A 52500-nucleotide genomic window follows, 5' to 3' on the forward strand; every position below is an offset into this window, starting at 1 on the left:
GATAGATAGATAGATAGATAGATAGATAGATAGATAGATAGATAGATAGATAGATAGATAGATAGATAGATAGATAGATAGATAGATAGATAGATAGATAGATAGATAGATAGATAGATAGATAGATAGATAGATAGATAGATAGCTAGATAGATAGATAGATAGATAGATAGATAGATAGATAGATAGATAGATAAGATAGATAGATAGATAGATAGATAGATAGATAGATAGATAGATAGATAGATAGATAGATAGATAGATAGATAGATAGATAGATAGATAGGTAGAGATAGATAGATAGATAGATAGATAGATAGATAGATAGATAGATAGATAGATAGATAGATAGATAGATAATAGATAGATAGATAGATAGATAGATAGATAGATAGATAGATAGATAGATAGATAGATAGATAGATAGATAGATAGCTAGATAGATAGATAGATAGATAGATAGATAGATAGATAGATAGATAGATAGATAGATAGCTAGATAGATAGATAGATAGATAGATAGAATAGATAGATAGCTAGATAGATAGATAGATAGATAGATAGATAGATAGATAGATAGCTAGATAGATAGATAGATAGATAGATAAGATAGATAGATAGATAGATAGATAGATAGATAGATAGATAGATAGATAGATAATAGATAGATAAGATAGATAGATAGATAGATAGATAGATAGATAGCTAGATAGATAGCTAGATAGATAGCTAGTAGATAGATAGATAGATAGATAGATAGATAGATAGATAGAAGATAGATAGATAGATAGATAGATAGATAGATAGATAGATAGATAGATAGATAGATAGATAGATAGATAGATATCTAAGGGTAAGGTCTCTTTCTGGGAATTATATAGACGACTCACCACCGCCACTTCGTTTTTCTTACACGACGGTGGCAATTTCTGTATATTTTTTCAGCCGGTCCATATATGAACAAGTATTTTGATTAAGTACCCGTGCTTTCTAATCTCTGACATTGGTGCCCCGTTGCGTAACTTCCGAAATGCCAATGTATCTACTGCGTTTTTACCACGCAGATAGGGTGGCTTCATAATTCCAAGATGGGGTCTTCCCCCCCGGGGTGATTTAAAAGAAATTCGCTCTATAAATAATAAAAAATAGCCAAAAGTTGTTAATGACTTGTACGTAACTTGCGTAACTTCCGAAATACCAAAGTATCTACTGCGTTTCTACCACGCAGATAGGGTGGCTTCATAATTCCAAGATGGGGTCTTCCCCCCGGGGTGATTTAAAAGAAAATCGCTCTATAAATAACAAAAAATAGCCAAAAGTTGTTAATGACTTGTACTTACACAAGTACTTACTTCTCAATTACTACTACATACTTTTAAGTACTCTAATAATTGCTTACATATAATTAAATGCGTAAGTACTTATTTTGAGTTTTGCCGTTTAATTATATAGAATAAATATAGAATTTCTATGTAATAACCATTATTTGTTGTTCACTGAAATATCTATAAAGTGGTGGACCAATTGACCCGGCATATTCTGTTTCGACCACTTTTTTTTTTGGTACACAAAACAAAACAACTTTTGTAATGACTTAATAATAACATCGCCGTGTCAAAATAATGAGTTAGAAAGTCAATGAATAAGTAGTGAAAAGTAATTTTAATAGCTTTTAAACTTTTTACTTTTCAATGTAAGTTTTTGCTGGGTATATATGTAAACTTTCATTTAAATGATATGTAATATAAATTAATGAACTTTATTAACTTGTTACAAAAGAAGTATTTAAATACTTAATAATTTTTATTGGCGACATAATTTAATTGGTATAAAAATTTTATTAAACGATTATTAAAAGAATCTTGCATATTTTATATTATTAACAACTTAATTGAAATCAGTTTTAGATAACATAGTTTTGACAACAAAAAGACCTAAATGATTTCTTAACAACTTTTCAAAACTAGTTTATTTTTAAAAATGAAAGTCCTAGATATTTCTGAAGGATCTTTTTTGATAACTATGTGATCAATGGTGATATTGATGTATATCTATGCTATAAAATCCGTTGTGATTTACACATAGGCTTTTTGTAAGTTAAACTATAACGATATCACTCTTTAAGGGAAGTATTGCTGACAAATTGATAGTATGCATCTCGACTTAGAAGCGAGCTGATTTTAAATATTTCGAAGACTGAAATCCATTATTGAAATTTTATGGAAATGAAGTTTCGCATAAAATATATTTAGTATTCCGAAACATATTTTATTTAGGAAACATTCCTAAATCTAAATACTATCCATTCTATATAAAAGAAACACTGGATATCTAAATACACTCAGTTAGCAGTTACATTCTACTTCGTTTAAAATGGGTTTAATTATATACGCAGTTGTTGTAATACTTTTCGTTTGGATTATACATCGTTGGAATTCCCGAGCCTTTGTGAGACTAGCTTATAAAGTACCCTCTAATAAATGGAATACATTTTTGGCTTGGGGTAAAATCATAAAGAGAAAAGGTAAGGATTAAAGGAAAGTAAAAAAAAAATTACCTGATCCTGCTAGTTATTGAGATCGCTTAATGGTCTTTATAGTAGTTATTCGTCACTCGAACGTTTAAGGACTCTTTCTGAATGAATTTTTTTTTTTTTTTTTTGTAATTTTCAGATATTCTATCATACATCTATGAAACTGCCAACAAATTAGGTTCAAATTGTGTAATTTGGGTAGGACCTTGGTCGATCTTTGTATCAGCTGAACCTCAACTAATAAAGGATATTCTCATGTCCAAAAACTGTATAAATAAACCAGACGCTGGTTATAAAGGCTTTTCTTCTGTATTCGGTGAAAGTTTAATATCCGAAAGTGGTATGTATAAAAAAGAAATCTATAAAATTTTATAAATCGATTAAAAATTATCGTAAATTTGCAGAACCTAATTGGAGTCGTCATCGTAAAGTATTGAATAAAGCATTTTCAGCGAAAACTTTGAATTCATTCTTTCCAATCTTTCATAAAGAGATTAACAAAGTTATAGCACAAATTCAGAGAAGTATAGAAAAGTCAGAGGACATTGATATGTTGAACATATTTCGGGAATTTACCTTGAAAAATTCAACAAGTAAGTCCTTATCTGGTAAAATGAATTCTCGAAGTTTGGTAAAAAACTAATTTAATTTTTTCTATAGAAACAACACTTAAAAGAAATTTAGAGCAAACTGAATTTAACTCGATTGTTATGTCAAAACATGTTCAAGGGTGAGAGAACTCTTCGAAGAAACATATTAAGATAAACGAAATTCTTAATCCAACTCATGATTTTCTTCTGATTTTAGAATTCTAGACTTTGCAGCTGAAGCTTGTGCTAGTCCAATTTTGTGCATTAAATGGATATGCAAACTGGCGGAAATCTCTATATATAAAAAAGCCGGTCAAGGTTTTAAACGAGTTTCGAAAACTTATTGATCAATCTGTGGATATATTGAAAAATAATAGAATATCTGATCCTAGCTATTTACACGAAGTAAATAGTGTTTTAGATTATGCTTTAATCGGCGTACAGCAGAATACTCTAAGAGTAAAAGAAATAGAAAGTCTAATGCTGCACTTGTTTTTTGGGGTAAGTTAAAATGGTTTTTTGAATAGAAAAAATCGTTGAAAACATCTTTCCAAAGGCTTTTGAAACCACATCTACTGCATTATATTTGGTAATTACGTTACTGGCCATGCATCCGCAGTATCAGGAACGTGTTTTTGAAGAAGTTATAAGTATATTACCATCTGATGACCACGAAATTACATTGGACATAATGGATCAATTGACCTATTTAGACATGGTTATAAATGAAACATTGCGAGTTTTACCCGTAGTACCGACGGCGTTTCGAAAAGTTTCAAATGAAGATCTCACTCTAAGCAATGGTTTGACATTACCGGTTGGCCAATTTATTTGTATTGACATCTTTCGTCTGCATCGTAGTAAAGATCTTTATGGTCCCCATGCACATATGTTCAATCCCGATAATTTTCTACCTTCAAATGTTGCCGCAAGACATCCATTCTCGTTTATACCTTTCACAAAAGGTCAAAGGTTTTGTATTGGTAAGTAATGGGGAAGTGTCTGCAACACAAATCCTTTTTATAAAGTTTATTTCTATTAAAGGTTGGAGATATGCTGAAATATTTCTAAAAATTTCTCTGCAAAACTTATAAAAACGTTCAAATTTACAACAGATTTTAAGTATGAAGATTTAATTCCCGAAAATCACATTTCACTAAAATTGGTGGAAGAACCACGTCTTCATATAGAAAAACGAGAAGTTCGAGAATTGTAAAACAATGAGGAAAAGGGAAAATAAAGATAGGGGGGTTAGAGAAAAAAACAATTGTTTTAAAGAAGAACTAGAGGAACGGACTAAGAACGAACGAACTAACGAAACGAACGAACGAACGAACGAACGAACGAACGAAGAACGAACGAAACGAACGAACGGAACGAACGAACGAACGAACGAACGAACGAACGAACGAACGAACGAAAACGAACGAACGAACGAAGAACGAACGAACGAACGAACGAACTAACGAACGAAACGAACGAACGAACGAACGAACGAAACGAACGAACGAAACGAAACGAACGAACGAACGAACGAACGAACGAACGAACGAACGAACGAAAACGAACGAACAACGAACGAACGAACGAACGAACGAACGAACGAAGAACGAAAACGAACGAACGAACGAACGAACGAACGAACGAACGAACGAACGAACGAACGAACGAACGAACGAACGAACGAACGAACGAACAAAACGAAACGAACGAACGAACGAACGAACGAAACGAACGAACGAACGAACGAACGAACGAACGAACGAACGAACGAACGAACGAACGAACGAACGAACGAACGAACGAACGAACGAAACGAACGAACGAACGAACGAACGAACTAACGAACGAACGAACAAACGAACGAACGAACGAACGAACGAACGAACGAACGAACGAACGAACGAACGAACGAAAAACGAACAACGAACGAAAAAAAAAAAAAAAAACGAACGAACGAACGAACTAACGAACGAACGAACGAACACGAACGAACGAACGAACGAACGAACGAACGAACGAAACGAACGAACGAACGAACGAACGAACGAAAGAACGAACGAACGAACGAACGACCGAACGAACGAACGAACGAACGAACGAACGAACGAACGAACGAACGAAGAACGAACTAACGAACGAACGAACGAACGAACGAACGAACGAAGAACGAACGAACGAACGAACGAACGAACGAACGAACGAACGAACGAACGAACGAACGAACGAACGAACGAACGAACGAACGAACGAACGAAACGAACGAACGAACGAACGAACGAACGAACGAACGAACGAACGAACGAACGAACGAACGAACGAACGAACGAACGAACGAACGAACGAACGAACGAACGAACGAACGAAGAACGAACGAACGAACGAACGAACGAACGAACGAACGAACGAACGAACGAACGAAACGAACGAACGAACGAACAACGAACGAACGAACGAACGAACGAACGAACGAACGAACGAACGAACGAACGAACGAACGAACGACGAACGAACGAACTAACGAACGAACGAACGAACGAACGAACGAACGAACGAACGAACGAACGAACGAACGAACGAACGAACGAACGAACGAACGAACGAACGAACGAACGAACGAACGAACGAACGAACGAACGAACGAAAACGAACGAAAACGAACGAACGAACGAAACGAACGAAACGAACGAACGAACGAACAACGAACGAACGAACGAACAACGAACGAACGAACGAACGAAACGAACGAACGAACGAACGAACGAACGAACGAACGAACGAACGAACGAACGAACGACAACGAACAACGAACGAACTAACGAACGAACGAACGACATAACGAAAAAACGAAACGAACGAACGAACGAACGAAAACGAACGAACGAACGAACGAACGAACGAACGAACGAACACTAACGAACGAACGAACGAACGAAACGAACTAACGAACGAACTAACGAAAACTAACGAACGAAACAACGAACGAACGAACTAACGAACGAACTAACTAAAAAACACTAACGAACTAACGAACAACTAAACTAACTAAAACGAACGAAACGAACGAACTAACGAACTAACGAACGAACAATAACGAACTAACGAACGAACGAAACTAACGAACGAAAACGAACTAACAACTAACTAACTAACTAACTAACTAACTAACTAACTAACTAACTAACTAACTAACTAACTAACTAACTAACTAACTAACTAACTAACTAACTAATACTAATACTCTAAGAGTAAAAGAAATAGAAAGTCTAATGCTGCACTTGTTTTTTGGGGTAAGTTAAAAATGGTTTTTTGAATAGAAAAAATCGTTGAAAACATCTTTCCAAAGGCTTTTGAAACCACATCTACTGCATTATATTTGGTAATTACGTTACTGGCCATGCATCCGCAGTATCAGGAACGTGTTTTTGAAGAAGTTATAAGTATATTACCATCTGATGACCACGAAATTACATTGGACATAATGGATCAATTGACCTATTTAGACATGGTTATAAATGAAACATTGCGAGTTTTACCCGTAGTACCGACGGCGTTTCGAAAAGTTTCAAATGAAGATCTCACTCTAAGCAATGGTTTGACATTACCGGTTGGCCAATTATTTGTATTGACATCTTTCGTCTGCATCGTAGTAAAGATCTTTATGGTCCCCATGCACATATGTTCAATCCCGATAATTTTCTACCTTCAAATGTTGCCGCAAGACATCCATTCTCGTTTATACCTTTCACAAAAGGTCAAAGGTTTGTATTGGTAAGTAATGGGGAAGTGTCTGCAACACAAATCCTTTTTATAAAGTTTATTTCTATTAAAGGTTGGAGATATGCTGAAATATTTCTAAAAATTTCTCTGGCAAAACTTATAAAAACGTTTCAAATTTACAACAGATTTTAAGTATGAAGATTTAATTCCCGAAATCACATTTCACTAAAATTGGTGGGAAGAACCACGTCGTTCAGAGTAGAAAAACGAGAAGGGCGAGAAGGGGAAACAAGGGGAGGAAAAGGGAAAAGATAAGAGAGGGGGGGAGAGAAAAAAGCATCAGAAGGGGAGGGGGGAAAGAAGAAGACGGAACGGACGAACGAACGAACGAACGAACGACCGAACGAACGAACGAAACAACGAAACGAACGAACGAACGAACGAACGAACGAACGAACGAACGAACGAACGAACGAACGAAACGAACGAACGAACGAACGAACGAAAACGAACGAACGAACGAACGAACGAACGAACGACGAACGAACGAACGAACGAACGAACGAACGAACGAACGAACGAACGAAGAACGAACGAACGAACGAAAACGAACGAACGAACGAACGAACGAACGAACGAACGAACGAACGAACGAACGAACGAACGAACGAACGAAAGAACGAACGAAAACGAACGAACGAACGAACGAACGAACGAACGAACGAACGAACGAACGAACGAACGAACGAACGAACGAACGAACGAACGAACGAACGAACGAACGAAAGAACGAACGAACGAAACGAACGAACGAACGAACGAACGAACGAACGAAGAACGAACGAAACGAACGAACGAACGAACGAACGAACGAACGAACGAACGAACGAACGAACGAAGAACAACGAACGAACGAACGAACGAACGAACGAACGAACGAACGAACGAACGAAACGAACGAACGAAACGAACGAAACGAAACGAACGAACGAACGAACGAACGAAACGAAGAACGAACTAACGAACGAACGACGAACGAACGAACGAACGAACGAACGAACGAACGAACGAACGAAGAACGAACTAACGAACGAACGAACGAACGAACGAACGAACGAACGAACGAAGAACGAACGAACGAACGAACGAACGAACGAACGAACGAACGAAGAACGAAACGAACGAACGAAACGAAGAACGAACGAACGAACGAACGAACGAACGAACAAACGACGAACGAAAGAAACGAACGAACGAACGAACGAACGAACGAACGAACGAACCGAACGAACGAACGAACGAACGACGAACGAACGAACGAACAACGGAACGAACGAACGAACTAACGAACGAACGAACGAACGAACGAACGAACGACGAACGAACGAACGCACGAACGAACGAACGAACGAACTAACGAACGAACGAACGAACGAACGAACTAAGAACGAACGAACGAACGAAACGAACTGAAACGAACGAAACGAACGAAACCGAACGAAAGAACGAACGAACGAACGAACTAACGTAACGAACTAACGAACTAACGAACTAACTAACTAACTAACGAACCTAACGAACTAACAACTAACGAACTAAACTAACTAACTAACTAACTAACTAACTAACTAACGAACTAACTAACTAACTAACTAACTAACCTAACAACTAACTAACTAACTAACTAACTAACTAACTAACTAGCTAACTAACTAACGTTCCAGTTTATTTTTGAACATAAATTCTATTAATAAATTAAATATCGATTTAATAAATTAATTAAAGCAACTTATTTGAATGCCGTAAATATTAATTTAACAATTAGCACGAGTGAAGGCTTTCGATAGCTGAAGTAAGGCTAGACTAATATTAATTGTTATTCTTTAATCAAATCGATTTAAATTGTGCTGGAAAATTTTTAATGTTCTAATAAACATAATATTAACGTGATAATTAATATAATAACAAGTAAGCGTATAGCAGACGTTTATCCCGAATCTTATATATATACCAACAGAAGATGTTTTGCAAAATCAAAGCTCTGGAAACATTGCTGCATACTCTGCGAATTGATAAGATATGAAGCAGTATTGACAACAGTGTGGTACAGAGGCAGAAATTGTCGGAGAACGTAAGACATTGATCGCAACATAAAGATCATGGTCATGCGGATCACTAGAGCAAACACTCGAAACTGGAAGCCTTACCGGGTTTGGGTATCTACTTACATAGAAATCGAAATGTACCAAGCGAAAGGATTTATGAAGGAACTCTGTTTAATTTTTTGACATTGCCAAGCTTTGTTGAAATTAGAACTAAAAATTTTGGGTGCGATGTTATATCGTATGTTCTAAGGATTACATACAGGAGACTGAGTTTCTGAATCATTAGACGTTAACACCTTTTAAAAATGATTCACAATAGGCTATATTCACAATATGATGTTCACAACATACTTCATTTTAACTTAAACTTCAAATTGATATTAAAATTATATGTATATTTTATTTCCTATTCTGATCTAGTATTTAAATAATAGTATTAAGCAAGATATATAATAATGATTTACTAATAACAGTTTTTTAATGATTTGGTGCTAATAGTTTTCATTTCATCCAGAGTTGCCTAATATTCATTTTTAGAATATGTTGGAATGTCTTTCTGTCTTATCAACTCACGATATAGGCCAGAGCACATAGGAAGCAGTACTTTATCCCCCTACATTATATTTAAATAAGTTTTATAGGAACCATAATCTATATACCGAAATTCCTGACAATCGGTTCATATTTGACTCTAGCTCCTTTTATAACTAGCTTAGAAATACAAGTACAATGATGAAACTAGCTCAAGGCAATTTTATAGAAACTAAAATCGGTCCATAGTTAACCCCATAACAGTTCCCCTATAATCAAATTATAGAAACTAATATCGGTGTCCATAGTTAACCCCATAACAGTTCCCCTATAATCAAATTATAGAAACTAATAACGGTCCATAGTTAACCTTATAGCAGTTCCCATATAAGGTCCCCTTCAGAAAATTACTTTAACTTTCAAATTGGGTTCGAAAAAAAAGAATCGGCTTCTAATTGACCCTAACCTCATTTTACGAAAAATCAGTCAATATTTAAATGAAAGTTTCAAAATCTGTTGGCAACATTGATTTCATTACATTTTAATAATTATATATTAATTGTTCGGACATTATAATTGAGGAAAGAACTATGTAACTGTTTCATTATAATCGAGTTTCTGTAGTTCAAGTTAAAAAGTTAATATGTATTTAATATCTGCTATAATATGGTTAATAAGTTAAATTAAAGAAAATTAACAAAAAAAAAATATAAGAAATTATAACTGATTAGGGAAGGTATGTTTAAGATCGTAAATGAAACAATTGTGTTTTTAATGTTCGAAAGAGTTTTTTTTAATCTTCGATTATACGCTCGTATCGTTATCAATTGTATTCGTCCAAAATTGAATAATTCTAGCTCTTATGATTTCCCAGATATACGAATTTTTGTACGTAATTCATATGTCAAATGCCACGCCCACTATTGCTAATAAGCTATCTTATGTTCCAAATGTTCATCTAGGGTGTCAAAGTTGTTTATGCGGTTTCTAGCTCTAATAGTTTCCCAGATTATACGCCTTTTTGTATTTAATTGAGAGCTGCCACGCCCCCTACTCATAATCTGCCCATTTTTTCTTACATCTTTATATTTGTACTAAATTTCAAGACTCTAGGCCAGAAAATCCCATTTTATAGATTCTTATTGAATCTATGTTTCTATGTTCTATATGATTTCTTAGAGAACATTCCCTAAGTTAAGTTTTCTATATAAATAAAACATTAAAGCGTTAAATAGGATCAGTTAGTAACCTTTCGCGTTTTACACTGTTTTGAAATGGCATTATTTCTATATGCAGTTGCCGTTATTGTTTTAACTTGGATCATATATCGTTGGTATAGCCGACCGTATGTGAGACTAGCCCAACAAGTACCATCGAATAAATTGCATACATTACTTTGTTGGGGTAAAATACCGAGCAGAGAAGGTAAAATAATTTAAATTAAAATAAAAACTTTAAGTTTTATATCGGTCCAAATTTTGACAAGTGACAAATAAAATTCCATTATCATTTTAGAGGGTCTTCTATACATATATGAAAGTGGCAAAAAATTCGGTTCCAATTGTGTTGTATGGATAGGACCATGGCCGTTATATCTCACAAGTGATCCACATATACTAAAAGAAATTTTAACATAAAAAAATTGTATAGACAAACCAGCCGCAGCCTATAATGGATTTACTTCGGTATTCGGTCCAGGTTTAATAACGGCAAATGGTAATCTAAATCTATATATAAAATAATTGTAAGATTTTTAATTTTTCATACTCTTTAGAACCAACCTGGAGTCAACATCGTAAAATACTAAATAGAGCTTTTACACCCAAAAATTTGAATTCATTTTTTCATATTTTTCATAAAGAGATTGATAAAGTAATCGAACAGATTCAATTAAGCATAGATAAGGGAGAGGACATTGATATGTTGCTGATATTTCGTGAATTGACTCTCAAAAATGGTTCAAGTAGGTTATGGCGTAAATAAAGAGTTTCGGAAAAATTAAGAAATATATTCATTATATTTACAGAAACAACCATAAAAAGAAATCTGGAGAATACGGAATTTAATTCATATGTTATGTCAAAACATGCCAGCGGGTTAGTAGTAGTGTTACTAATATATCTCCCTTTGAAAATTTAACAATCTTTATATTTCTAACTCTACAGATTTCTAGAATTTACGGCTAATGCTTGTCTTAATCAAATTCTTGGTTTGAAATGGATTTGTAAACTCGCCGAGATCTCTATATATAGAAGTGCAAGATCCGGTTTGAACATGTTTCGTAGAGTGATCAATGAAACTGCAGATATATTGCAGAAAAATACCATAACCGATCCCAGCATATTACCCGAAATAAATAGTGCTTTGGATCAAGCTTTACAGGGAGTTCAACAAAATATTTTCACTCGCAAAGACATCGAAGGACAAATGTTTCATTTCTTTATTGGAGTAAGTAGTAATGATATTTAATGGAAATAAAATTTGAACCTAAACCAAAATGAATAAATTTCTTAAGGCCTTTGAAACGACATCCACTACCATGTACATGACAATTTCAATGCTGGCCATGCATCCGCAGTATCAGGAACGTATATATGAAGAAGTAATAAATACACTACCACCGGATGATAATGACATTACATTAAATATGGTCGATCAATTGACCTTTTTAGATATGGTTATAAATGAGACCATGCGCTTGTTTCCCGCCATACCGATGGTATTGCGTAAAGTTACAAATGAAGATCTCTCTCTGAGCAATGGTTTGACATTGTCAGTGGGTCAAATAATTTGTATTGATCTATTTGGCTTGCATCGTAGTGAAAAGATTTATGGTCCTCATGCAGATAAATTTAATCCCGATAACTTTTTACCTTCAAATGTTGCTGATCGTCATCCGTACTCATATCTGCCATTTACCAAGGGACAAAGATTTTGTATTGGTAATTATAATAACAAAAATATATAATAATTTAGTACCAATATTATTTATTATTACCCTTTTTGATTTCAGGTTGGCGATATGCTGGCATATTTCTTAAAATTTCTTTGGTAAAACTAATTAAAACTTATAAATTTTCTACAGATTTTAAATATGAAGATTTAGTTCAGCGTTTAGAGAATCATATATCATTAAAAGTTGTTGATGGACCACGTATTCACTTGGAAAAAACGGGAATAATTTTAAAATGTTATTGAAATTAAAAAAAATAATAAAACATTTGTATGAACATATTTATTAGATAAATTTTATTCAGGCTGATGTTGTTTTAGGTTAAAGTGTTATACCCTCTCTACCAAATGTAAATATTTGTGAAGCACATACAAATGTAGTTTACACTTTTAATTAAAATTGTTGGTAATCCAGTTCCACTACAGTATTTTGGTTAGAACCAAATTAAGCGAAACTTGCAAAATACTAAAACATTTTTAAAAACAAGTTTACAAGTTCATAGAACTATCAAAGCATTAAAAAAACTTTTAGAAACAGGAAATACCGTGACTTTTTATTTGCCAAATCGATTAAATCCAATTTCAAACATTCAGAGGCAATATAGACTAGACTATAGACTTGACTATAGATTGGACTAATGATTGGACCATAGACTAGACTATAGACTTGACCATAGACTAGACTATAGACTAGACTATAGACTAGACTATAGACCAGACTATAGGCCAGACTATAGACTAGACTATAGACTCGATTATAGACTAGACTATAGACTAGACTATAGACTAGACCATAGACTAGACTATAGACTAGGTTATAGACTAGACTATAGACTAGGCTATAGACTAGACTATAGACTAGGCTATAGACTAGACTATAGACTAGACTATAGACTAGACTATAGACTAGACTATAGAGTAGACTATAGACTAGACTATAGACTAGACTATAGACTAGACTATAGACTGGACTATAGACTAGACTATAGACTGGACTATAGACTAGACTATAGACCACAATATAGATTAGACTATAGACTAGACTATAGACTAGACTATAGACTAGACTATAGAATAGACTATAGACTAGACTATAGACTAGACTATAGACTAGACTAAGACTAGACTATGACTAGACTATAGACTAGACTATAGACTAGACTATAGACTAGACTATAGACTAGACTATAGACTAGACTATAGACTAGACTATAGACTAGACTATAGACTAGACTATAGACTAGACTATAGACTAGACTATAGACTAGACTATAGACTAGACTATAGACTAGACTATAGACTAGACAATAGACTAGACTATAGACTAGACTATAGACTAGACTATAGACCACAATATATACTATGACTAGACTATAGACTAGACTATAGACTAGACTATAGACTAGACTATAAGACTAGACTATAGACTAGACTATAGACTAGACTATAGGACTAGACTATAGACTAGACTATAGCCTAGACTATAGACTAGACTATAGACTAGACTATAGACTAGACTATAGACTAGACTATAGACTAGACTATAGACTAGACTATAGACTAGACTATAGACTAGACTATAGACTAGACTATAGACTAGACTATAGACTAGACTATAGACTAGACTATAGACTAGACTAATAGACTATAGATAGACTATAGACTAGACTATAGACTAGACTATAGACTAGACTATAGACTAGACTATAGACTAGACTATAGACTCGACTAGACTAGACTATAGACTAGACTATAGACTAGACTATAGACTAGACTATAGACTAGACTATAGACTAGACTATAGACTAGACTATAGACTAGACTATAGACTAGACTATAGACTATAGACTAGACTATAGACTACTATAGACTAGACTATAGACTAGACTATAGACTAGACTATAGACTAGACTATAGACTAGACTATAGACTAGACTATAGACTAGACTATAGACTATATAGACTAGACTATAGACTAGACTATAGACTAGACTATAGACTAGACTATAGACTAGACTATAGACTAGACTATAGACTAGACTATAGACTAGACTATAGACTAGACTATAGACTAGACTATAGACTAGACTATAGACTAGACTATAGACTAGACTATAGACTAGACTATAGACTAGACTATAGACTAGACTATAGACTAGACTATAGACTAGACTATAGACTAGACTATAGACTAGACTATAGACTAGACTATAGACTAGACTATAGACTAGACTATAGACTAGACTATAGACTAGACTATAGACTAGACTATAGACTAGACTATAGACTAGACTATAGACTAGACTATAGACTAGACTATAGACTAGACTATAGACTAGACTATAGACTAGACTATAGACTAGACTAAAGACTGGACTATAAACATTACTTTCATTTAAATGTCTTAAAAACTAACCGAAAATCTGTTTAGTCGGTCTAGGCCTCCTTTATCTGTTTATTGTTAACAAATATATTAGATTCAAGATAATATTACAAATAAGTGATTTTTTAATTCATTAAAAACTCTAACATCTTCTGCATAGTTCAGTCTATAAAATCTTCTAAATCTCATATTAACACTCTTACTATTTATATTTTCAAACTTACGTTAATAATTATTAAAGATTTACTTTGAGAGCATAGAGTAATAACGAAATCAAGATAAATTATATGTAAAACTTTGAGTATTTGCAATTGTCTATCTATACTGCCAAATATTTTCTACCTGTTTGCATAAAATTATTCTAACTGGTTTTCAATATTCCCAATTAGTTAAAATAAAAACTAAAACATTAGAAAACTTTTTTTTCCACCGGTCGACCTTGACCGACTAAGACAGATTTTATTTCAACAAATTGCTGTTATATGTAATCGTTTTAAAATAAATACATACATTTTAAAGTTGTTTTCCATGTACCATACATAACGATTTCATTTCCAGCACTATTTTTAGACTAAAAGCCCAAATGCAAAATATTATTAATTTTATATAAATTAAGCGTTAATGCGTTAAATTAGTTTAGTTAGTTAAATTATTGTGTTGTAATCTGTTCAAAATGGGATTAATACTTTTCGCAATTGTATCGTTAGTATTTCTGTGGATAATAAATCGTTGGAATTCGAGAAGTTTTGTGAGTTTGGCCTATAAACTGCCATCGAATAAACTGCATACATTATTGGGTTGGGGCAAAATATTAAGAGGAAAAGGTAATTATGGACTGGAAAGGATAAATTCGTTTTGGATTCAAAAAAAAAAAACTTAAAGTGGAATTCATAGAAAATTTAATATGTGAACAGTGTCTAAATAATATGAGAATAAAAAATATTCAAATTGTATCTTAAAAATTAAGAAGTAAATCGGCTTTGTATAAAATTCTCATAATCGGGCGAATTTTTAATATCTCCCCATTAAGTTTTTACTTCCAAATCTTTCGATAAATCCAATTCTCTTCATATATGTACATTACCTTAACCGATTTGAACGTACTTTTTAAAATTCATTATTATGTTTTTCTTTAGATATCCTCTCATGCATGTATGAGCATGGCAAAAAATATGGTCCCAACAGTATATTTTGGATGGGACCATGGACGTTTTTCCTCTCAAGTGATCCACAAGTAATAAAGGAAATTTTAACATCAAAAAACTGTTTAGATAAACCATCACTAATATACAATGGAGTTTCTGCCGTAGGCGGTGAAGGTTAATAACCGAAAGTGGTATGTTTAACTCAATAAGTCTGGGAATGATAATTAACCATTAACTGAATTATACCGCTTGTAATTTTTAGAACCAATGTGGGGTCGTCATCGTAAATTATTAAATCGTGCTTTTTCCAATAAAAATCTATATTCATTTTTTCCCATATTTCATCGTGAAATCAATAGTTTAATTAAAAGAATCGATATAAGTATTGTAAAGCGTAAGGATATTGATATGCTGGTGATATTACGTGAATTAACTTTAAAGAATGCAACACGTAAGTGTAGATTGTTAAAAAATCTATCAAATATTTTGCTTTATTTAATTTGTTTAATTATATCATTAATTTAAAATTTTCTTTTAATTTTATAGAAACAACTTTAAAACGAAATTTAGATTTAACCAAATACAACACCAGTTCCCTGTCAAAGCAATTTGAAGGGTAAGTTTTTCAAGTTAACATCGAGTCACTCGCCAATTTTTATAGATTTTACTAGATTAGTTCAGTTTCGACTATAGATAGGTCTATATGCTAGTCCATAGTCGTGTCCCTATTATCATCTATAGTTTGGTTTATAGTTTTGTCGATAGACTCGTCTATAGTCAATACTATAGCCTACAGTTTCGTATAAAGTCTGGTCTATAGTCCCATCTTGGTCTTGGCTATAGAGGAGATTCCTGTAGTGTGGCTTTTAGACTTTTCTATAGTGTCGTCTATAGTCCAATCTATTTTTTGTTAGCTCTATATACTGGTCTTATCTTTTCTATAGTCTAGTCGTCGAGTCGTCTATAGTCTAGTCGTCGAGTCATCTATAGTCTAGTCGTCTATATAGTCTATAGTCTAGTCGTCTATAGTTTATATAGTCTAGTCGTCTACAGTCTATATAGTCTATAGTCTAGTCGTTTATAGTCTAGTCGTCTATAGTCTATATAGTCTATAGTCTAGTCGTCTATAGTCTAGTCGTCTATAGTCTAGTCGTCTATAGTCTAGTCATCTATAGTCTAGTCGTCTATAGTCTAGTCGTCTATAGTCTATGTGACGGTAACGTCTGTTTATTTGAAGGATAAAACACTAAAAAATATTCTTTTATTAGATTTTTGTTTGTAAAACATAAACAAATAACAATCAGCTGCGCTCGTAACTCTACACTACGGTTTCTTTTTCATTGTTGTTTGACATTCGTGATGGATATCCATAAAAGGGTATTGACGTATAGAGGGCAGTAGCGTTTCCTTAGGGGATAAAGGGTCATTCACAATAACAGACCTGACGAAAAATCAGGGAACGACCTTAAAATGTTATTGAAAAAGGTAGAAAACAGGAAAATTAGGGAATAGAGGGGAGTTAAGGGAATGGTATGTGTACATAAGCTTAATCACGCATTTTTACAAGATCACATTAATCATTACACAATTGGATATAGAAGTGTGTGCTTGCTCAAATAACCCAATGAAAGTTATTGTAAAAATATTTGAAAATTGTGATATTGATTAAATTCAAAGTTATAAAAAAAATATAACACCATCTTTAATAAATACTGTTAAACTAGTGCTTCAATAAAATAAATATTTAAAAAAGGTATGAAACAAATTCGGAAAATGAATCAAATAATTTTAACATATTCCACTGATTATGTAATATTTATACAAATACACATAATTATTGAATTAATTATGCGTTGAATATTATATTGTGACGTTTGTATAAAATTAAATGATCAAATTGAAACAAGGAAAATACTGGATGTTGATTAATTTTGGTTTTTCTTACGAAGGTGATTTTGTCAATGTTGCAGTGCCATCTAGTGTTAAGATACCGAAGATTGTATAGTAAAGATAAAAACCATACAGAAGCGTTATAATTCACCACACAGCACGGACAACGCCAGACAAATCCAAGGCTGAAAATACAGGTTTTTTTAACATTGGTGACAAACTAAAAAGAACTGGGTAAGCACAAAAGAAAATTGACCTGGTGACATTATAACGACCTAATTGACCTATAAAGGTCATATCCGATGACCGTGATTACAACATATACTATATAAGAAAGGAAAACGTGATCCATAACCGTTATGTATTGACTGAACGACGTGTTACTGTATTATATATATAGATATATAAATGTAGTGTATATGTAGAGTATATAAGTGTACAAAGAATGTGTGTTCGAGTATATATATATATAAAAAGAAAATATATAAAAAACTAAAAATTTAACCTTAATTTTTTTTTAAGCAATTATATAATAAGTCTGATATTTATTAACTTCTATTGTAATCATTACGATCTAATTAATTTCCTATTAATCATAAAAGAAAAAAAGAAATCAAAATATAAAGGAAAATATAAAAGTATATACATGTATATACATATGTATATGTGTACATATATATATATGTAGGTATGTACACAAGTCTATGTGTGTGCAAATATATCCACCCATATAAAAATACATTTACCTTAGATTCACGATATACAACAAACTATTTTCCTTTGTATAAATTTATTAATAACTCTAACTAAACTAATTCATAAATCATAATACGAATCTTACCAATAGTTCAGGGATAAAGAGGAAATCCCAAAAAAATATATATGAAAATAAAAGAAAACAAAGTATTTTTTTACAAGAATTAGTTTAGTTAAGTCAAACAAAAAAAAAATAGTGATACCTAATAATCTAGTCAATAAGCAAATCAAAATATAATACTTTACTAACATTATAATAATTTTCTAATATAAAAAAATTACGATATGTTTAGTTATGCTATTAGAATATTTGAAGCCACGTTTCACCACACTATACATCAAAATATTTAAATTCATAAACAAATATTTAAACTAACAAATAAATAAATAAATAAATAAATAAATAAATAAACGAATAAATTAATGAATATATTAATAATAAATAAATTTATGAACAAATAAATAAATAAATAAATAAATAAATATATAAATAAACGAATAAATGAATAAATTAATGAATATATTAATAAATAAATAAATTTATAAATATATCAACAAATAAATAAATAAATAAATAAATAAATAAATAAGTAAATAAATAAATATATGAATAAATGTATACACGAATAAATAAATAAATTTATAGCTAAATAAATATATAAACAAATTAATATATAAATAAACAAAGGTATATCGTTGATATAAAAACATTTTTTTTTAATTTATCTTAATTATACATAAATAAGGAAATTGTAAAAGAATCTCAACATTTATAAATATATGCATGTATATAAATATAAACTTTTGTGATCATAAAATCATCCACTTTTACTAAACTTGTTAAGTTACTCATTTGTTTTAAATATTATAATTCTGTTGTTAATTATTATTGTTAGAAGTTTATTTTTTTGTTATTTGAATAAATCAATGTCTATTTGTAAGATTGAAATCTGAAAACATATTCATAGTGTTTGACAATGCAAGGATAAAAAGGAAAGAGGTAATGATGTGAATCATAGTGAACTGGTAAGTTTGATCTAGGGGTTCTTAGAATTTCAAGTACGGGTGAACAGGAACCAAGGATGACTGGGATAATGTCATGTCAGGGGAGGGCAACCCGCGAAGGTTGTAACATCTATTCCTTCAAGGACTCCGTGTAACCGTCTATTGCATAGATTGCTGTTAAGACTATTGTCATCTGTCCGTCCGTTTAATAGAAACTTCAACTCCATGGTGAATTCGTGATTACTATATGTTACTGATCGGTTTTACATTGGCACGATAGATTTAAATGTGACCAACTGTAGTGGAAAGAACCTACCAATTCCGACGAGCTAGCGTCGTGCAACCACCTGCGTGCCATTTCCACTTAGAAGTAAAGTTTTGTCACATCTAGTCGTCTATAGTTTAGTCGTCTATAGTCTAGTCGTCTATAGTCTAGTCGTCTACAGTCTATTCGTCTATAGTCTAGTCATCTACAGTCTATATAGTCTATAGTCTAGTCGTTTATAGTCTAGTCGACTATAGTCTATATAGTCTAGTCGCCTATAGTCAAGTCGCCTATAGTCAAGTCGCCTATAGTCAAGTCGCCTATAGTCAAGTCGTCTATAGTCTAGTCGCCTATAGTCAAGTCGTCTATAGTCTAGTCGTCTATAGTCTAGTCGTCTATAGTCTAGTCGTCTATAGTCTAGTCGTCTATAGTCTAGTCGTCTATAGTCTAGTCGTCTATAGTCAAGTCATCTATAGTCTAGTCGTCTATAGTCTAGTCGTCTATAGTCTAGTCGTCTATAGTTTAGTCGTCTATAGTCTAGTCGTCTATAGTCTAGTCGTCTACAGTCTATTCGTCTATAGTCTAGTCATCTACAGTCTAGTCGTCTACAGTCTAGTCGTCTACAGTCTAGTCGTCTATAGTCCAGTCGTCTATAGTCTAGTCATCTATAGTCTAGTCGTTTATAGTCTAGTCGACTATAGTCTATATAGTCTAGTCGCCTATAGTCAAGTCGTCTATAGTCTAGTCGCCTATAGTCAAGTCGTCTATAGTCTAGTCCGTCTATAGTCTAGTCGTCTATAGTCTAGTCGTCTATAGTCTAGTCGTCTATAGTCTAGTCGTCTAGTCTAGTCGTCTAGTCGTCGTCTATAGTCTAGTCGTCTATAGTCTAGTCGTCTATAGTCTAGTCGTCTATAGTCTAGTCGTCTATAGTCTAGTCGTCTATAGTCTAGTCGTCTATAGTCTAGTCGTCTATAGTCTAGTCGTCTATAGTCTAGTCGTCTATAGTCTAGTCGTCTATAGTTTAGTCGTCTATAGTCTAAGTCGTCTATAGTCTAGTCGTCTACAGTCTAGTCGTCTACAGTCTAGTCGTCTACAGTCTAGTCGTCTACAGTCTAGTCGTCTACAGTCTAGTCGTCTACAGTCTAGTCGTCTACAGTCTAGTCGTCTACAGTCTAGTCGTCTACAGTCTAGTCGTCTACAGTCTAGTCGTCTACAGTCTAGTCGTCTACAATCTAGTCGTCTACATTCTAGTCGTCTACATCTAGTCGTCTAGTCTAGTCTATAGTCTAGTCTATAGTCTAGTCTAAGGTCTGATCTATAGTCTAACTTATAGTATGTTTTATAGTTTTATCTATAGTCTGGGACTGTAATTTCACCTGTAGTCTCGTCTGTTGTACCGTTTAATCTCTTCTGTCTATAGACTAGTATGGTATTTGGTCTATAATATAATCTATAATCTGGTTCATAGTTTCATCCACAGTCTCCTGGTCTTGTATTAAGTTGCGTGTATGAAGCTTCATCTATACATTCCCAACTATAGACTGATTTTTGGCCTCATCTTGGCCTCGTCTTGTTTGTAATCTGGTCAATGATCTCGTCTTTAGCCCTGGTTCTAGTCCACAGTCTCCAGTATTTCTAATTTATACTAAAAATTTTCATTTTAAAATTTCTCATATTTTCACAGAATTCTAGAATTTGTCCGCGATATTTGTCTGTATAAAATTTTGGTCATTGATTGGATACGTAATCTAGCTGAGATCTACATATATAAAACTGCCAGAGAGGGAGTGAGCGTATTTCGTAAACTTATCAATGAATCTTTGGATATAGTTAAAAATCATGATATAACAGATCCAAGTTATTTACCAGAAGTCCAAAGTGTTTTAGATTATGCTCTGGATGGGGTACAACAACATAATCTCGAATTAAATGAAATCGAGGGACAAATTAATCAACTCTTTACGGCGGCCTTTGAAACAACATCAACAACATTGTTTTTGGTACTCACAATGTTGGCCATGTATCCCGAATATCAGGACAGAGTCTATGAGGAGGTAATAGGTGTTTTAAACGATGATGAAAATGAAATGACATCGGAACAAATAGATCAATTGATCTATTTAGAAATGGTTTTTAATGAAACAATGCGTATACTACCCATAGTACCGATGGTGTTTCGTACAGTTTCCAAAGAGGATATCACTCTTAGCAATGGCTTGACATTACCGGTAGGACAAATTATTAGTATTGACATATTTCGCTTGCACCGCAGTAAAGAAGTTTGGGGTCCCCAGGCTGATGTTTTCAATCCCGATAATTTTTTACCTTCTAATATGGAAGCACGTCATCCATTCTCATTTATACCGTTTACCAAAGGTCAGAGAATTTGTATTGGTAAGTGATTCAAATTAATAAATGAAAATATAAATTTCTAATAATTTTTATTCTTTATTTACAGGTTGGAAATATGCCATTTTATTTTCCAAAATTACTTTGGCTAAATTGATAAAAACTTATAAATTTTCTACAGATTTTAAATTTGAAGATCTATCATTTACTAACCACATAACTTTAAAATTTGTAGAAGAACCACAACTTCATTTAGAAAAACGTTAAGCTTTGAAATAATTTATTAGAATTAAATTATTTCTGGACAATGTTTAAACTGTACAAAATATTTATTAATCCTAAGTTTTTATCTAGATTTCCAATTAATTATTAAGTGTAATTTTTAAGCTGCTTGATTAATATTTAAAAAAGTTTAATTAATTACTTTGTAGAATAAAACCCATCGTTATTTTTACTAGAAACGATTTTTACCCCGAAATAAAAGTGATAAATGTGATCCATCGTTTTGATTCTAGCTATAAAAGGTTTCCTAGGATATTCTACTTTCGTTTTCCTGTCCAAATATTTATTTAGTGTTGTTACACTGGCAACACAAGTGTGCTTTTAACATACAATCCAAAAATATTAACTTTCTACATAATACACAAGTTACACTTTGTATTTATCAGATTCACAAACCAGTTTAAGCTCAACTTTTAGTACAGACACATGGAGTAGGTAAAGTATAAATTAAGATTCTTTAACTGTATTAAGTATTCAAAAGTTATAGTATACATAGAAAATAATAATAGTATACATAGAAAATGTAATAGTAAACACTTAAACAACACTAAATTAATGTTCTACTTTTTTTAAGATTGAAGGGGCTAATAAATAGTTTATTAATTGATTTATGGACTAGCCAATTGACTAGTTTGTTAACCAGTCTATGGACTATCAACTGCTCTATTGAACAGTCCACAACGGGTTGTTGCTTATTGTTAATGACTAGTCTATAGATTTGACAATAGACTAGCCGTAGATTAGTCAATAGACTATTTGATGGCCTAGTCCATAGACTAATCTAATACTAATCAATACACTATACACAATATACTAACCAAAAGACAGGATAACAGTCTAGTCTATAGTCTAGTCTATAGTCTAGTCTATAGTCTAGTCTATAGTCTAGTCTATAGTCTAGTCTATAGTCTAGTCTATAGTCTAGTCTATAGTCTAGTCTATAGTCTAGTCTATAGTCTAGTCTATAGTCTAGTCTATAGTCTAGTCTATAGTCTAGTCTATAGTCTAGTCTATAGTCTAGTCTATAGTCTAGTCTATAGTCTAGTCTATAGTCTAGTCTATAGTCTAGTCTATAGTCTAGTCTATAGTCTAGTCTATAGTCTAGTCTATAGTCTAGTCTATAGTCTAGTCTATAGTCTAGTCTATAGTCTAGTCTATAGTCTAGTCTATAGTCTAGTCTATAGTCTAGTCTATAGTCTAGTTATAGTCTAGTCTATAGTCTAGTCTATAGTCTAGTCTATAGTCTAGTCTATAGTCTAGTCTATAGTCTAGTCTATAGTCTAGTCTATAGTCTAGTCTATAGTCTAGTTATAGTCTAGTCTATAGTCTAGTCTATAGTCTAGTCTATAGTCTAGTCTATAGTCTAGTCTATAGTCTAGTCTATAGTCTAGTCTATAGTCTAGTCTATAGTCTAGTCTATAGTCTAGTCTATAGTCTAGTCTATAGTCTAGTCTATAGTCTAGTCTATAGTCTAGTCTATAGTCTAGTCTATAGTCTAGTCTATAGTCTAGTCTATAGTCTAGTCTATAGTCTAGTCTATAGTCTAGTCTATAGTCTAGTCTATAGTCTAGTCTATAGTCTAGTCTATAGTCTAGTCTATAGTCTAGTCTATAGTCTAGTCTATAGTCTAGTCTATAGTCTAGTCTATAGTCTAGTCTATAGTCTAGTCTAGTCTAGTCTATAGTCTAGTCTATAGTCTAGTCTATAGTCTAGTCTATAGTCTAGTCTATAGTCTAGTCTATAGTCTAGTCTATAGTCTAGTCTATAGTCTAGTCTATAGTCTAGTCTATAGTCTAGTCTATAGTCTAGTCTATAGTCTAGTCTATAGTCTAGTCTATAGTCTAGTCTATAGTCTAGTCTATAGTCTAGTCTATAGTCTAGTCTATAGTCTAGTCTATAGTCTAGTCTATAGTCTAGTCTATAGTCTAGTCTATAGTCTAGTCTATAGTCTAGTCTATAGTCTAGTCTATAGTCTAGTCTATAGTCTAGTCTATAGTCTAGTCTAGTCTATAGTCTAGTCTATAGTCTAGTCTAGTCTATAGTCTAGTCTATAGTCTAGTCTAGTCTATAGTCTAGAGTCTAGTCTATAGTCTACTCTATAGTCTAGTCTATAGTCTAGTCTAGTCTATAGTCTAGTCTATAGTCTAGTCTATAGTCTAGCCTATAGTCTAGTCTATAGTCTAGCCTATAGTCTAGTCTATAGTCTAGCCTATAGTCTAGTCTATAGTCTGGTCTATAGTCTAGTCTCCATTCTGGCTTAAAATCGTTACACTGTGTTAATACTAAGTCATAGGAATGCAAACATTTCACATTTTGCAACCCTAAAAGAAGTAATAAATTAAAATTTTTCGGCAACAGAAATTGTCCCAGGGCTTTATAAATATTTATCGCCATCACAAAACAAATGTTGGGAGTTTCCTTTTAGTGGAAATAATTAAAATATATTTTAATAGTCTAGTCTAGTCTATAGTCTAGTCTATAGTCTAGTCTATAGTCTAGTCTATAGTCTAGTCTATAGTCTAGTCTATAGTCTAGTCTATAGTCTAGTCTATAGTCTAGTCTATAGTCTAGTCTATAGTCTAGTCTATAGTCTAGTCTATAGTCTAGTCTATAGTCTAGTCTATAGTCTAGTCTATAGTCTAGTCTATAGTCTAGTCTATAGTCTAGTCTATAGTCTAGTCTATAGTCTAGTCTATAGTCTAGTCTATAGTCTAGTCATAGTAGTCTATAGTCTAGTCTATAGTCTAGTCTATAGTCTAGTCTATAGTCTAGTCTATAGTCTAGTCTATAGTCTAGTCTATAGTCTAGTCTATAGTCTAGTCTATAGTCTAGTCTATAGTCTAGTCTATAGTCTAGTCTATAGTCGTCATAGTCTCTATAGTCTAGTCTATAGTCTAGTCTATAGTCTAGTCTATAGTCTAGTCTATAGTCTAGTCTATAGTCTAGTCTATAGTCTAGTCTATAGTCTAGTCTATAGTCTAGTCTATAGTCTAGTCTATAGTCTAGTCTATAGTCTAGTCTATAGTCTAGTCTATAGTCTAGTCTATAGTCTAGTCTATAGTCTAGTCTATAGTCTAGTCTATAGTCTAGTCTATAGTCTAGTCTATAGTCTAGTCTATAGTCTAGTCTATAGTCTAGTCTATAGTCTAGTCTATAGTCTAGTCTATAGTCTAGTCTTATCTAGTCTATAGTCTAGTCTATAGTCTAGTCTATAGTCTATTCTAGTCTATAGTCTAGTCTATAGTCTAGTCTATAGTCTAGTCTATAGTCTAGTCTATAGTCTAGTCTATAGTCTAGTCTATAGTCTAGTCTATAGTCTAGTCTATAGTCTAGTCTATAGTCTAGTCTATAGTCTAGTCTATAGTCTAGTCTATAGGTCTAGTCTATAGTCTAGTCTAGTCTAGTCTAGTCTATAGTCTAGTCTATAGTCTAGTCTAGTCTATAGTCTAGTCTAGTCTAGTCTATAGTCTAGTCTATAGTCTAGTCTAGTCTATAGTCTATAGTCTAGTCTAGTCTATAGTCTACTCTATAGTCTAGTCTATAGTCTAGTCTAGTCTATAGTCTAGTCTATAGTCTAGTCTATAGTCTAGCCTATAGTCTAGTCTATAGTCTAGCCTATAGTCTAGTCTATAGTCTAGCCTATAGTCTAGTCTATAGTCTAGTCTATAGTCTAGTCTCCATTCTGGCTTAAAATCGTTACACTGTGTTAATACTAAGTCATAGGAATGCAAACATTTCACATTTTGCAACCCTAAAAGAAGTAATAAATTAAAATTTTTCGGCAACAGAAATTTGTCCCAGGGCTTTATAAATATTTATCGCCATCACAAAACAAATGTTGGGAGTTTCCTTTTTAGTGGAAATAATTAAAATATATTTTAATAGTCTAGTCTAGTCTATAGTCTAGCTATAGTCTAGTCTATAGTCTAGTCTATAGTCTAGTCTATAGTCTAGTCTATAGTCTAGTCTATAGTCTAGTCTATAGTCTAGTCTATAGTCTAGTCTATAGTCTAGTCTATAGTCTAGTCTATAGTCTAGTCTATAGTCTAGTCTATAGTCTAGTCTATAGTCTAGTCTATAGTCTAGTCTATAGTCTAGTCTATAGTCTAGTCTATAGTCTAGTCTATAGTCTAGTCTATAGTCTAGTCTATAGTCTAGTCTATAGTCTAGTCTATAGTCTAGTCTATAGTCTAGTCCTATAGTCTAGTCTATAGTCTAGTCTATAGTCTAGTCTATAGTCTAGTCTATAGTCTAGTCTATAGTCTAGTCTATAGTCTAGTCTATAGTCATAGGTCTAGTCTAGTCTAGTCTATAGTCTAGTCTATAGTCTCAGTCTTATAGTCTAGTCTATAGTCTAGTCTATAGTCTAGTCTATAGTCTAGTCTATAGTCTAGTCTATAGTCTAGTCTATAGTCTAGTCTATAGTCTAGTCTATAGTCTAGTCTATAGTACTAGTCTATAGTCTAGTCTATAGTCTAGTCTATAGTCTAGTCTATAGTCTAGTCTATAGTCTAGTCTATAGTCTAGTCTATAGGTCTAGTCTATAGTCTGGTCTATAGTCTAGTCTATAGTCTAGTCTATAGTCTAGTCTATAGTCTAGTCTATAGTTTAGTCTAGTCTATAGTCTAGTCTATAGTCTAGTCTAGTCTATAGTCTAGTCTATAGTCTAGTCTAGTCTATAGTCTATAGTCTAGTCTAGTCTATAGTCTACTCTATGTCTAGTCCTATAGTCTATAGTCTAGTCTATAGTCTATCTATGTCTAGTCTATAGTCTAGCCTATAGTCTAGTCTATAGTCTAGCCTATAGTCTAGTCTATAGTCTAGTCTATAGTCTAGTCTCCATTCTGGCTTAAAATCGTTACAATGTGTTAATACTAAGTCATAGGAATGCAAACATTTCACATTTTGCAACCCTAAAAGAAGTAATAAATTAAAATTTTTCGGCAACAGAAATTGTCCCAGGGCTTTATAAATATTTATCGCCATCACAAAACAAATGTTGGGAGTTTCCTTTTTAGTGGAAATAATTAAAATATATTTTAATAAAATTGTATACTTTTAAAAAAAAAAAATAAATAAATAATATTTTTAATAAAAATAATATTAAGTAACTTCTATTTTAAATGTCTGAATAATTCACTGCCCTACTGTAGTTCCAAAAAATAAAAATAAACAAATTAAAAAACTAAGAAATAACACAAAACGCATTATTTTAAAAGTCTTGTTATTTTGAAATTGATCATAATTATCCTGATTTTTTTTCTGAAATAGTGTGCTATGCTTGCATCCTTTTATTTTTATTCAGTTTTTTATATTTTTTTTGGCATCTCTTTAGTTTTCTTCCCATTTCACATTAATGTCAGTCCCAAATTGTGGCCAACCAGACTATATAATTACACCAGACAACATACAGTGTTCAACTTTTTTGTCTACCTTCTTTTTGCTGATGTTTAAATAAATGTTACTCTTACGTACTTTTGTTCCTTGTATACGAATTAAAGAAATTAAAGTGAACTTGACCCAGAGCTAGTGGGAATTCATTAGTTGGTTTAGTTATATGAGAAAAGAAATAAAATAATAATATTAGATAAATGCGTTTACACTGGGCAAATTTTTATATTCACACCAACTATGCCTTTAAAATACATATTTGGTTACATTTTTGGAGTATACCAAAATATGGTGTAAATCCCATGAGTATATTTTGGCCTCTTCCAGATTATGGTCTATAGTCTGGTTTCTAATCTTGTATATTGTTTGGTTTATAGTCTATTCCATAATCTTCTCCACAGTCTTATCCAAATTCTCGTCTATAAATGTCATCTATAGTCAAGTCTGGAAGTCTGACTTATAGTTTGTTCTATTGTCTCATACAGATTCTCTATAAAAAATCTGTTTATTATTCTCATTTAATTATCGGCTGTACTTTGGACTATAAGAAGATCAATATATAGATTCCTACAGATTTTTTGTCACAAATTTCGTCTAAAGTCGGGTCATTTATATTGTGGAAAAATCTGCATATCAGTCTTACCTCGCCTCGTCTATAGTCCAAATTATAGTCTCATTATTAGTCTGGTATACAGTTTGACCTTGATTCTAGACTACAGTCAAGTCTATTTTCTAGCCTATAGTATAGTATATAGTCTAGTCCTATAGTCTAGTCTATAGTCTAGAACTATAGACTAGACTATAGTATAGTCTAGTCTAGTCTAGTCTAGTCTAGTCTAGTCTAAGTCTAGTCTAAAGTCTAGTCTATAGTCTAGTCTAAAGTCTAGTCTATAGTCTAGTCTAAAGTCTAGTCTATAGTCTAGTCTATAGTCTAGTCTATAGTCTAGTCTATAGTCTAGTCTATAGTCTATTCTACAGTCTAGTCTATAGTCTAGTCTATAGTCTAGTCTATAGTCTAGTCTATAGTTTAGTCTATAGTCTAGTCTATAGTCTAGTCTATAGTCTAGTCTTTAGTCTAGTCTATAGTCTAGTCTATAGTCTAGTCTATAGTCTAGTCTATAGTCTAGTCTATAGTCTAGTCTATAGTCTAGTCTATAGTCTAGTCTATAGTCTAGTCTATAGTCTAGTCTATAGTCTAGTCTATAGTCTAGTCTATAGTCTAGTCTATAGTCTAGTCTATAGTCTAGTCTATAGTCTAGTCTATAGTCTAGTCTATAGTCTAGTCTTAGTCTAGTCTATAGTCTAGTCTATAGTCTAGTCTATAGTCTAGTCTATAGTCTAGTCTATAGTCTAGTCTATAGTCTAGTCTATAGTCTAGTCTATAGTCTAGTCTATAGTCTAGTCTATAGTCTAGTCTATAGTCTAGTCTATAGTCTAGTCTATAGTCTAGTCTATAGTCTAGTCTATAGTCTAGTCTATAGTCTAGTCTATAGTCTAGTCTATAGTCTAGTCTATAGTCTAGTCTATAGTCTAGTCTATAGTCTAGTCTATAGTCTAGTCTATAGTATCTAGTCTATAGTCTAGTCTATAGTCTAGTCTATAGTCTAGTCTATAGTCTAGTCTATAGTCTAGTCTATAGTCTAGTCTATAGTCTAGTCTATAGTCTAGTCTATAGTCTAGTCTATAGTCTAGTCTATAGTCTAGTCTATAGTCTAGTCTATAGTCTAGTCTATAGTCTAGTCTATAGTCTAGTCTATAGTCTAGTCTATAGTCTAGTCTATAGTCTAGTCTATAGTCTAGTCTATAGTCTAGTCTATAGTCTAGTCTATAGTCTAGTCTATAGTCTAGTCTATAGTCTAGTCTATAGTCTAGTCTATAGTCTAGTCTATAGTCTAGTCTATAGTCTATAGTCTATAGTCTAGTCTATAGTCTAGTCTATAGTCTAGTCTATAGTCTAGTCTATAGTCTAGTCTATAGTCTAGTCTATAGTCTAGTCTATAGTCTAGTCTATAGTCTAGTCTATAGTCTAGTCTATAGTCTAGTCTATAGTCGTCTATAGTCTAGTCTATAGTAGTCTATAGTCTAGTCTATAGTCTAGTCTATAGTCTAGTCTATAGTCTAGTCTATAGTCTAGTCTATAGTCTAGTCTATAGTCTAGTCTATAGTCTAGTCTATAGTCTAGTCTATAGTCTAGTCTATAGTCTAGTCTATAGTCTAGTCTATAGTCTAGTCTATAGTCTAGTCATAGTCTAGTCTATAGTCTAGTCTATAGTCTAGTCTATAGTCTAGTCTATAGTCTAGTCTATAGTCTAGTCTATAGTCTAGTCTATAGTCTAGTCTATAGTCTAGTCTATAGTCTAGTCTATAGTCTAGTCTATAGTCTAGTCTATAGTCTAGTCTATAGTCTAGTCTATAGTCTAGTCTATAATCTAGTCTATAATCTAGTCTATAGTCTAGTCTATAGTCTAGTCTATAATCTAGTCTATAATCTAGTCTATAGTCTAGTCTATAGTCTAGTCTATAATCTAGTCTATAATCTAGTCTATAGTCTAGTCTATAGTCTAGTCTATAGTCTAGTCTATAGTCTAGTCCATAGTCTAGTCTATAGTCTAGTCTATAGTCTAGTCTATAGTCTAGTCTATAGTCTAGTCTATAGTCTAGTCTATAGTCTAGTCTATAGTCTAGTCTATAGTCTAGTCTATAGTCTAGTCTATAGTCTAGTCTATAGTCTAGTCTATAGTCTAGTCTATAGTCTAGTCTATAGTCTAGTCTATAGTCTAGTCTATAGTCTAGTCTATAGTCTAGTCTATAGTCTAGTCTATAGTCTAGTCTATAGTCTAGTCTATAGTCTAGTCTATAGTCTAGTCTATAGTATAGTCTATAGTCTAGTCTATAGTCTAGTCTATAGTCTAGTCTATAGTCTAGTCTATAGTCTAGTCTATAGTCTAGTCTAGAGTCTAGTCTAGAGTCTAGTCTATAGTCTAGTCTATAGTCTAGTCTATAGTCTAGTCTATAGTCTAGTCTATAGTCTAGTCTATAGTCTAGTCTATAGTCTAGTCTATAGTCTAGTCTATAGTCTAGTCTATAGTCTAGTCTATAGTCTAGTCTATAGTCTAGTCTATAGTCTAGTCTATAGTCTAGTCTATAGTCTAGTCTATAGTCTAGTCTCTAGTCGTCTAGTCTATAGTCTAGTCTATAGTCTAGTCTATAGTCTAGTCTATAGTCTAGTCTATAGTCTAGTCTATAGTCTAGTCTATAGTCTAGTCTATAGTCTAGTCTATAGTCTAGTCTATAGTCTAGTCTATAGTCTAGTCTATAGTCTAGTCTATAGTCTAGTCTATAGTCTAGTCTATAGTCTAGTCTATAGTCTAGTCTATAGTCTAGTCTATAGTCTAGTCTATAGTCTAGTCTATAGTCTAGTCTATAGTCTAGTCTATAGTCTAGTCTATAATCTAGTCTATAATCTAGTCTATAGTCTAGTCTATAGTCTAGTCTATAATCTAGTCTATAATCTAGTCTATAATCTAGTCTATAGTCTAGTCTATAATCTAGTCTATAGTCTAGTCTATAGTCTAGTCTATAGTCTAGTCTATAGTCTAGTCTATAGTCTAGTCTATAGTCTAGTCTATAGTCTAGTCTATAGTCTAGTCTATAGTCTAGTCTATAGTCTAGTCTATAGTCTAGTCTATAGTCTAGTCTATAGTCTAGTCTATAGTCTAGTCTATAGTCTAGTCTATAGTCTAGTCTATAGTCTAGTCTATAGTCTAGTCTATAGTCTAGTCTATAGTCTAGTCTATAGTCTAGTCTATAGTCTAGTCTATAGTCTAGTCTATAGTATAGTCTATAGTCTAGTCTATAGTCTAGTCTATAGTCTAGTCTATAGTCTAGTCTATAGTCTAGTCTATAGTCTAGTCTATAGTCTAGTCTTTAGACTAGACCTTGGGCTGAACTTCAGACTAAACAATAGAATAGATTATAGAATACTCTTTATACTAAATTAAAGACTAGACTATAGACTTCTCAATAGACTAGACAATAGACTAGACAATAGACTATACTATAGACTAGACTATAGACTAGACTATAGACTAGGCAATAGACTAGACTATACTATATTCGACTATAGACTAGACTATACTATAGACTACACTATAGACTAGACTATAGACTAGACTATAGACTAGACTATAGACTAGACTATAGACTAGACTAGACTATAGACTAGACTATAGACTAGACTATAGACTAGACAATAGACTAGACTATAGACTAGACTAGACTGTAGACTAGACTATAGACTAGACTATAGACTAGACTATAGACTAGACTGTAGACTAGACTATAGACTAGACTATAGACTAGAATATAGACTAGAATATAGACTAGACTATAAACTAGACTCTAGACTAGACTAGACTAGACTATAGACATGACTATAGACTAGACTCTAGACTAGACTATAGACTAGACTGTAGACTAGACTAGACTCTAGACTAGACTCTAGACTAGACTCTAGACTAGACTCTAGACTAGACTCTAGACTAGACTATAGACTAGACTATAGACTAGACTATAGACTAGACTATAGACTAGACTATAGACTAGACTATAGACTAGACTATAGACTAGACTATAGACTAGACTATAGACTAGACTATAGACTAGACTATAGACTAGACTATAGACTAGACTATAGACTAGACTATAGACTAGACTATAGACTAGACTATAGACTAGACTATAGACTAGACTATAGACTAGACTATAGACTAGACTATAGACTAGACTATAGACTAGACTATAGACTAGACTATAGACTAGACTATAGACTAGACTATAGACTAGACTATGGACTAGACTATAGACTAGACTATAGACTAGACTATAGACTAGACTATAGACTAGATTATAGACTAGATTATAGACTAGACTATAGACTAGACTATAGACTAGACTATAGACTAGACTATAGACTAGACTATAGACTAGACTATAGACTAGACTATAGACTAGACTATAGACTAGACTATAGACTAGACTATGGACTAGACTATAGACTAGACTATAGACTAGACTATAGACTAGACTATAGACTAGATTATAGACTAGATTATAGACTAGACTATAGACTAGACTATAGACTAGATTATAGACTAGATTATAGACTAGACTATAGACTAGACTATAGACTAGACTATAGACTAGACTATAGACTAGACTATAGTCTAGTCTATAGTCTAGTCTATAGTCTAGTCTATAGTCTAGGCTATAGTCTAGTCTATAGTCTAGTCTATAGTCTAGTCTATAGTCTAGTCTATAGTCTAGTCTATAGTCTAGTCTATAGTCTAGTCTATAGTCTAGTCTATAGTCTAGTCTATAGTCTAGTCTATAGTCTAGTCTATAGTCTAGTCTATAGTCTAGTCTATAGTCTAGTCTATAGTCTAGTCTATAGTCTAGTCTATAGTCTAGTCTATAGTCTAGTCTATAGTCTAGTCTATAGTCTAGTCTATAGTCTAGTCTATAGTCTAGTCTATAGTCTAGTCTATAGTCTAGTCTATAGTCTAGTCTATAGTCTAGTCTATAGTCTAGTCTATAATCTAGTCTATAATCTAGTCTATAGTCTAGTCTATAGTCTAGTCTATAATCTAGTCTATAATCTAGTCTATAGTCTAGTCTATAGTCTAGTCTATAGTCTAGTCTATAGTCTAGTCCATAGTCTAGTCTATAGTCTAGTCTATAGTCTAGTCTATAGTCTAGTCTATAGTCTAGTCTATAGTCTAGTCTATAGTCTAGTCTATAGTCTAGTCTATAGTCTAGTCTATAGTCTAGTCTATAGTCTAGTCTATAGTCTAGTCTATAGTCTAGTCTATAGTCTAGTCTATAGTCTAGTCTATAGTCTAGTCTATAGTCTAGTCTATAGTCTAGTCTATAGTCTAGTCTATAGTCTAGTCTATAGTCTAGTCTATAGTGTAGTCTATAGTCTAGTCTATAGTCTAGTCTATAGTCTAGTCTATAGTCTAGTCTATAGTCTAGTCTAGAGTCTAGTCTAGAGTCTAGTCTAGAGTCTAGTCTAGAGTCTAGTCTAGAGTCTAGTCTCTAGAGTCTAGTCTAGTCTACAGTCTAGTCTATAGTCTAGTCTAGAGTCTAGTCTATAGTCATGTCTATAGTCTAGTCTAGTCTAGTCTAGAGTCTAGTTTATAGTCTAGTCTATATTCTAGTCTATATTCTAGTCTATAGTCTAGTCTATAGTCTAGTCTACAGTCTAGTCTATAGTCTAGTCTATAGTCTAGTCTATAGTCTAGTCTACAGTCTAGTCTAGTCTATAGTCTAGTCTATTGTCTAGTCTATAGTCTAGTCTATAGTCTAGTCTATAGTCTAGTCTAGTCTATAGTCTAGTCTATAGTCTAGTCTATAGTCTAGTCTATAGTCTAGTCTATAGTGTAGTCTATAGTATAGTCTAGTCTATAGTCGAATATATAGTATGTTCCTAGTCTATTGCTAGTCTATAGTCTAGTCTATAGTCTAGTCTATAGTATAGTCTATTGTCTAGTCTATTGTCTAGTCTATTGAGAAGTCTATAGTCTAGTCTTAATTTAGTATAAAGAGTATTCTATAATCTATTCTATTGTTTAGTCTGAAGTTCAGCCAAGGTCTAGTCTAAAAGTCTAGTCTGCAGTCTAGTATATAGTGTAGTCTGTTTGTCAAGTCTATGGTCTTGTCTATAGTCTATTCCACAGTATTGCTATAGCCTAGTCATATAGTCTAGCTGATAGTCTACTTTATAGTGTTGTATATAGTCTAGTCTGTAGGGTAGTTTGTAGTATTACTTAATCTAGCCTGCAGTATAGGCTAGTCAATAGTCTAGTATATAATCTAGTCTAAGTCTAGTCTATAGTAAAGTGTAAAGTCTATAGTTGTAGATTTCATCTTTTGTCTGGATAATGTTTTGCTTTATGATCTGGTTTGAAGTCCGGATTCTGTGATTTAGAGTTTTCTTATGATCTGGCGCTTTAAATGTATTCAATTGTCTGAGTTGGAATAGAATTCAGGATTAAAGTGAACACTTCTGAATATACTTAAAATTTTACAATATTTTGTAACGAAATTTTTAATAACCGTCGGCATTTTAAAACGTTGACAATAGTTTTTTTTTTTGCTAAGGATAATTTGCTTTTCATCTGCTTTTCTGATGTTTTAATATTTTGTTAATAAAAACCACAAAGTGATACAAAAAAAGAAGATTTTTTAAGCTCGTGTTTGGCACGTACCATGCCAAAATATCTAACTGCATTATGGCAGTTTAAAGGTTTGCTAAAAGGAGCGAATTTGTATTTAATATTCGAAACAAATAATCGGTAAAATTCATTAATGTTGTCGGCTTTATAACGCCATGATTTTCACAATGATGGATTACTGCCACAAAGAAAAGATCAGTTTAAATCATTAAACAGAAATAAAAATCGGTTTCATTAAGAGTTTAGCAGTTGTGTACATTTTTGCAGTTAAGTCATTTAGAAAGCACTACAGGTGATATGTTACGTTTAACAAAGCTTTGGTCATGATTTTCGCTACTGATCTACTATACAAATCAATTTGGTAGGCATTGAATTGGAACTAGAATTGATCAGAAGATCAACTGCGGAATTTTTCTATATAAAATGGATTTTGATTTTGTGTGATGATCTTTTGATCAATAAGGACGTTTCTGGCAATACTTGAGTTTTGTATAGTATTCAAATTCTGTGCTCCCTTCATGAATTGATAATTTTCTCAAGTGATTACTACAGTGTGTTCAGAAAAAGTGTTTATTGTAGAAAGTTTTGTTGTTGGTTGATATTCATTCATATCTTAAGGGTTTTTTGGTCTGAGTTTGTGCTTAATTACTACCATACACTATTATGGTTGATCTTTTTTTCTTTGACTTTTTCGCAAAAAAAAAACTCTTTTTTGGTCTAAATGGTTGATCATTTCCGTTAATGCTTTAAGCGTTATTTGACGAGGCAGACAAACCGAAAACAACAGCAACAAAAAGACAACTGTATAAAACTATGGAAAAAACAACGTCTTGATTTAATTATAAATGTCTGTTAATACGCTTGAAATATGACCCTTTAAGTAAAAAAAATTTCTTTAGAAAAGTTTCTTCTTTTTTGGTTTGTTGAAAAAATAAGAACTAATTTTATATTATTTGGCAGACTGCCCAACACAAGTATTGCGTGAGCCAACTTGCTTAGAATTAAATTTGAAAAGGATCATTTCTAACGGTTTTATTAAAAACTATAAATTAAGAACATATTTTAATAAAATTATATGGTTGCAGAATATTTAACTTAATTTCAAAATTATGAAAACAAATGTTTTAGCTTAAATATTTTCTTACAATAAAATACCTCTAAAGAAAGGAAAAACAGGACACGGAACTAGTCCAGTAATTGGTCTTTTGTCGTTAGTTAGAACATTTTATATAAAAACTTATTGTTGCTCCCCTCTAAACTCTGAATACTCTAACCGTGGGTAAATATTTTCTAAATGTTAATGCAAAATTTACTAACGCTTGTTTTAGGCACAACACAAAATATATACTTATTTTAAACTTAATTATAACTCTTTTCTGTTTATGTTAAAAAAAGTAACAAAATTTTTAATGAATGAATTTATATGCTTGTAAATATTTTGCTAATGAATGAAATTTTTATTTTGTGGTTTTGGGTTTTTTTTTCTTAAGTTTTAGTTGAAATGACAAATGATATGTATCGGGAACTAAACATTAATTAAAAGTGCCAATACATAATTATAATGATATGTTTTACAAGTCATTTGGGAAAAATAACAAAAAATATTCACCGTTTGTATTTTGTTAGAAATAAAAAAATTCTTGAAGAGGCAAAAAAGAAATTAATAGAATATTGTTACATAAAGGTCGATTAAGAAAATACCTATGGGAACCAACTAAATAGAACAGAAATAGAACTGAAAGAGAACTGAACTAGAACTAAACAAGAACAGAACTAGAACAGAACTAGAAGAGAATTAGAACAGAACTAGAACAGAACTAGAACAGAACTAGAACAGAACTAAACAGAACTAGAACAGAACTAGAACAGAACTAGAACAGAACTACAACAGAACTAGAACAGAACTAGAACAGAACTAGAACAGAACTAGAACAGAACTAGAACAGAACTACAACAGAACTAGAACAGAACTAGAACAGAACTAGAACAGAACTAGAACAGAACTAGAACAGAACTACAACAGAACTAGAACAGAACTAGAACAAAACTAGAACAGAACTAGAACAGAACTAGAACAGAACTAGAACAGAACTAGAACAGAACTAGAACAGAACTAGAACAGAACTAGAACAGAACTAGAACAGAACTAGAACAGAACTAGAACAGAACTAGAACAGAACTAGAACAGAACTAGAACAGAACTAGAACAGAACTAGAACAGAACTAGAACAGAACTAGAACAGAACTAGAACAGAACTAGAACAGAACTAGAACAGACCTATAACAGACCTAGAACAGAACTAGAACAGAACTAGAACAGAACTAGAACAGAACTAGAACAGAACTAGAACAGACCTAGAACAGAACTAGAACAGAACTAGAACAGAACTAGAACAGAACTAGAACAGAACTAGAACAGAACTAGAACAGAACTAGAACAGAACTAGAACAGAACTAGAACAGAACTAGAACAGAACTAGAACAGAACTAGAACAGAACTAGAACAGAACTAGAACAGAACTAGAACAGAACTAGAACAGAACTAGAACAGAACTAGAACAGAACTAGAACAGAACTAGAACAGAACTAGAACAGAACTAGAACTGAATTAGAACTGAACTAGAACTGAACTAGAACTGAACTAGAACTGAACAGAAAGAACTGAACTAGAACTGAACTAGAACTGAACTAGAACTGAACTAGAACAGAACTAGAACTGAACTAGAACTGAACTATAACTGAACTAGAACTGAACTAGAACTGAACTAGAACTGAACTAGAACTTAACTAGACTGAACTAGAACTGAAGTAGACTAAACTATAACTGAACTAGAACTGAACAAGAACTGAACTAGAACTGAACTAGAACTGAACTAGAACTGAACTAGAACTGAACTAGAACTGAACTAGAACTGAACTAGAACTGAACTAGAACTGACAAAAACTGAACTAGAACTGAACTAGAACTAGAACTGAACTAGAACTGAACTAGAATGAACAGAACTGAACTAGAACTGAACTAGAACTGAACTAGAACTGAACTAGAACTGAACTAGAACTGAACTAGAACTGAACTAGAGCTGAACTAGAACTGAACTAGAACTGAACTAGAACTGAACTAGAACTGAACTAGAACTGAACTAGAACTGAACTAGAGCTGAACTAGAACTGAACTAGAACTGAACTAGAACTGAACCAGAACTGAACCAGAACTGAACTAGAACTGAACTAGAACTGAACTAGAACTGAACTAGAACTGAACTAGAACTGAACTAGAACTGAACTAGAACTGAACTAGAACTGAACTAGAACTGAACTAGAACTGAACTAGAATGAACTAGAACTGAACTAGAACTGAACTAGAACTGAAATAGAACTGAACTAGAACTGAACTAGAACTGAACTAGAACTGAACTAGAACTGAACTAGAACTGAACTAGAACTGAACTAGAACTGAACTAGAACTGAACTAGAACTGAACTAGAACTGAACTAGAACTAACTAGAACTGAACTAGAACTGAACTAGAACTGAACTAGAACTGAACTAGAACTGAACTAGAACTGAACTAGAACTGAACTAGAACTGAACTAGAACTGAACTAGAACTGAACTAGAACTGAACTAGAACTGAACTAGAACTGAACTAGAACTGAACTAGAACTCTGAACTAGAACTGAACTAGAACTGAACTAGAACTGAACTAGAACTGAACTAGAACTGAACTAGAACTGAACTAGAACTGAACTAGAACTGAACTAGAACTGAACTAGAACTGAACTAGAACTGAACTAGAACTGAACTAGAACTGAACTAGAACTGAACTAGAACTGAACTAGAACTGAACTAGAACTGAACTAGAACTGAACTAGAACTGAACTAGAACTGAACTAGAACTGAACTAGAACTGAACTAGAACTGAACTAGAACTGAACTAGAACTGAACTAGAACTGAACTAGAACTGAACTAGAACTTAACTAGATCTGAACTAGAACTGAAGTAGACTAAACTATAACGGAACTAGAATTGAAATAGAACCTAATTAGAATTTAACTAGTCTAGTCTTTAGTTTAGTTTGTAGTCTAGCCTATACATATGTCAGTCTATAGTCCAGTCTATAGTGTAATCTATAGTCTATTCGATAGTATAGTCTAGTCTTATCTGGTCTATAGTCTATTCTAATCTATGGTATCGTCTATAGTCTGCTTTATAGATTGTTTTTCAACCGTTTTAATAGTTCGATTTATTCCGATTCTGAACTAAAAATATTATGCATTCTTTTAGAATCCAATAAGGTGTTTTACCCCTTGATTTTAAGACTAAGTTTTTTGTTATAGCCTCTAACAAAATTAATATTCATATACAGCTGAATTTATTATATTCAAACATTTCAGTGGACAAACATAAAACAGATAAAATATGAGCGAAGTTTTTTAATGATTAATTATAAAAGGGTTGTAACTTGTTTTAAATTTTTCTCTTTTAACTTTTCTTTTTCTGCAAAATTTATTTCGTCAAATATCAATATATTCAAGCAGTCAATGATCGCACATTTGACAGTTCATTAGGCAATATTTTCAAATTATTTTCAAATTTTTTTTTTCTTTTTAATTACACTTGACTACAAAATTTATTAACTATATGGGGTGTATACATTCATACGATTGCTAGTATCCGATTATACGATCGGCTTAAATTTTACATTTCGAAGAAAGACGCTGTTCAGCCCAAATCATAACTTGGAGTGATCATTTTTCGGGTTTGGTCAAAAATTATTCTAGACATCGGTAAAAAGTTCCCGGGGGTTTTCGACAGCAAATGAAGTACATATTTAGATATGTATGTACGAAACAATTACAATGTCAGTTGTAAGTTTTTCTATGTTCTCAATGGTTTTTCATATACACATGTATTTAAAATCAAAACTTTTTAAGAAAAATTTTACTTTTTAATGTTATAGGCGGAATTTTGTGATAACTAATCGCATATATAATTTAAAGTTTATTCAAACTTCATATCTGCAGTAAATTATTTTGTTTTCTATTTGTGAAAATATTTGCATGTTAAAGAGTTATTTTAAGAGACTTTACCAAAAGAAAATAAAAAACTATCTACAGGCAATTTTTTCGTAACAACTAAACAGTGTTTGTGTTCAGATTACAACACCCACACCTATGAGCGTACCTTAGAAGTGGTCGTAGAACTGAACGAGAACTAGAACTGCACTAAAACTGAACTAGTACTGAAATGAACTAGAACTGAACTAGAACTGAACTAGAACTGAACTAGAACTGAACTAGAACTGAACTAGAACGAACTAGAACTGAACTAGAACTGAACTAGAACTGAACTAGAACTGAACTAGAACTGAACTAGAATTGAACTAGAACTGAACTAGAACTGAACTAGAACTGAACTAGAACTGAACTAGAACTGAACTAGAACTGAACTAGAACTGAACTAGAACTGAACTAGAACTGAACTAGAACTGAACTAAACTGAACTAGAATGAACTAGAACTGAACTAGAACTGAACTAGAACTGAACTAGAACTGAACTAGAACTGAACTAGAACTGAACTAGAACTGAACTAGAACTGAACTAGAACTGAACTAGAACTGAACTAGAACTGAAACTAGAACTGAACTAGAATGAACTAGAACTGAACTAGAACTGAACTAGAACTGAACTAGAACTGAACTAGAACTGAACTAGAACTGAACTAGAACTGAACTAGAACTGAACTAGAACTGAACTAGAACTGAACTAGAACTGAACTAGAACTGAACTAGAACTGAACTAGAACTGAACTAGAACTGAACTAGAACTGAACTAGAACTGAACTAGAACTGAACTAGAACTGAACTAGAACTAGAACTGAACTAGAACTAGAACTGAACTAGAACTAGAACTGAACTAGAACTGAACTAGAACTGAACTAGAACTGAACTAGAACTGAACTAGAACTGAACTAGAACTGAACTAGAACTGAACTAGAATGAACTAGAACTGAACTAGAACTGAACTAGAACTGAACTAGAACTGAACTAGAACTGAACTAGAACTGAACTAGAACTGAACTAGAACTGAACTAGAACTGAACTAGAACTGAACTAGAACTGAACTAGAACTGAACTAGAACTGACTGAACTAGAACTGAACTAGAACTGAACTAGAACTGAACTAGTACTGAACTAGAACTGAACTAGAATTGAACTAGAACTGAACTAGAACTGAACTAGAACTGAACTAGAACTGAACTAGAACTGAACTAGAACTGAACTAGAACTGAACTAGAACTGAACTAGAACTGAACTAGAACTGAACTAGAACTGAACTAGAACTGAACTAGAACTGAACTAGAACTGAACTAGAACTGAACTAGAACTGAACTAGAACTGAACTAGAACTGAACTAGAACTGAACTAGAACTGAACTAGAACTGAACTAGAACTGAACTAGAACTAACTGAACTAGAACTGAACTAGAACTGAACTAGAACTGAACTAGAACTGAACTAGAACTGAACTAGAACTGAACTAGAACTGAACTAGAACTGAACTAGAACTGAACTAGAACTGAACTAGAACTGAACTAAACTGAACTAGAACTGAACTAGAACTGAACTAGAACTGAACTAGAACTGAACTAGAACTAGAACTGAACTAGAACTGAACTAGAACTGATCTAGAACTGAACTAGAACTGAACTAGAACTGAACTAGAACTGAACTAGAACTGAACTAGAACTGAACTAGAACTGAACTAGAACTGAACTAGAACTGAACTAGAACTGAACTACAACTGAACTAACAACAACTGAACTACTGAACTACAACTGAACTACAACTGAACTACAACTGAACTACAACTGAACTAGAACTGAACTAGAACTGAACTGGAACTAGAACTGAAAGAACTAGAACTGAACTAGAACGAACTAGAACTGAACTAGAACTGAACTAGAACTGAACTAGAACTGAACTAGAACTGAACGAACTGAACTAGAACTGAACTAGAACTGAACTAGAACTGAACTAGAACTGAACTAGAACTGAACTAGAACTGAACTAGAACTGAACTAGAACTGAACTAGAACTGAACTAGAACTGAACTAGAACTGAACTAGAACTGAACTAGAACTGAACTAGAACTGAACTAGAACTGAACTAGAACTGAACTAGAACTGAACTAGAACTGAACTAGAACTGAACTAGAACTGAACTAGAACTGAACTAGAACTGAACTAGAACTGAACTAGAACTGAACTAGAACTGAACTAGAACTGAACTAGAACTGAAATAGAACTGAACTAGAACTAACTAGAACTAAAATAGAACTGAACTAGAACTGAACTAGAACTAAAGTAGAACTGACGGGAAAAAGGTTTTATAAGTGAATAACCTAAATCGAATATAGTTGTAATTAAAGTTCCGTCATGATCGTGATATTAATTTTTAAAGATTAAGAACCATATATTTCTAGTGATCATCTGTCTGTTCAGGTCCTTTAATTAATAATCTAAAATGCCTCTAGTTTCATAGGTTTTGATCTAATAGGAAAAATTAATTGTAATCTGTTCTCACACAAATCTTACCTCCACCTACGAACCTGAACCGCTGGAAAAAAATCCTTGTAATTTACAAACGGAAAATAGTTGCAAAAAAATGTGTAATAGCTCATTGTAGGCTGATACGTAAAAAACTAAACTAAAACATATCTAGACTTTTGTAAAAGATAATAGTGTTTTCGTTTGCCATTATTCCCATTTTTTGGTTTTATTGCCATATTGCAATTGGTTGCAATTTTCAGACCATAAATGTGTGAGAAACCAAATTTTTATTAGAAGGAAATTGCAGATGGTCGATTAACATGCAAACTAAACAAAAATAATCTTGGAGTTTGTTTTGTATTTGGTTTGTAGACAAAAAGGAAAAAAATTGGTGGTAAAAAAATAAAACCAATAGACATGGTAGGATGTTTTTGGATTTTTGTAAAAGGAAGTAACAAATTTTATGTTTGGCGGTAAAAAACAAACAATACCACAAACAAAAAGAAACATTTTTTTAAAACCTTTTAAAAAAACAAAGAGAAAATAAAACTTTGTAATTAAACTATCAAAACAAGATTTGTTTCAAACACAAATTTTTCAAAACTTTTTTCTCCAAACTTTTGCTTGCTATACATACAAAATGGAATATAGTATATACATATGTATGTATGTATATTATAGGTACGAGTACGATGTCCAATACTAAATCCAAGAATTCTAGTTGCAGTTGTAGTTTGATCACCCCTATCATTATAAATGTTGGTTGCTTGGCCCTATGACAGTAGACGATTGATGGCCAGCTATATACGTGATGCCTAAATGTTACTCAGAGTTTTCCTTTTTTTTAGTTTTTTATTTCGGATTTTATTTATTCCGTATTTTTTCTTTTTTTTTATTATTGTACAGCGTTTAAATACATTTCTGTTGTAGGCTGGGTGATGTTTATACCCAATGAATTGTGCCACAATTTAAAAAGGAATTTAAAGGAATTGAATCGAACATAAAATCGGTTCTAATCGATTAAGAACAAGTAAAATCGTTAATATTAAACCATAGACCGGTCTAAAGACAAGACTACACAATGGTATAGAGTCTACACTACAGAATGGTCTAGAATCATGACTAAAGACTGGTCTATAGCCAAACATAAAATCGGTTCTAATCGATTTAGAACAAGTAAAATCGTTAAAATTAAACCATAGACCGGTCTAAAGACAAGACTACACAATGGTATAGAGTCTAGACTACAGAATGGTCTAGAATCAAGACTAAAGACTGGTCTATAGCCAAGACTATAGACTGCTCTATAGTCAAGACTATAGACTGTTTTATAGTCAATACATAGAATGATATATAGTCAATACTATAGAATGTCCTAGGATCAAGACTAAAGAATGGTTTAGAGTTTTGACTAAAGACTAGTCTATAGACCGATCTACAGTCAAGACTATAGACTACAGTCAAGAACGATCTATAGTCAAGACTATAGACTGCTCTGTAGTTGAGACTATAGACTGATCTGTAGTTAAGACTATAGACGGATTTATAGTCAAGACTATAGACTGACCTATAGTAAAGACTGTAGACTAATCTATAGTCAAGCCTGTAGGCTGATATATAGTCAAGACTGTAGGCTGATCTATAGTTAGATATTCAAGTATATATACTGCTCTTTAGTCAATACTATAGACTGATCTATAGTCAAGACTATAGACTGATCTATAGTCAAGACTATAGACTGATCTATAGTTAAGACTACAGACTGACCTATAGCCAAGACCAATAGACTGCTCTATAGTCAATACTATAACTGTTCTCTAGTCAAGACTATATAATGTTCTATAGTCTAGATTATAAACTGCTTTAGCAGTCAAGACTATAAACTACTCTATAGTCAAGACTATAAACTACTCTATAGTCAAGACTATAAACTGTTCTAATAGTCAAGACTATAAACTGTTTTATAGTCAAGACTATAAACTGTTTTATAGTTAAGACTATAACTGTTCTATAGTCAAGACTATAAACTGTTCTATAGTCAAGACTATAGACTGTCTTGACTATAGACTGTAGACTGTTCTATAGTCAAGACTATAGACTGTTCTTAGTCAAGACTATAGACTGTTCTATAGTCAAGACTATAGACTGTTCTATAGTCAAGACTATAGACTGTTCTATAGTCAAGACTATAGACTGTTCTATAGTCAAGACTATAGACTGTTCTACAGTCAAGACTATAGACTGTTCTACAGTCAAGACTATAGACTGTTCTACAGTCAAGACTATAGACTGTTCGATAGTCAAGGCTATAGACTGTTCTATAGTCAAGACTATAGACTGTTCTATAGTCAAGAACTATAGTCTGTTCTATGATGAAAACTATAGAATGTTCTATAGTCAAGTCTATAGACTGTTTATAGTCAGACTATAAACTGTTCAATAGTTAAGACTATAGACTGTTCTATAGTCAATGCTATAGACTCTTCTATAGTCAAGACTATAGAATGTTCTATAGTCAAGACTATAGACTGTTCCATAATCAAGACTATAGACTGTTCCATAATCAAGAACTATAGACTGTTCCATAATCAAGACTATAGACTGTTCTATAGTCAAGACTATAGACTGTTCTATAGTCAAGACTATAGACTGTTCTACAGTCAGATTATAGACTGTTCTACAGTCAAGACTATAGATTGTTCTACAGTCAAGACTATAGGCTGTTCGATAGTCAAGGCTATAGACTGTTCTATAGTCAAGACTATAGACTGTTCTATAGTCAAGACTATAGTCTGTTCTATGATCAAAACTATAGAATGTTCTATAGTCAAGACTATAGACTGTTTTATAGTCAAGACTATAACTGTTCAATAGTTAAGACTATAGACTGTTCTATAGGCAATGCTATAGACTCTTCTATAGTCAAGACTATAGACTGTTCCATAATCAAGACTATAGACTGTTCCATAATCAAGACTATAGACTGTTCTATAGTCAAAACTATAGACTGTTCTATACTCAAGACTATAGGCTGTTCTATAGTCAAAACTATAGGCTGTTCCATTGTCAAGTCTATAGTCAAAACTATGGGTTGTTCTATAGTCAAGACTATACTCCATTCTGTGTACAATACAGAGGTGTACTTTTCAGTCCTTTAGTCTCTGTTTTGAGTATGGATATAGAAACCGGACATAAAGTTCTTTTATCACAATATTACTTTTTTATACCCTCCACCACCATCAGTGGTGATAGAGGGTATATATAACTTTGTCATTCCGTGCGTAACACCAAGAAATATTCATCTGAGACCCAACAAAGTATATATATTCTGGGTCCTTATCAAATTCTGAGTCGATTTAGCTATGTCCGTCTGTCCGTCTGTCCGTCTGTCTGTGTAAAACACGCTCACGATAAAACGAAGCAATAGAGCTTAACCAAATTCTCCCAAAATGTTCTTCATTTTCCTAAGTTGTTTGGTATTGCAAATGGGTAAAATCGGTTCACACCGGGAAAAGTTATGAATCAAAATTTAAAACAACCTCGGAAAAAATAAGCATTTTTTACACATTCTGATGTAATTTTCTCGAAAACTATGCAAGATAATTCCATGGAAATCACCATACATTCGTTTCTGCACAAGATCTTGATCCCTGCTGAAAATTGCCAGAATCGGTCCACAATTTCATATACCTCCCATACAAAAGTACATATTCCCGGAAAATGGGTTTTTTGTTAATAACTTCTGCCACAATGTCGATATCTTCACAAAATTTTACAAATTAAAATCTTATGTCAATAGAATTCTTTCAGAGGAAAAATTTTATGGATCGGTCCATAATTGGACATAGCTCCCATACAAGGTCCCCTCCCGAAAATCACTTAAACGCGCATAACTCATTACTAAATTAAGATATCCATATAAAATTTTATATAAGTATTGCCCATATGCCTAGAAATATTACTGTGAAATTTTTTTCCGATCGGTCCATAATTGGTCATAGCTCCCATACAAGGTCCCCTCCCGAAAATCACTTGAACGCGCATAACTCATTACTAAATTAAGATATCCATATAAAATTTGGTATAAGTATTGCCCATGTGCATAGAAATATTACTGTGAAATTTTTTTCCGATCGGTCCATAATTGGTCATAGCTCCCATACAAGGTCCCCTCCCGAAAATCACTTAAACGCGCATAACTCATTACTAAATTAAGATATCCATATAAAATTTGGTATAAGTATTGCCCATGTGCATAGAAATGTTACTGTGAAATTTTTTTCCGATCGGTCCATAATTGGTCATAGCTCCCATAAAAGGTCCCCTCCCGAAAATCACTTAAACTCGCATAACTCATTACTAAATTAAGATATCCATATAAAATTTGGTATAAGTATTGCCCATATGTATAGAAATATTACTGAAATTTTTTTTCCGATCGGTCCATAATTGGTCATAGCTCCCATACAAGGTCCCCTCCCGAAAATCACTTAAACGCGCATAACTCATTACTAAATTAAGATATCAATATAAAATTTGGTATAAATATTGCCCATATGTATAGAAATATTACTGAAAATTTTTTCGATCGGTCCATAATTGGTCATAGCTCCCATACAAGGTCCCCTCCCGAAAATCACTTAAACGCGCATAACTTATTACTTAATTAAGATACCCATATGGTACAAATATTACTCATATGCACAGACATATTACAGATCATTTTTTTCCGATCGGTCCATAACTGGTCATAGCTCCCATACAAGGTCCCCTCCCGAAAATCACTTAAACGCACATAACTCATTACTAAATTAAGATATCCATATAAAGTTTGGCAGAAATATTGCTCATATACAGAGAAATATTACTGTGAAATTGTTTTCCTATCGATCCATAATTGATCATAGCTCCCATACAAGGTCGCTTTCAGAAAAACACTTAAAGGCACATAACTCATTACCAAATAATGATATAAATAAATACTATTTTTGTTCATAAATACTATTTTGTAATGCAAAAAGCACTTAATGTTATTTCAAAAATTTTTCACGATCGGTCTATATTTAGTCATATCTCTCATACTAGGTCCTGCCCCTAAAAGCGCCTTAACCGTATTTAACTATTTGCATTATCAATTTGTGTAGAACAAAATTATATATATATGTATGTATTTTTAAAATCCTTAAATCTTTCACACACATGCATACATGCAAATACGAGATATCGCTAAAGCATATCTTAGGGCGCTATAAAAATTTAAATGAAAGTGGCGTTTCTAATGTTCAATAAATCTTGGAATTGTAGTAGATTTAAGCTGTTTAAATCTTGGGATTTTTCTATTTAAGACATGAGAAAACTTATTTCTACAAATATTTTATTAATTAGAAATGTATTAATACAAAAGTTGCTGGTGGAGGGTATTTAAGATTCGGCTCAGCCGAATATAGCACTCTAACTTGTTTATTAAAGAATTGTTGTTGGTCGAAAATATATACATTCCTTTCATGTTGTTTTTGTATCGAGTACAATCAAAGTTTAAACAACAACTTGTAAAACTATATTTCTTCTTGTAGATATTTGTTTGTACGAGTACTTTTTTTATTTTGGTGAAACCGATTATTAACTTTGGATTTTTTTTATATTCTGTGCTTCAGTTGTAGGTTTAAAGCCTTATCCTTTTTTCACTTTTGTTGTTGTCTTTGCCAGTTTAAGTTCTTTCGTTGGATTTTACTTTTGCCTCTAAAGCACTATAGTCAGTTGTATGACTAGATGGCTGACTCCAATATAATAATGTGAATATCAATATCCATATATCATTGGTGTAAAATTCCGTCACGTATCAATCTGCAAATTGCTATGAACCGTCCGTCTGAATATCAGTGCGTAGGTAGGTTTTCATTTTTGGTTTCTTTAAGGTTTTTTTTTTTCTTTTTTGCCTTAATATTTTCATAAAATTTATTGATCTGATTTCATTGTTGATTTTTTTCCACTTTTGAATATTTATGATATATTGTGGTTTTTATTCGTTTTGTATTTATGACCAGACTGATTTCTGTACATAAATCAAAATTTTTGCCAAATAATATTGAAGAGAAAAAAAAATCGGACAACTGCCTTAAGGGTTTGAAAATGTGTATATGACTAAATATATTTTTTGTTTTGGCAAAAATATTTAGATTTAACTAATATTAATACTTTAATGGTATAAGAAAAAATATAAAGTTTAGTGTCAATTTTTAAAGATTGTGATTAAATGTTTTCATAAAATATATATTTATTCATTTTGCAAGTTTAATTTATAACTATAGATTTAAATAATTTAACATATTGACTTATAGTAAAGGGTGGTTCAAAATTAATACATATTTTTTGGGATTTCGGAGAAAAAGGTAGATTTTATAAGGGTTAATAACTATAAATTATCACTGGATATAGTCAAAACTCTAGATAGGCATATGATCAAGACTATAGACTAGTCTATTGACAAAAATATAGACTATTCTATAGTGAACACTATAGACTATTCTATAGTGAAGACTGTTCTATAGTCAAAACTATAGACTGTTCTATATTCAAGACTATATAGTCAAAACTATAAACTGGTCTATAGTCAAGACTATAGACTGGTCTATAGTCAAGACTATAGACTGGTCTATAGTCAAGACTATAGACTGGTCTATAGTCAAGACTATAGACTGGTCTATAGTCAAGACTATAGACTGGGTCTATAGTCAAGACTATAGACTGGTCTATAGTCAAGACTATAGACTGGTCTATAGTCAAGACTATAGACTGGTCTATAGTCAAGACTATAGACTTGTCTATAGTCAAGACTATAGACTGGTCTATAGTCAAGACTATAGACTGGTCTATAGTCAAGACTATAGACTGGTCTATAGTAAATACTACAGACTGCTCTATAGTCAAGACTATAGACTCTTTATAGTCTTTATAGACTTCTTTATAGTCAAGACTATAGACTGCTCTGTAGTCTATACTATAGACTGCTTTATAGTAAAGACTATAGACAACTTTATAGGCAAGACTGTAGACTTTTTTATAGTCAAGACTAAAGACTGCTCTATAGTCAAGACTATAGACTGCCTTATAGTCAAGACTATAGACAAGACTTTAGACTGGTCTATATTCAGGATTATAGACTGCTCTATAGTCAAGACTATAGACTGCTCTATAGTCAAGACTATAGACTGCTCTATAGTCAAGACTATAGACTCTTTATAGTCAAGACTATAGATTCTTTATAGTCAACACTATATACTTCTTTATAGTCAAGACTATAGACTGCTCTGTAGTCTATACTATAGACTGCTTTATAGTCTACACTATAGACTGGTTTATAGTCAAGACTATCGACAGCTTTATAGGCAAGACTATAGACTTCTCTATAGTCTAGACTATAGACTGCCTTATAGTCAAGACTATAGACAAGACTTTAGACTGGTCTATATTCAGGATTATAGACTGCTCTATAGTCAAGACTATAGACTGCTCTATAGTCAAGACTATAGACTGCTCTATAGTCAAGACTATAGACTCTTTATAGTCAAGACTATAGATTCTTTATAGTCAACACTATATACTTCTTTATAGTCAAGACTATAGACTGCTCTGTAGTCTATACTATAGACTGCTTTATAGTCTACACTATAGACTGGTTTATAGTCAAGACTATCGACAGCTTTATAGGCAAGACTATAGACTTCTCTATAGTCTAGACTATAGACTGCCTTATAGTCAAGACTATAGACAAAACTATAAAGTGGTCTATATTCAGAATTATAGACTGCTCTATAGTCAAGGCTATAGACTGCTCTATAGTCAAGGCTATAGACTGCTCTATAGTCAAGGCTATAGACTGCTCTATAGTCAAGACTATAGACTGCTCTATAGTCAAGACTATAGACTGTTCTATAGTCAAGACTATAGACTCTTTATAGTCAAGACTATAGACTTCCTTATAGTCAAGACTATAGACTGTTCTGTAGTCTATTCTATAGACTGCTTTATAGTCTACACTATAGACTGCTTTATAGTCAAGACTATAGACTGCTTTATAGTCAAGACTATAGACAGCTTTATAGGCAAGACTATAGACTGCCATATAGTCAAGACTATAGACTGCTTTATAGTCAAGTTTATAGACTGCTTTATAGTCAATACTATGGACTGCTTTGTAGTCAAGACTATAGATTGCTCTATAGTCAGGACTATAGACTGCTGTGTAGTCTGAACAATAGATTGCTCTATAGTCAATACCATGTGTAGATAGTTCTATAATCTATAGTATAGACTATTCTGTAGTGAAAACTATAGACTATAGAAACTATAGACTGTCTTATAGTCAAGACTATAGACTGTCTTATAGTCAAGACTATAGGCTGTCTTATAGTCAAGACTGTAGACTGTTCTATAGTCAAGACTATGTAGTGTTATATAGTCAAAACTGTAGAGTGTTCTATAGTCAAGACTCTAGACCGTTCTATAATCAAAATTATAGACTGTTCAATACTATAGACTGTTCTGTAGTCAAGACTATAGACTGTTGTATAGTCAAGACTATAGACTGTTCTATAGTTAAAACTATGGAGTGTTCTATAGTCAAGACTCTAGACTGTTCTATAGTCAAAATTATAGACTGTTCTATAGTCAAGGCTACAGACTGTTCTATAGTCAAGACTATAGACTGTTCTATAGTCAAGACTATAGACTGTTCTATAGTCAAGACTATAGACTGTTCTATAGTCAAGACTATAGACTGTTCTATAGTCAAAACTATGGAGTGTTCTATAGTCAAGACTCTAGACTGTTCTATAGTCAAGGCTACAGACTGTTCGATAGTCAAGACTATAGACTGTTCTATAGTCAACACTATAGACTGTTCTATAGTCAAGACTATAGAATGTTCTATAGTCAAGACTCTAGACTACAGACTGTTCGATAGTCAAGACTATAGACTATTTGATAATCAAGAGTTTGGTTAATTAAAATATGAGATGTCACGTTTCTTCAGATGATTGTAATGTATAAACATATTGATATTACTTGAGGTACAACAGTCAACTCAGAATCACTTCGTGAGTCGACTTAACAATATCTGTCCACCCGAATGTCAATCCTAGGCACCATACAACCGGATCCGTTGTTGTGGTCTTCTTGGCTTCTCCTTAAATTCATTATGCAAAATATAAAGAGGGAGGGGTTCAGATGTAGACTGATTTTACTTTCCATTTATTTGTATTACATTTTGCCATAAATCTTTGAAATTAAACATATTATGACTTTTCGCTTTTTATTGTGAAAAATATCAGATATACATATATAAATAATACTTTATAATGTTACATTGAAGCTGAAGTTACAATGATTTTAACTGAAAAAGCGTGAATTTAAAATGCAACAAATAATATGTAAAGAGAAAAAAACTTATAAGAGAGGTATAATAGGGCAAGAGCGACCATAAAGGTAACCTACAATAGCTTTAAATATTTTTTAAGGTATTTCTGAAAAGCGATCATTAATGGGACTCGTCCTCTAGCTAGATACCTTGGCTGTAGATATCGGCATTGGAAATTGGAGGAGTCCTCGGTTTATTTGACTCAAGGTTTGACCAGAATACCTTTCGTATCTGGTACTAGGGCAATCAATTTTCCGTAAAGAGAATTCTGAGAATTATATAAATATAACACTGTTACAAATTAAGTGATAAATACAACATACATGTTGACACTATAGAGTTCACTGAATTCAGTATGGGGGAGATTAAATTTTTTTCAAAATTCAAAACAGTCAAACATTCA

General features: G+C 32.6%; 3 protein-coding genes and 1 pseudogene across 4 annotated transcripts; all 4 read left to right on the forward strand.

Annotated features, from left to right (window-relative positions):
* The first annotated feature begins 2357 nt into the window (after window positions 1-2357).
* On the forward strand, window positions 2358-4355 carry LOC119611844 (probable cytochrome P450 313a4). Its single transcript, XM_037967553.1, is given in 8 exon segments — window positions 2358-2524; window positions 2673-2873; window positions 2938-3126; window positions 3194-3263; window positions 3341-3441; window positions 3651-4106; window positions 4168-4200; window positions 4203-4355. Coding segments are annotated over 8 exon segments (1338 nt in total). The 5' UTR covers window positions 2358-2373; the 3' UTR covers window positions 4340-4355.
* A 2014-nt stretch (window positions 4356-6369) lies between these two features.
* On the forward strand, window positions 6370-7020 carry LOC119611846 (annotated as a pseudogene).
* A 3693-nt stretch (window positions 7021-10713) lies between these two features.
* Window positions 10714-12713, forward strand: LOC119611845 (probable cytochrome P450 313a4). Of its 2 annotated transcripts, none has more exons than XM_037967554.1 (7): window positions 10714-10904; window positions 10995-11195; window positions 11254-11442; window positions 11506-11575; window positions 11645-11927; window positions 11995-12421; window positions 12493-12713. In XM_037967554.1, the coding sequence occupies exons 3-7, from the start codon at window positions 11400-11402 to the stop codon at window positions 12675-12677; spliced, it is 1008 nt and encodes a 335-aa protein (XP_037823482.1). In that variant the 5' UTR covers window positions 10714-10904; window positions 10995-11195; window positions 11254-11399; the 3' UTR covers window positions 12678-12713. The 2 variants fall into 2 exon arrangements, with proteins under 2 accessions (XP_037823482.1, XP_037823484.1); XM_037967556.1 differs by having other exon boundaries at window positions 10720-10904; window positions 12565-12713.
* A 2774-nt stretch (window positions 12714-15487) lies between these two features.
* On the forward strand, window positions 15488-22491 carry LOC119611847 (probable cytochrome P450 313a4). The gene is made up of 6 exons (XM_037967557.1): window positions 15488-15638; window positions 15951-16133; window positions 16222-16410; window positions 16506-16575; window positions 21560-22269; window positions 22334-22491. Exons 1-6 carry the CDS (start codon window positions 15488-15490, stop codon window positions 22489-22491), a joined length of 1461 nt encoding a protein of 486 aa, XP_037823485.1.
* Window positions 22492-52500: the final 30009 nt, after the last annotated feature.

This window comes from Lucilia sericata, unplaced genomic scaffold (genome assembly GCF_015586225.1).
Source record: "Lucilia sericata isolate MDLA Ls3-8-SP2 unplaced genomic scaffold, ASM1558622v1 Contig001546F_arrow, whole genome shotgun sequence".
Classification (NCBI taxonomy): domain Eukaryota; kingdom Metazoa; phylum Arthropoda; class Insecta; order Diptera; family Calliphoridae; genus Lucilia; species Lucilia sericata.

Coding starts and splice junctions, on each gene's coding strand:
- LOC119611845 (XM_037967554.1), top strand. CDS start 11,400: ATGTTGCTGATATTTCGTGAATTGACTCTCAAAAATGGTTCAA. Junction 11,576..11,644: donor ATGTCAAAACATGCCAGCGG/GTTAGTAGTAGT, acceptor CTAACTCTACAG/ATTTCTAGAATTTACGGCTA. Junction 11,928..11,994: donor TGTTTCATTTCTTTATTGGA/GTAAGTAGTAAT, acceptor AAATTTCTTAAG/GCCTTTGAAACGACATCCAC.
- LOC119611847 (XM_037967557.1), top strand. CDS start 15,488: ATGGGATTAATACTTTTCGCAATTGTATCGTTAGTATTTCTGTGGATA. Junction 15,639..15,950: donor CAAAATATTAAGAGGAAAAG/GTAATTATGGAC, acceptor GTTTTTCTTTAG/ATATCCTCTCATGCATGTAT. Junction 16,134..16,221: donor TTCTGCCGTAGGCGGTGAAG/GTTAATAACCGA, acceptor TGTAATTTTTAG/AACCAATGTGGGGTCGTCAT.